Here is a 72089-nt window from a genome sequence, read left to right on the forward strand (position 1 = left end):
AGAGACAAAAAGATACTGAAACAGACAGAAGGACATGGGCAGAGGGCTCCTATCCATCGGCTAAACGTCTACAATGGCCAGGGCAAGGCCTGGGCTGGAGCTAGGAGCTGGGAAGTCAATCTAGGTCTTCATGTGGGTGCAGGAACCCAATGATTTAAGCCATCACCTTTGCCTCCTGAGGTCTGCACTGGGGGGTAACCGAAGCCAGAAGATCCAGGGATTGAACCCGGACACTGAACTGTGAGGTGCGGGCATCTTAACTGGGAAGCTAAATGCCTGCTCCCCTCATGAATTTTTGGAAATGCCCTGGTGTATTTCTTCAGAGAATTCAGGGTAATCTCTGCCGCTCCAATCAGTAATAGCTGTCACTGGAACAATTGCTGCTGACAGTTTGGCACGTACTTAAAGACATGAGGAGACGTGGGGCTACTGAATCCATGATGATCCCGTTTCAAAGCCAACATCTCTCTGTGTCTCTCCCTCTCACTCGGCAACTCTTTCAAATAAATAAAATCAATCTTTTAAAAAATTCCAAGATACACACCTAACCAATTCAACTGTAAGGATTTAAATATTTGAGAACATTGCAGTAAAGAAGGGTTTCTTCAGGTAACCGAATATATGCATCTGCTAAACTACCTTGCAAAAACGAGGCTATGAGCATCGCATTCTAAAAATGTCTGGCTGAGCTGGGGGTGGAAACTCCCTGGAGACTGACAGGCATTCCTCGAAAGAGCTGCCTGGAAGGCTGGGGGGGGGGGGGGGGCGGGGGCTGGAGAGGAGCCACCACAGGGCTTTCCACTGAGGCTGTGGGGCAGCTATTCCTCCAACTACGGGAGGAGGCAGTAGCAGTGGGGAGAACAAAGGATTCAGCACTCCCAGCTGCCCTTAGCACGTCAGAGATCTCTCTGCTGCATGTATGACGGCTGGTACAGAGGCAAGCATTCACTTTTCCTGCAGGGTAGCTTAACTACGGCATCCTCAAGATCAAGACAGAACACATTCTTCACTTAAAGGAGCAGAAAGAGAGGAGCTCCACAGTAGATATAGTCCATGTCTGAACCAACACACTTCAACTTTTCAAACAACTCATTTGTTTAGAAAGTCCACAGCTCACAGGCTGTCTGTCGGCTTAACCTCGAGGAATTTCTGAGGCAACCCAAAGGAAATCTGGAAGCAAAACTAGTGTTTCTTTTTTAGACGGCAGCCAATGATCCAATTATATTCTTTTTAAATAGGGGTGCTTAGAAAGCCTTCTATCATGGCACGGGTTTGTCCATTAAGAGAGCAATGGCAGCAGCTTTGCAAATCTGCCGAACAAGCATGCTGTCTGGCATCAGGATGGCCACCAGATTGCAGTGTGCACACTTACAAATCATCTCTACACAAACTGGATTCCTCCCCAAACGTTCCTCCCCATCCAAACGGGGCAAAGGTACCTGCTTTCCACAATGGGCCATTTTTCAGAACTGACTGTGGCCTTCTAGTCAAATGACTAAAGGAAGAATTGCCAAAGAATTCCAGAGCGTTCTCATCATGAAGTCCCCCAGTATTTTCATGCAGTGGATAGCACCGTCTTCAGCCCTGAATAATCAGTCCAATTACCCATAATTTAGGATTAAAATATTTCACTTCCCTCTGATTAGGTGGAAGGGGGCCCAAGCAGAGAAGCTGTGGAAAATAAAGACTGGGTGTGAGAGTTCTGGCACAGACTCACTTCGGACACCAAACACTGCCCACTGTGCTTCAACCTCAGAACTGCTGGAGACAGCAGGTCTTTGGATGGCATTATGACAGCTCCTTCTTTTCTAACGCTGTCAATCCCGAGACCCACAGGTGGCAAGGTGCTGCATGGACACACAGCTTGGCTGCATTTGGAAGCCCATACCTCCACGGGAGTTCTAATCAGGCAGAGGACAGACAGTTCTCTAGAACACAGAGCAGCTTTCAGTGCAGGACGCAGGCCATTAAGTGCTTTCTGGCCTCCATTAGTTCCTCCCGCTGAGAACGAAAAAGTTCTCATAAATGCATAAAAATTACATTGCCTAGGAGGTAAGGAATGAGACGGTACTCTGCTGTCCAATATTTTCCAGGTTGATAATCACATGTATAATGCAGTCACAGAGTACAGACCTGAAGGAATTCAGCGCTGCCGGGAATCCTGTACTCCAAATCCGCACCTGCTAACAGCCCCTGGGCTTAGCTTCAGGTGAAGTTCCTGCTGCCCTCTGCCCCTCGCCCCTCTATGCACAGCCAACAACCTCCTCTCCAGGAGAAAGCAGGGAACTGACCTGGGCCCACGGGAGTGCAGAGACGCTTGGGCTCAGTAACTGAGTCAGGGATGGCGGACTAGCCCGAGCACCAACGTGCAGTCGGAGACAGCCAGGACTGCTGAGAGAGCGAGAAGTGCACCCCTTTTCACCCTTCGACTCTCCCTGAACCTGGGAGGTGGTGGTCTGGGCCTGCAGGCAGCAGTCTACCATCAAAGGAAGCCTGGGAAACAAGGCCACTCTGAGGAGGGAGTAAAGGTGGAAGTCCCTGGCCCCTGCGGTGCTGTTGGCCTGAGGCCAGCTGTACATTTCAAGGTTCAGGTTAGTGAGCCAGAGATCCCATTTTCCTTTGATTTAGGCTTTCTTTCATTTGCAGTCAGCGTAGTCCTAATTAATAAGCAACTAAAATGAAGACCCGCAGATTTCAGTTTTGGATCAGGCTTATCTCCTTCTGCAGCGAAGGATGGCTACTGAGACACGGGCCAGGGGCTTGCCCGGGTCTTCTGCAGCTCGCCAAGATGGCCAGCACATTGGTCTCCCACTTTCTCATGTGGTATTTTCACCATACCCTAGGAAAAATGACTTGAAAAGTAATTACAAAACACATTGGACTTGTCTAAAATTTTTAATCAAAACTAGGCTCCAGTTAAAAGTTTATGCATTGCGTATTATATTTTAAAAATGAATTTATAATTACTATTTTAAATAATCTTTTGCATTGTTCTATAGAATATGGACAACTAGAAAATACATTAATAAACTAAATTTCTCATAAGTGTGCTTGTGGTCTGCTGTAGCAGCAACAGAGATAGTCCAACAAAATAGCTTAAACTGTTTTATTAGGTATATATAATATTACAGGGTAGTATTTACAAAGTTATGTTTTTAAATAAAAAAGTTTCTTGGCAAAGATTGCAGATATTCAAAGCTTCAAACAGTGATAAATTGATTTAATACATATTTAAAAAAAAAAACCCTTTAACGGTAACACAGCTGTAAAACAACTTTGGTCTTTAAATCACTGCAAAAAATGACTGCTGACAAATTGCACACCTGTAATTGCTATGCAAAAAAGCCCCCCAGGAGAGGGTCTTGCACATAGCAACACTGGAGCTCTCTTCATCTCGAATGGTTAATGGGTATTTATATGATGTGGGAACTAACTCTCAACAATGGCTTTTTGTAAATAACATTCCATTTAATAAAATAAAAATGCTTTCCTCTCTCGTTAACCATGATAACAACACTTTTTAGATTCCAGTGATGTTGCCTTGCAGAGAAGCTTATTACAAATACTTTCTCTATTTCAAAAGACTGAAGTTACGGGAAAGCTGGTCTCAAAGGATCAGAGCTAAAGCCAGGTAGAACTTCCTGACCAATCTGGATTACCCCTGTGAGTCACATAAGATGACCTAAGAAAGGATCCCCAGTGGGTGGTGGCAGTTAAGTGCTTTTAAAAATATGACACATGTACAACTAACATTTCTAAACAAACCTTCCACCAAATAAAATGCAATAAAAAAGATAAAGTGTGGCCAATCACTTCTCTAGTTCCCTATAGTGGGTAAGTAAAGGGATGTGTGTTTCCACATACACGTCACAGCTCTCCACTTTTCAACACTCAGTTTCGGACAAAAGACATCTAGACAGCAATACAGAGCTTAGTAATTCTTATTAATGAGATGAAAGAGTCAAATTATCACTTTTTGAGCTTTATTGACTCAAATCACAATTTGGCTCGTCACTTACCATACTGACTACAGCATCCTGAAAAGAGTACTATTCCCAGAAATGAGATCTCCCATTTGCATTTTGACATTCTGAAGAATTTAAGTAGAATGGACCTGGAGTCTCCAGGTGGAAAACTATCACTTTGTAAGGTTTTTAGAGCATGTGAAATTGGACAAAAAAGAAAACTCTCTAGCTCACCATATTAAAAACAGTGGGGAATCTAAATGTAGCCAACTCTTATTAATCATCCCACTTTATGTACTGAGTATGCAAAGAACAGAAGAAACAGAGAAGGAAAAGAAAGCTCTTGTTGTGGAAGGAATTTTTAAAACTGACTGAGAAGTACAAGCCCAAAAACCAACATAGTTAAGCCAAGGGCATGAGGTACTGGGAAAGAAAACTACGAGATGGAAGAGCAGCTAGACAGATGGGATATGCTGCAGAGCACAGCAGTGAGCCAAGGTGGGGGGAAGGGCTGAGGCAGAACGTTCTGAAGGAGGAGAAAAATTTGATTTGGCCAAAAGCGTGAAGTGGTTGCAGAAAATGACAAATTGGGGGCTGGCGTTATGGCTTGCGACGCCGGCATCACATATGGGTGCTGGTTTGACTCCCGGCTGCTCCACTTCTGATTCTGCTCCCTGTCACTGGCCTGGGAAAAGCAGCAGAAGACAGCTCAAATACTTAGGCCCCTGTCACCCGTGCGGGAGACCAGGATAAAGCTCCTGGACTCCTAGCTTCGGCTGGCCCAATCCCAGCCAATGTGGCCCTCTGGGGAGTAATTAGCAAATGAAAGCGTGTTCTCTCTCTCTCTCTCTCTCTCAACTCTGACTTTCAAATAAATAAATAAATAAATATTTTTTTAAAATGACAAATGGTGCCACTCTGAGGATGTACAATAAAGACAACTGAGTAGATGGCAAAAATTGGAATCAGAAAGTAAAATCCATGTTATGGGGTATAACAGCTATATGATGCTCAAAACACCGTTAGCAATTTAAATTTGATGTGACAGAAACTGGAAGCCATTTCCAGCCTGATTTAAAGGAAAGGAATTGGCCCGAAAATGCCTAAGCGAGAGGACACCTGCTGCTGTGGTCCCTTATCCAGGGAAGCTGACAACTAGATTAAGAGTCACTTAGCTCTGGCAATTCCCTGCCACCACTGGTGGCATTGTCGAGGGCAGTGAATGCCTCAAAAGGCAGGCAGTATCAAAGAGAAAAGACTGGGAGATCCAGGATTACACCCCAAATAAATGAGTGTACTACATATTAAAAAGTACAACTACAGTTTATGAAAAAAATTTACTATAAAGATTTTCCTACCTGGTTTCTTAACAGAGAATAGGAATTTATATCTTTTAAAATTCCATCTGCTTTTTCTTCATCAGAACTGATTACTAAACTACCAAACTATATTAGCAAAACATAAACATTTTCAGAAGGAAAAAAGAGCAGCAGGAGCCATCAGTTTTCTATAAAGGAATACAGCTCCCTCCACACAGGCTAATATTTTGGACAGCTACCCAGTAAGGGAAGAATGTTCTTTTTCCTCAAGAATGGTCTTAATAGTGTGTTCAGTTTTCTAAGAGGTCTCAGCAGGTCATAAATTTAGGTTTGCCATCGGCAAACCACTTGGTCCCAATATGAAATATGACACTAAAAGTGGCATAAAAGAGGCACATGGGAACACTCAGTGGACTAAGAAATAACCACTATTAATGCAACTACAAATATGAATGCCTTATTACTCAGGTAAGAATTACTAGTATTTTCAGAGGGTACTGGTGAGCAGTCAAAAAGCTTGACAAATTACCTAGAGTTTTTAAAGGTTTAAGTGATCAAATACTTGCATCAGATATAATTCCACCCAATAGAGGTCTCTGTTTTCAAACGTCTTCACTAAAAGCACGAAGTTAACAACTGCTCTCCTGTAGGTATCCCATTTTTGTCCGTACAGAAGATGCATGTGCCTATCTTATACGTATGCACACACACGCACACACACACACACAAACGAGGTAAAAAATGAGTGCTAAGAGTCTAAAAGTACTCCAGGCGATCACAACTGTCAGAACGTTAGTTTTCTTCTAACTGGGGTAGGAGATGTGGTGGGTTTGTCTTACTTTTCAGTCTTTGGGGAAGAGGGGACATGAGGCTGGACTACAGGAGGAAGGTTATGAGTGGTTCTCATGCAACAGATACAACAGTAATAAAACCACCCTTTCAGGGCTGGCCCAGGGGCCTGCTGGAGACACGTGGCCATGCAGGGAACTCTGAGTGAAAATTTCAATCTCGCTTTCTTTCTCATGCCCCCCACCCCCCCCATTAGAAAAGAAGTGAAGAAACGCTCTAGACTTTTGCCTTCAAATCAGAGGAAGGGAATACATATGTTACAACCATAGCTATTTTTGCTGCAGAGTGTGAACACAGGGCTCTGAGAAGAAGTCTGGCTCCCTCCTACAACTGATGCTACTGTGTCACAGGACCATGTTCAAGGAGGAGAAAAGGTGCTACATGTCATACAGCAGAAGCAAATAACAAGAGGACAAGACAGGGTTACAAGGGTTGTGTGAATCAAAGAAAACACAGCCATCAATACAATTACCTTAAGTCTGGTAAGGATCTGTTAACATGGCATGTTGAAGGGGGAGTATGTGAATGGCAACCCCCAAGAATGAAGACCACTGCCCTCCTCAGTACCCTGTCCCATGCAGGTGGCCTATGAGGTGGTCCCCACCAAATTCTCATCTGTACTGAGTTCACCAACCCCTTGACCCGGAAGTGGCAGACACCGTATTCAGCTGACACCACAACTAACAAAGCTGCCGTGAACCTGAGTTTCGCTGGGGTTTGATGGAAGCCACTGTTTTTCATAGAGATCCCCGGGTAACCACGAGGTTAGTGCTTGGGAATTCTCAGTCAGAACCCACTTAACCAAGAGCCAGGAGGCCCTAGTGTCTGAAAGGCATCATTCTTGGAAGTTGCCCCCTCAACTTAATGCCCTTAATTGCATAAAAACAACAGTAGAAAACTGTATCTCAATCGGGCACACAACACAAATCATGGTTCTTTTATTAACTAAATTACAGCTGCTTTGAATAAAAACTTAACTGTAACAATCACTTAAGGGTCAATGACTTATGTTCTCCCATAGATGAAAACCAGTTACTTGTTTTCTTCTCCACAAGAGTGAATCATCAAGGCCATGGTGCGTAAACACAAGTGTATTCCTTTCACGTCTTCCTGCTCTCCAAATCGGAGTCCATCACTTCATTTCAGTTATTCTGGAAAGTTGAAAAATGGATATATAATCACTATTTATAACCACCATTTGTGTGTATTTTGTATTTATTAAGAAACTGAGAGCCAGCATTGTGGTACAGTGCGTTAGGCTGCAGCCTCTGTTGCCGGTGTTCTACATCGGAATATCAGTTTGAGTCCCAACCACTTCACTTCTGATCCAGTTTCCTGCTAATGTGCCTGGGAAGGCAGTGCAAGGTGGTCCAAGTACTTTGGCCCTTGGCACCCACGTGGGAGACCAGGCTGGAATTCTTGGCTCCTGACTTTGGCCTGGCCTAGTCCTGGCTGTTGGGTACATCAGGGGAGTGGATCAGTGAATGGAAGATCAATCTCAATCTCTCTCTCTCTCTCTCTCTCTTGCTCTTTCAAGTAAATAAGTAATTTTTTTTTTTAAAAGAAAGAAATAGAGGGTACAGCACGGAGGCATCTGGCCTAATGGGTAAGACATCGATCCTGTATCCCAAGCCTGGGTTTGATACCCAGATCCAGCTCCTCATCAGCCTCCCGCTAACACAGATCCTGGGAGGCAGTGGGGATGGCTCAAGTACCTGGGTTTCTGCCCCCCTTGTGATAGACCTGGATCGAGTCCTTAGCTCCTGGCTTCAGGCTGTCCTAGCCTGAGCTGCTGCGGGCCTCTGAAGAGTGAATCAGCAGATGAGAGTTCACTCTCTCTACTTCTCTCTCAAATGAGATCACAAACAATTTTTTTACCTGTACACTCAAAAGTCTTTAAAACTTAAGAGGGAGCTTCAAAATAGAAGTTGAGGCATTTAAAAAATTTGGAATTGCTTCAGATATCTAGTATCTAAAAATAAAGACAATAGATCTGCAAAGGTCAGAGACAGGAACCAGGTAAATCCTTAGTCTAGTTTCAGTAAGTAAAAGGTTAATGCCAAACAAAAATTAACAGTCTGATCATCTCTGTTTTCTGAAAAAAACCAAGAGATATTGATTTTTCAAAGCAAACTGCAGTGAACAAAACTGAAAGAGGAAATGGTACTGACTAGAATACCCAGGAAAGCACCTTGTATATCAGTAGGAAGAGCCCATCAAAGAGATAGGTGAAAAAAAGTTTGATGAGCTAAAATTAGCAAAATTAAGGGAAATTACAAAGGTCATCATAGATTTCATGAACCGCAAAGAAAATATTCAGAACAAAAAGGCTTCATACTCTCTCCTGATGCAGTGGTTCAGAAACAAAACAACAACAAAAAACCAAGGCATGTAACAGAGAGGCACCCAACTCAAGGCTTACACTGGTTTTCTGGAAACAAAGAAAATTTAGTTTCTTCATACAACTGCAGGAGAATACCACCACAGTAGGAAAAGAAATTAAAAAACAGGACACCACAATGTAGGTATAAACAAACCATACCAATTCCAGATACCAGAGTTGTGTTTTTTTTTAACGTCCATTTTTATTCCTACTAACTACAATTCATTTTAGGAGGGAGTGGCTTGCATACAAAGCATGCTTTTAAAGGCTGTGACCCAGACCTACAAAAGTGAGAAAAATCTGTGACTCAGTAAACAAAAGCCTAAGCATTTTAAACTTACTTCACTAATATATGAACATCAATTTAATGTCAAAATCCACTACACTCAAGTAATGGGATAATATAATTAAGATAGTATGTTGAATGCTTTGCTTTGTTATGGTGGGGAGCAGGAAGGTCACAGACTTTAAAACAGCAAAAGACAAAGCAGAACTATTTACATGCTCAGGGAGGACTGTAAATATCAGAGGTGTGAAGAAATGCTTTGATCACATGATAACATAAACACATTACTAAAAGTCAACAGAACTAAGGAATCATTAACACGTTAAGGTAAAATCAAAATGACTTGTCTATAGTACTCGATATCTCAGACCGACTTATCTTTAAGTCTTAGCAAACATATGTCTTTGATATACTCAATAAAGATTCGAAGTTATTATTAGCCCAGAGTTCCAAAAAAGAAAAATGTAGCAAAAGTTGGGGTGACTAAATATCTGTCTTTTTAATCTTCTCCCAAAAGGTAAGAATCATGTTCCTGCTTGAAAAAGCAGAGATATTAAGTTTGTATGGATTAAATGCAACAAAATTACCAACAAATGCACAAAAGAAACTGTCAAAATGCTAGAGTTGTGCCACATTATCTATGTAACTTGTACAAAGCATCTACAATCACAAGACACTGAATCTGAAGAGTATTTTACAAACAGTGATAATTTCTTTTCTTTTTTTTTTTTTTTTTTTTTTGACAGGCAGAATGGACAGTGAGAGAGACAGAGAGACAGAGAGAAAGGTCTTTCTTTTGCCGTTGGTTCACCCTCCAATGGCCGCCGCGGCTGGCGCACTGTGTCAGGCGCACCGCGCTGATCCGAAGCAGGGAGCCAGGTGCTTCTCCTGGTCTCCCATGGGGTGCAGGGCCCAAGCACTTGGGCCATCCTCCACTGCACTCCCTGGCCACAGCAGAGAGCTAGCCTGGAAGAGGGGCAACCGGGACAGAATCCGGCGCCCCGACCGGGACTAGAACCTGGTGTGCCGGCGCCGCAAGGCAGAGGATTAGCCTAGTGAGCCGCGGCGCCGGCCAAAGGAAGTGGAGCAGCTGGGACTTGAACCGGCACCTGTGTGGGATGCCGGCACTGTAGGTGGCAGCTTTACCCACTATGCCACAGCACCAGCCCCAATAATTTCTCTTTCCTATTAGCCAAATGACTGGAGAATCTGCTTAATGACATCCTACAGCTTTTAAAGTAGTTTTGTAATTTTAAACAAAGTTGACTTAAATTTTATATATCAAGATATGTGGATCTTTATGATTTGACAGTGTTTTTTTAATTAAAAAAAAGTCACACTTTCAAGAAACTTGTTCATTTCTTTTTGATGCCCATATTCTAACCAATCTGTAATTGTAGACACATTTTATACTTACCATCATTCATCATTCCTTTTGATTCTTTAAATGCTAAGGGTTAGTAACAAAGCAAGCAGGCAATTAGTAAGGTTCCATAATTAGAAATCACATATAAACAAATATGCAGTAATATCATGCCAACTACTCCACAACTATACAGACAAATTAATTTTAAGGCTGCCACATTATTACCAAGCTTTTGTGTGAATCACCCACAATATCCATCCACAAAGGGAACAGACTCAGGAATACAGACAGATTTATATACAAAGAAACTGAGACATTTTTGGTCTCACTCCATGAGGACAGTCTTACTGAAACTTAAGCATCAGAAATGGGAGGTAACTGAGATTCTTCTCTCCGGGGGACTGTTGGGCTGAATGTTGGCCAATAAAAAGGGGCAATGGTCCCCTTGCCCAAATTCTGTCACTTGTCTAAGGGAAGCAACTACCTGAGAGACACAGACGGTACATTTTTCCCAGGTATGTGAATAGCACAAAAGCAACACTCCCAATTCTTGATGAATAATCAAGAAAAAGAGAGGTCTCAAGGCAAGAGAGAACAAAATTCTTCCTAAGGCATAGATGGGGCAGTCTAACTCCTTTGAGCCAATTCCAATTATAATCTGCTAATGGGTCAAGAGATATACAAGTATGTAATAGCCACATACCATTAAGTGGTTCCTCTACAGCTTTCTGGAAAATATTTAAAACATATTAACTAAAAATATAACTTATTAATATCCATTTACACTAAAACTTACATATGCTAACTTTTAAACAATATGGTACACAGAGCATTCTTTAGTCAAAAAACAAAATAAGGCATTAGAGGCTAAAGCAAAGCTTGTGAAATCTAGTTAATATTTTTATAATGTGTATTATCCCTTTAATACTCTCTATGCAGAATTTCCCATCACACCCTGCCTGTCTCAGTTCAAGAAATCCAAGCTTCTCAAAAAATTAATGAAGTGCAATCATAAATAGCAACGACAGAATAAATAATAGTTAAACAAGAGATAAGAGCAAGACAGCAAGCTTCAAGTCATGCAAATTCAACTCAGTCACTGGGAAAGAATATGTGTTAGGATATATAGGCCCAGAGGATGGATTATCTCTAAAAAGCACTTTAAAGCTGCCAGCTTTAGCACCAGCCCTTCCAGAATAAATCCTGTGGGGAGAGCAGCACATCTTGCCCCAGCCTGCTCTCGAGGCCTGTCTGTTGAGGTCCGCCAGACTTGGGAGCCCATGTAACTTCCACTTCCTGCCATAGCCAGGATATTCTCTATAGCATTCCACTAAGATCCATCACCAATCCTTCATAGGAAGCAGAGGGCAGGATGGTCCTTTCCAGATCCTATTTTTACCAACCAGCTCTTGAGTCCATCACCATGATATAAGGTCCTTTCCTTGGAATTTTCTCAGATAGCTTATTAAGTTATCCAACGTACAGTGAAATGGGCAGTACAGGTTTTTGGTTTTTGAGAAGAAAAATGTATATAAAAGGGAAGAAGAGGCCAATGAATTATATCTCAGAACAGGTATCTGTCAACATTATTTACATTTATTTTAAAGATTATAATTTTTATTGATGTCAATTTAATATAGATTTGTCTTCATATTTTTAAGCCTGAGATTATTCTGTGTGTGCACATCCAGTGGATCCAGAAGGTAAGGCAACATATTGGAATTCGCTTCCTACTGATCAGAGTTAATAACCAGTATTTCTATCCACAAACTTTGCCATTCTGCATGTGATAAGTCAACGTAATCTTAAGGAATCAATTACCCCATCCCATTGATACTAAAATGATCAAACAGATTTTTAAAATCAGAACTCGACCCATTCATGCAAACACTGTGGAATGAATTCAACATTATCTTATTTGATATTACACTAAAGAGCACTAGAGCTCAATATTCCAATTACTATTTCTCAGTCTAACCTGTCTAGTAAAAATTCCCAATTCATTTATTAAACTTTAACTTACCCTGGGAGGTTGTATAGTCTTTTGATTGGAAGCTGATATAAATAAGAAAATAAGAATATAAATTTAATAAGTAAAATAAATTCAGACAATATATGCTTAATTTTAAGATAAAATGTTCAGGGCTAAAATCAGAGGTATCAGAGCCTTCAATGAAAAAAGTTCCAGCTTTGACAGTCTATTAAAAAATGGAATATTTTTGATTGTATGCAAATTAAACAAATAACCTACCTATACCCAATAATAAACACACACAGTCTTACGCTTGTGCATGCCACCTGTCCCCCAAATAAGCCACTTTTTAAACTGCTTGGTGGAAAAATGCTGTCATCTACTCACCCTTATCATGGGCTCTCTCCATCACTCCCTACTCTGGCAAGCCAGAACTGTGGGCAGGCTGAGGTTCACTGTTCTTGTGCCTTGTAGCCCAGTTGCCCCTGCTTCTTTGCAGTTTTCAAAGCTCCAGATAGCTAGCAAACTAGAGAAAATATCCAGATCCCTCTGAGTTTAAAGAGTTTTCTAATTATAACCAGCTGCCGCCAATTATAGCCTTAATCATGCCCTGCTCTGTATACTCCTCCTTATCTTTCTGAGTTGTCCTTCTGAATGCTGCCTCTGAATGGATTAGTTGACTAAGATGAAGGAATAAAGGCATGAAGAAAGTGACACAGGAAAAAGAATTATTGTAGCTAGGAAGTAAAGAAGAAACAACTTCTTATAAAAACTAAGTAAAGAGGCCCCAGGGCAGCTAAAGGCAGTCTTAAAGACAGAATCAGTCTTACAGGTTGAAAAGCATTGATGGAATCGCTCAGTCAGAGGGTGATCCTGCTGGACACGTAGTCAATTCCACTGTAACCTGGGCTGGATGACAGCATGGGTTTGCTTATTAACAGATCAAGGCAGGTTTCCTGTTCCTTGTTATTTACTTACTACATTTCCAATCCCAACACTATCAAACTTCCTAGGCTAAGGACAGAGTGGGATCTGAGCCAACATCAGCCAATTATGCACCCCACAGCCAGAAACTGATAAGGGTCTCTGAAATGGAAGACTGACAACTGATTGACCTGGTATGTTTCTCCCCACCACTGCAATTTTAAGGAGAGAAACACAAAAATGACTAGCAAAGTTGGTGATGGGAAGGAAAGGGGAAAAAGAAACAGAGAAACTCAGCAAGCAAAATTCACAGTGTAGAGCTATAGGTAAGAAATGCTATCAGTGAGAAGACACGAATAGGATTAAAAGCTGAGAGGTAAAAAAGAGAGTGAGCTGGGTGACAGCAAAGACAGAAGAACTTGGTAACCACAGCCAGTGGAAGGGCATCAACCAACTTGTGTTGCTGAGCAGACAACATGATGCTTCAGTCATTAGAGATGTATCAGATCCTTCCAATTTCTGAGCTACAAACTCTTCTCTCATGAGATCTCTGTCTCTGTTGAGTGCTGTGTGGAGCTTTTAATTAACTTCTCTTACAGTGGAGGTACTTGGAGGGTAGTTTGTTCCTCACATCCAAACCAGTGTGGAGTACAAAGAGCTGGGAATGCATGTGCCTCACATTTAGCAGTCTCCCCAATAAACCAAGTGGAATTAGAGAACTTCATGGGGACCACCAACATAGTTACATGTATATACAGCTTACTTCAAACAAACCAGTATCAGTGTCAAGATCAACAAAGGAAAAAGAGAACTAGACAGCTATCTACATTTCTGATGGGTAATATAAACTGTCAGAGATAAGATTTTACAGTTATATTTTGAAGCTCATAAATTTATTTATCACAGTTACTATCAAGAACTGCCAAGTAATTCCCCTTTGTTTCCTAATAACGTTTAAAGGACAGTTTCTATGTTCTAATTCTCAGGTTCAATGACTGTTGCATTTGGCTAGCTCATTCTGAAACAAGAGATCTATAAACAGCGATCACAGTCAGCTGTGATCCCTCTAGTGCTAGAAAACTAAACTGTGCAGAAGGCAGTTTCACCTGAGTTAATCCTGTCCAGAAGGGCTACAACCCATGTAACCAACCGATGATTATGATGGATCTGCTGGAACCAGGGCCAAAGACACTGGCAACCATGATGTTTTTTAATCATAAGCCTGAAGCCATCCATATGTGCTTACTTGCAATCCTTTCTCTTCCCTGTAATACTTGACCTCATGCTATAAATGTAGTTCAAGGTTTTGAATTTTTCAATCATGCTTTATATAGTGATCGTAGATTTACTTCTCGTAAATAGTGGGCAAGAAAAGATCTTTGGATTTACATATATATAAATGGATTTACATATATATATATATATATATATGAGGGAGGAAGGGGAGGAGGGGGGGAGAGAGAGAGAGAGAAAGAGAAAGGAGGAAGGGGGAGAGGAGAGAGCAAGGCATCTCTATATTTCTGTTCTACTATATTATATTCCATACCTGCATCCCTGAGATGTGGTAAACATGGCTCTGATCACTACCATGCTGGTTTGTATCAAAACACTATTATATGCCCTTATACTGAACTACCTGGTGATGGTTCTTAAAAATGAACACCTATTGATCCTTATAACTAATGGATATAAACACTCCATACAAAACAACAAGCCCAAGTTTAGTGAGTTTGTCAGCTCCTTTTAAGCTTTTGTCTGCTGTCACATTTAAATCATTGTTCCTAGCCTTTTATTTTTTAAAATTAAGATGCTTCCAGTAAAAAGAAAAAAAATCCAGTATAGTTAAGAGATGGCTATAAAAAGTAAAAATCAAAATCCTACTCTTTAAAATAACAATTAAGGCTGCAAACTTAAACTTTGAAACAATGAATATGATAAAAGTTAAAATCCTCATACAAACATTAACACATACCTAGAGAGTATTTGAGATTTTTTTTTTAATTATAAGGATTCCATTGCATTTAAATCAGGACACAATCATTAAGCTTTTCTTTTTTTTTCTTTTTTTGACAGGCAGAATGGACAGTGAGAGAGAGAGACAGAAAGAAAGGTCTTCCTTTGCCGTTGGTTCACCCTCCAATGGCCGCCGCGGCTGGCGCACCGCGCTGATCCGATGGCAGGAGCCAGGTGCTTCTCCTGGTCTCCCATGGGGTGCAGGGCCCAAGCACTTGGGCCATCCTCCACTGCACTCCCTGGCCACAGCAGAGAGCTGGCCTGGAAGAGGGGCAACCGGGACAGAATCCGGCGCCCCAACCGGGACTAGAACCCGGTGTGCCGGCGCCGCAAGGTGGAGGATTAGCCTGTTGAGCCAGGGCGCCGGCCCATTAGGCTTTTCAAAAACAGAGCATGTGTAGTAAATGGAAATTATGTTGAAAACATTTACAATTTTTACTTCCTGAGACAAGCACTCAAATTTGCAGCCCTAATGTTAGACATATTCAGATTTGTATCATCAGATTATAAAAACAAAACACATTATTTTTTCTATTCTAGTACATTTTCTAAAGAGCAACTTTCTTGTACCTTTTCTCTTCTTGCCTTTCAACTGACCGAAGGTGTCTCTCTGAACTCTGGCATTAGATAAGTTGATGTGAAAAGTTAATTTAGAATATGCTCAAAATGTAAGTAAAACTGTACCAAATTCTTAACTTACTTAAGAGTGCACTTCATGTTAAACTATGATAAAGAAAAACTAATTTGGGGTACCTGCAGGGATTCCACTTTCATTTTCATTTCAATGGATAGCAGTGACATTTGTAATTACATGCTTTCACAGGCTTCTTCGGGTCTTAAGTCACAGAGAAGGAGGGAAAGTGAGGTCAAGGGGGGTGCAGCTATTACAATGCCTAGGCTGACTGCAGGCAGCAAAGCCAGACCTGAAGGCAGCTCTTCTTTGCGGATACGGGAGGCATGAGGAAGCACAGGAAATATGGGAGGACAATCCACATACTTAGGTCCCTGCCAACCATAGGGGAGACCCAGGTTAAACAAGGATTTATGTAAAATCCTGTCATTTGAAATTGGTAAGATTAAATGCAAAGATTAGAAACAATGAAACTCATTCCTCACTTGCTAGGAATTGATTTTAAGATAGTAAAACAGTAAATTTTAAAACGTAATGCTTTTATTATATAGGTTTTAACTAAAATGTTTGAAAGTCATATGCTGAAGGTCACTTGTTCTTCACCATTAACAAAACTGATAGATTTTGAATTTCAATTCCTATTTCCTTAGGGGTATCCATGTCTAAACAGTGCGCAAGAGGAATAGCAACTGACAAACAGGTGACACAAATGACAAACAGGTCTCTTCAAAAGCTCTACCATAGAAACAAAGGGACAACTAAAAATTCTTTTGTATTCATTTAAATGTATCCTTTTACACAGTATAAAAAATCTACACAGTTTAATAATAATCATTTTTAAAAAGTCTACAATACAAACTTCTCATTATTTCTTTAATAACCCCCAAATCATTCCAATTGTATGCTCTCATTTTTGGAGTTATCAATATATTCTTTGGTCCTAAGCTAGAAGAACCAATGAAAAGCCTTTTCTAAGTTATATATATGAGACTCTTGGCATGGGCCAACAAAAATAAGATTGACTTACCCACAAATTTCATATAAACTAGTCCAAGTAATTCTGCTAGAGCTATGATACCCAAACCTGAAATCAGAAGAGGGCCATGCACTGGGACACAGGCTGTAAAAACAAATGAAATTTTCTATTAGAAATAAATACAAAACAACCGAACCTTTAAAAAGAATCAACAATATAGTTGTCTGGCTGTCGAAACAATGAGCTCACAAGCAAAATACAGCCAGCCTTACTGGCGCAACATGGAAACCACTACTCTCACTGGGAGAAAAACGAGAGCTAAAAAAGAGAAGCTCACAGCAGCAAATGCTGGCAATTATGCGGAGAAGCAGGAACTCTCATTTATTGGTGGCAGTAATGTGGAATAGTACAGTCCTGCTGACACAGAGAGTTTGGCAGTTTGTTACACAGTTAAATGTATCCTTAACATACCCTGCAGTTGGTACTCCTTGATATTTACCCAGATGGAATTGAGAGCAAAAAACATGCACAGGGATGTTTATAAGAGCTTCATTCTTAGTCACAAAAAATTAAAGGCAATCAAGATATCCCTCAACAGGTAAATGCATAAACAAACTGGCATATCCACACACTGGAATGTTATTCAGCACTAAACAGTCAAGCCATGACAAGACATGGAGGAAACTTGAAGTCAATCTAAAAAGGCTACATACTGCATATTCCAGCTATAAGACATTCCGGAAAATGCAAACTACAGAGATAATGAAAACATTACTGTTGCTAAGATTTGGGGAGAGGGAAGGATGAACAGGTGGAACAGGAGGCACTTCTAGGATACTGAAACTGTTCTGTATCATACTACAATAGTGAGTACAAGTCATGATACATTTGCCATACCCACAGAATGTATTACACCAAGAGTGAACCATAATGCAAACTATGAACTGTGGGTGATAATGATGTGTCACGACTGGTTCCACTCTGGTGGGGGATGTTGACAGAGACTGTGGCTATGTAAGGTATAGCGAAAGGGCTGCGGGTAAAAGGAAACTCAGTACTTTCCATTCAATTTTGCTGTAAACCTAAGACTTCTCCAAAAAATAAATCTGTGTATTTTTTAAAAAGGAAGAAAGCAAAAGAAGAGCTCTGCCTAAGAGAAATCCAAAACCAGACTACAATGGATAAACCCTTACCCATGATACAGAGACACAGTCCGACCACTGCGAGGACGTAGCCCAGCACCTGAGTGATCAATATGGCAACAGTGAAGGAGGTCATCCCAAAAGCTGCAGGAAGGAAAAGGACACAACAGAAGCAGGCTGAGTATTTAGAAGCAATCGTTCTTCCTTGCTTTTGCAGCAATCAAGAATAACATCATCCTATGATGAAGGACTGACTGTGGAGTTCTGACACTTCCACACAAAAGTCAGCTCTAGACTGACACATTCAGCAGCTTTCTACTGTCATTCAGATGAGCTGGTCCGGGTAATTTTTACTCAAAAATCTTAGGACAATGTTGCTTTTACAACACTTGTGCATTTTACAAAACGGCTATTATGCATGGCTTCTCCACATGCACACAAAATTGCTCTGGGGGATAAAACCACTATGCAAACAAGTGATTGTGAACACCATGACCTCCGCCTTGTGCACCTGTGCTTTTGTAGTAAATTGATACCTCTCTAATGTATGGTAAACCAGAGAAGGCTGGAAGACAGGGTTAAATCTAACTCTTTTAACTAATGAAAATAGCTCAGTGGTTTAGTCTTGAAATGGAAAGAAAATTATATTGATTATAGTTAGTATCTCCACATTGTCTTTCAAAACTACAGTGTCAAGGTTCACAACAACTAAAAAATTACATTTCTATTTATAATTAATAACTCCATTTTGCAGAACTAGTCTTTTTAATGTAGATGTTTAGCAAATAAACAGAAAGGATGTGTTTAACATCTACTTAAAGATCAAAAACTGAAATCAGAAGATGAATATAATCTTTAAGAAATTATATAATAAAATTTTAAATATTGCTGATTGGGGGCAGGACTTGTGGCACAGTATGTTAAGCTGCCACTTGACATGCCCGCATCCCATATCTAAGACTCTGATTTGAGTCCTGGCTACTCTGTACAGCAAATGACGGCCTCAGTACTTGGGTTCCTGCCACCTATGTGGGAGACCAGGATGAACTTTCTGGACCCTGCTTTGGCCTGGCTCAACCCTCCTCGGCTCTTGTAGGCATTTGGGAAGTGAACTAGCAGATGGAAGATATGTTTCTTTCTCTCTCTCCCCATCACTCTGCCTATCAAATATATAAATCTTCAGTAATTTTTTTTTCTGACTGGCATCAAATACATATGAAAATGATGTCTTACCAAATAATTCAATGACTTAGAGATCTTAATCTTCAAATAACCTCTAAGAGTGGCATGGAAAATTTTTTTGTTTTGTCCCCCAAATTTGTATTTATATATTTGACACAGAGAGAGAGAGAGAGAGAGAGAGAGAGAGAGAGAGAGAGAGAGAGAGAATGCTCCTATCTGGCAGGTCACTGCTCAAACGCAGTAGTGACTGAGGTCAAAGTTGGGAATTCAGAATGCAATTCAGGTCTCCCAGGTGAGTGGCAGGAACCCAGTCATTTGAGCCACCAATTGCTACTTCCCAAGGTTTCAATTAGCAGGAAGCCAGATTCAGGTGTAGAGCTTGGACTCAAACCCAGGTACTCTAACATGGGATGTGGGCAACTTAACTGACAGATTAAATGCTGTCCCTGGAAAATCTTTTCAGTAAAACAACTTTACAGAGTTGTGAAATAATACAAGAATGTTTTCAACAAAATTGCTTTCTTATAAATGAAAAAGGTAGGAAAAATTACACTGGAATAATACCCACCTGTCATAAACACATTATACTGAAGTGATATTAATATCCCTGTAGAAATTACAATGAAACCAAGTCCAGAAGCATTCTTTATTGAATATTCACCTGTTAATAAATGAAAGCACTTTAAATATTTTCCTACATATTTCCTCCTTTTCAGGAAGTTAAAGTATTTAATATATTTACTGCATTATAATCTCAATGCTACTCTTAAAATACTGTGAAAGGTTTAAAGATGTTTCCCCAAACTTTCACACAAAATGAGTGTCTACATTTAGTTATTTAAAATTAAACGTAAGATATATAAATCTCAAAATTTAAGCCTCAACACGTTACAACTTCACATAGGTTCTATCTTGTTCTTAGTTCCTTTACAGAAATCTAGATGAGACCTGTAGTCACTTTTCAGCATTCCTTCATTTGCTATGTTCAGTCTGATCCAAAGCCCGGTTAATTGCTCTTTCAAGTTATCTTCTGTAATCATTCCCTTCCTTCCCATGCCCTCTCTAATTTCAGAGGTGGAATAGAACTACCAAATTTATGTTGTTCAACATTCACCTATACTGCATTTTTCACATAAAGCAACAGTGACATTCCTTCATCAACCACTATGAGTACCAGTCTGTCTTTGTTTTTCTTTCCACGTTCTGCAAACCCTGACTTCCCACTCACACTCCCATTTCCCAAATGCCACTGCCACTTCAGTCTTCATTCCCACATTCATTCCCATTTCCGTGTCGTGGCCAATGAAACCTGCCTTTGTGGGTTGAATGATGGCACTAAAGATATTCCCACTCTTGATCCTGAAGTACAATAGTGCCTTGCATAGGAAAGGAATACTGGGTTATATGGCACCAGATAGGGTTACGGAAGAATTCTGAACAGAGGAGCTTATCCAGGATTCTACTGGGGAGCCCTAATTGCATGTAACAGAGAAGCAGAGCAAGAGTTGACACAGACACAGGAAAATGACACAGAGGAGGTGAGGAGGCACTGCGACCTCACTGGAAGAGACTGGAGTTACACTGCCACAAACGAAGAATGCCAAGGACTGCTGGAAGACACCAGAAGCCAGACGAGACTAGGAATGGATTCTCTCCTACAGCCTGGAGAGGGAGTGTGCTTCTGATGACATCCCGATTTCAGGTTTATTGCCTCCAGAGTGGCAAGAGAATTTCTGCTATTTTAAACCACCCAGTTTGCCATAATTTGTTACAGCCCTAACAAATACAACATCCCCTTGGAATCCCTTCTTCTACACCCTGCATTCCCTCACAGTTACTGCACATCTTACCTGGGACAAAAAGGATGGCTCCAACAATGACAATTACGGTGAGTAGCAGGCCAGCAATAAGCAAAAGAATGATTTTCTTGTTCGTACGATTGGATTTATATTTAAGTGCTTAAAGACAAAACAAAGAGTTTTATGACGTCAGTCACAAGTGAAGCTGTTTTTGAAACTGATAAGAGGGCAGAGACAAACTGAAAACTCATTATACATAGATAATTTCTGAGCAGCAACTTATCAAATCATATGCTATGAAGGGTCACACCAGTATAAATATGGATGCTGATTGTACATTTTGTTCACCTAAAGTTGAAAGAATAAAGTTATATATACAATGGGCTTTCTCAATTGAGGCACTGTTAGCTTTGTGGGCTAGAAATATCTTTGGGGGCTGCTCTGTGCTACAGATGTCAATCAGAGTGTCTTTCTGACATTGCCAATGTGCTCTGATGAGCAAAATCACTCGAGATTGATAACACAACATGGACATAAATAATGTTGATGAGGAAAAAATTGGTTACACTCCACTTTATATAAAATTAATAAATCTAGGTATTTTGTTTTGAAAAACAGATTGAACTTGTACAATCACACCTTTATGAAATCCTGATGGAGGGAAAAAAGCATTACAGTTTTCAAGTAGAATATTTTAAAATAATAAACTACAAAGACTCAACAGGATCCATTATATATATTATTGTTTCTGATACAAGTTCTACTGTTAAATACCCAGTACTCTCCCTGGGGAAAAAACTATATAATGGTGAGCCTAAAATATCATTTCCTTTACTGTGTATCAACCTTCTCTGTTTTGATTAATATTACAATTAATTTTCACTAGGACATGACTAATTGCAATGTAAAAGCATTCTGAGTAGCAAGAAGAAATAGAGTGTAGGACTGAATTCTGCTATATGTCATCCACACATGAATATTCTCCATGTCAGTAATGAACGAGTGGCTGTCATAAAGGAAGAGATATTTAAAATACCATATTTATTTAGGATTTAGTTTTCTTTCACTAAATTGACATTAAATAAGATTAATAAACCCCAATCAATAAATAAAATGACTTTGATAAAATGTATTTTTTTTTGTATATTTTAATATATGCTGCAGCCACCTGAAGATTTTTTGATTTGCTATCTATCCATACTTCATTTATAACCTTAATTTTAGTCTCTTGAAAGGAGATGCAGGTAATAACCAATCCTTAAGCTGATTAACTGAAATCTACATGAGTTAGATGAGAGAAATCCAGTGCAATCACAGAGCATCCTAAGGCAACTGCCCCAAGTGTTTACTGGGTCTGTTAGCTCCAAGCAGCCTTGGAATTTATAAGACCACTACATAGCCAGATCCCTTCTTTATCATGAAGCACAGAGTTCTCACAGCTTCTGCTTTTCTAGGCTCCAATACTGACTGGAATGTAATTGATTGTATAGGTCACAAAAGGCACCCACACAGGAAAACAAACTTTCTATAGACACATGTCCTGTTTTCCATTTTAATCCCCTGTATATCATCATCTAAACAGAGTTTGAAAGTTCTGCAAAGACCTGCAGAATAGAGGCTGCTTCAAATGTATCTCCCAATCAATCAAACCTTCATAAGAGGTTCTCCCAGGGAAAATGCACAACATAAAGGAGCTCCTAAGATCAAGCAACAAGAATTTTCCCTAGAATACACTATCATTTCATGCGAAAAAGGCTGACTCATGCCATTCTTAACAAAAACAAAAGTTTGGACTGTCTATAAAATTCAACCCCTTCACACGTAGAAGAAATAGGAAAAAAATAATGTCAATGAGAGGAACAAAATAAACCACCACAAAACACTGCTTCAGACAGTGTTCTAGCATAAAATGTCCCTTTTCCTTTCAGAATAAGTACACTATACATTGGAGATCACTTTAGTTCCTGTTGATTGGTTCTCTACTAATTATTTTCAAGGCTATCTTAAACCTTTCCTTAAATTAAGCAACCATTTCTGACAAATACATTAGTGGGATCTACTTAAGTAAACATAGGTGATAAAAGAGTATCTCCATGTTTTCTTTTTTTTTAAAGATTTATTTATTTCTATGTTTTCTTGAGTGAATCCTTACAAAGAGTTTCCTTGGCTCATTTTCTTTGTTTACAGTGGCCACAGTTCAGCAGGTCCCACAGCAAGTGTGGGGAAGATAGCTTGTTGTTTGCCCAGTGGTCAACTTTCTCAGTGTAACTAATAGGCAAGGTATCTGGCACAGATGCCTTAGAGATAAGCTGGAGAACCTATGGTTGATGATCATTTCTTGTCCTTTTGTAAAAGGATTTATCCTTTTTTAAAATTTTTATTTATTTATTTATTTTGACAGGCAGAGTTAGACAGTGAGAGAGAGACAGAGAGAAAGGTCTTCCTTCCATTGATTCACCCCCCCAAATGGCTGCTATGGCCAGCGCGCTGCGCCAATCTGATGCCAGGAGCCAGATGCTTCCTCCTGGTCTCCCATGCAGGTGCAGGGCCCAAGGACTTAGGCCATCCTCCACTGCACTCCCGGGCCACAGCAGAGAGCTGGACTGGAAGTGGAGCAACCAGGACAGAATCCGGCGCCCCAACCGGGACTAGAACCCGGGGTACCAGCGCTGCAGGTGGAGGATTAGCCTAGTGAGCCGTGGCGCCGGCCAGGATTTATCCTTATTTATCAAATTTATCAAAACATGAAATGCAACAAAGAAAATAGATTCAAGTTATTCCCCCAAATATTTAGCATTAAGATAAACACAATTTGTTGTGTTCCTAACAGCAGGCTCTTATCAAATTTCTTGGTATGATTTTCTGGTTGGTTGTGAAGCCAAGCTATGCAATTTTAAAAATCGGCATGCTTTTAAAGATTCCCCTCAGCTACAACTACTGAAATCAATACACAAAATAAAACATGTGCAAAATAATGGTATTTACATTTTTAACAAGAAACTTAAAATGTAAGTGCTGCCTGGCACAGGAATACTGTGTATCAGGGGGGACAATAAAACATTTTTGTTAAACATTTAGGAATCCTAAAATTTTCCCTTTCATATCTGCTATAAAATAACTATACATAACAGGCTAGTTCTTAGAACCATGTTAGATTGGTTCATTCATTAGTTCTACAAATACTTATTTTGTATCTAAAATGTTCCAGGTCCTTTTTACTGGTCCAATTTAAGGAACAAGGAGATTAATCCAACGATAACAGACTGAACACTATATAGCTATGCAACAATCACTAACACAGCTAACAGTGAGCAAAAGACGAAAACACAAGGCCTGCATTGAGGACCTTCTGTCCCAATAGGTGAGGGTGGGTGCTTGAGAAGGGGTTTGTATGAGGGGTGAGGGTGTTATTCCCAGATCTTCTTCTCTCACTACAGAAAAGGTGAGAATCTACTGCGATCTAAGAGATATCATTTATTTCTATCATCTTTCAAATTCATGTGAATGAAGCAACAACATGTCCCTCTAGCTACTGAACAAACAGCTAACAATAGCAAGGTTTTCTAGTCTCTTGTAACTGATGGAGAGCACATAAGTAAGACAGAATATAGGTTGTCACTGATGAAATCTGCTGAAATTATGAAGTCAACATGGGGATAAAATCTAATCTACCATGCTAAGTTGTCATGATTCTGCGAAAACTGTATGTCATACACTCAACAGGCACACACAGACTGCAGTCCATCCAGCAAAACTCCCAAAGCCAAGGATGTAATGTTTGCTCAAAAACATGACATTTAGACAGTCCCTAGTCAAGTGATCAGTGAGTGAGTATAGAGGCATGGTGGTTAACCAGTGAGATATAATACATACAAAATTACTAATAAGCCATAAAGTAAGATAAGTGTTCGATTTTTGTATTATAGTACTGTTTTCTGATAACTCTAGCAAGCTAATTTTAGAATCTGTTGAGCTGTAAACCAGTATCGTATTCAATGAAGGATAAAGCACATCTAATGATTTTTCAAGTGAAATTAGAATTGCAAATTTTTAAATTATTTAAATTTAAATTATTATTTAAATTTTTAGACATTCATTTAAAATACTCATGCACACAAACAAATTTTGTGCAACTGGCATTAGAGAAAAATGAATATTAATACCAATTATAAGCTGGGTACTTGCTAGAAGGCAAGAAGAATAATTTTATAATAAACTTCATACACTATCCAACTTGCTTCAATAAAATGATTCTGTGAAAGTGATTACAGAGTAGACATCACATCTGAAGTCTGTAGGACCTAGAAATAAAAGAGCCCAGGCTTTGTGTAATAAGTGCTCAGAATATAAAAGATCAAAGAAAAGGATGTCCAACAGACTCATTTCTTTTTCCCCATTTCAAAGTTTCCCTGGCTTTGTAGAAGAGCTCACAATGTCACAGTACATATAGGCAGTTGGACAGCTGCATTTGGAAAGAGTCAGGTAAGTAGCAACTACATTTCTACAAAAGAGTAAAGTGCTGAGCTATAGCTGTGTTTGGTGCCTCCTCCAATAAAATCAGGTCATAACCACATTATTTAATAACACAATGTGGTCACTATGTGTACAGGATCAAGAGAAAATGCTGGGAGTTCAAGATTATCAAACAATTCATAGTAAACTTAAGAACAAAGTCCTGTATCAGGGGTCACCAACCAGATCACAGAATGACTACAATAATATTATGTCATTTTATCTTTGTGGATATCCATTTCCTAGTATAATTTAGTATATGTCATCATTTCTTAAGAATGATTTTTCTATCAAGAAACTGTTTGATTACTTTTTAAAAACGTGCTTTCGTTGACTATTTTCACTCTCAAGCTAGTCCTTAAATCTGAACTCAGGATCTCCAGGCTGTTGTGATGAATTTTTTTCCTTGAATTCCACCAATGTTTTCTACAGGAACAGCCTCTCAAATCCCTCTGAACAGTAACTAAAATCCATATGGAATAATCTTGAGTAAGGATGAGAAAGTTTAAAAGGAAATGACAAATATGTTTTCTGTGATATGTGGTAGTTAATACACAATACAAAAAAATGTTTGGGAATGAAATGGACATGGTGGTATGATTGCTGTTTTAGCCCTTGTTTATACTGCTGTGGAACTGTGCTCTTTCTACTTGTACTTTTTGAATATTATGGTTAGTGGTGAATTAAGCCTGTGAATATAGAGTGGATTGAAATTATGTCTTTGCAAAAACTGATGAGAGGAGGAGAGGGGAGGGTGGGCAGTGGGTTGGGGGAAGGGGAGGAGAGAAAGGGAAGTGTAGTTGTCTTCTTGTAACTGTACCTATAAAATGCATGAAACCTGTTCTCTTTATATTAATAAAAAAGGAAATGAAACATGCACAAATCTGAAATAAATTATAGAAGTGCTCATTTTGCATAGTTCTAACATGCATGAATTCCAGCTACCACGGTTTACACAAAACAAGTTCCCCCAAACACTTCAAATTTTAGTTATCACAATATATTAGCTGAGTAATGGCACAAAGTACGAATTTCATTGCTATCTCCTCAGTCTACAAATTGTCATGTATATAGTAGCTGTGCATCATGATCAGCACCGATCACATCACTTCTTTGGAGCCTGTTGGTGACTAGCCACTGTACATGCGTTACTCATGGACAGACAGCAAAGCATGCAGCTGTGTCACCTCCTTGTCTCCCAATGATAAATGCCTGTGATAGACAATAAAATGATGCAAGTGGGCAACAGAGATGAAAGAGCCACAGGCATGAAGAGACAGAATGCTCTATGAGAAATTCCAATAGACCTTAAACGAAGTAGTGGAAGAAACAGCGAGCGTGGGAATGTCGACACTACTGCTATGCAGTAGGCTCTCGAGATGCAACCAGAGGAACTCAGTGAAGGTGACCCTATCGGCACACATAAGGGGACAGTAAGGAAGCTGCAACGGGAATGAAGACGCCTTAGAGGGAATGACTCTGGCAAACAAACGAAAACATAAACTTCAGATAAAAAGAACTCTTGGAGATATTTCATAATATTGAGAGTGAGTACATAAGATAAAATGATGGAAGCTGATACAAACTTAGAAAGGGAGATGATAGGGGCTGGTGGTGTGGCATAGCTGGTTTGGCTGCCACCTGTGACACCAGTATTCTCTGTGCTGGCCTGAGGCTGCTATGCTTCTGATCTGGCTCCCTGCTGATGTGCCTGGGAGAGCAGTGGCAGATGGCCCAAGTGCTTGGGCCCCTGCACCCATGTGGGAGACCGGGAAGAGGCTCCGGGACCCAGGCTTCAGCCTGGCCCAGCCCTGGCTGTTGCTGCAGCCATTTGGGGAGTGAACCAGCAGTTGGATGGTATCTTCTCTCTCTCTCTCTCTGTCTCTCCCTTTCTCTGTAACGATTGTTATCATCGTGGGTGTAACATACAGAAACATAACCAACCAACATGTAACTGAGCAGGTGGAAAATACAAGGGCTCTCCTGTCTGGTGGAACATCCACACCAGACCAGGAGACCTCTTCTGAAAGTCACCAAAAGAAAAGTGAAGACTAGGATCTATGACTGTCTTAAAGATGTGACACAAGGCACAGGACACAAAGACACACATACTTCTCCCTCACTGAAATGGTTGAAATGTGAGTGCTGTATGGCCAGGGAGACGTGTGCTTCACCTCCACATCTCAAGCACTTAGGCCAGTGCCTTGCCATAACCAGGCACCCTGTTAATAGCTAACTGTAGAACAAAGAAATCATGTCAACATGCTCCACTGTCAATAGCAATGTCATCTAACCAGTGGTCTATCACATAAATGTTCATTCCTCAAGATGGCCCAAGTGTTTGGGCCCTGCACCCCATGGGAGGCCAGGAGAAGCACCTGGCTCCTGCCTTCAGATCAGCGCGGCGCGGCGGCCATTGGAGGGTGAACTAACGGCAAAAGGAAGACCTTTCTCTCTGTCTCTCTCTCTCACTGTCCTCTCTGCCTGGAAAAAAAAAAGTTCATTCCTCAAGAAAAGGAAATTCTCAAAATAAATTCAAGATGTTGGAGGAGGTACTTGGTAGTGGTAAATAGTACTGGTTCAAAGGGCAGGCACTGGGCCTAGCAGTTAAAATGCTTGAGCAACTTGTGCCATCTCAGGGAGCCTGGGTTAAATACTGGGCAGCAATGCCGGCGCCGCGGCTCACTAGGCTAATCCTCCGCCTTGCGGCGCAGGCACACTGGGTTCTAGTCCCGGTCGGGGCACCGATCCTGTCCCGGTTGCCCCTCTTCCAGGCCAGCTCTCTGCTGTGGCCAGGGAGTGCAGTGGAGGATGGCCCAAGTGCTTGGGCCCTGCACCCCATGGGAGACCAGGAGAAGCACCTGACTCCTGCCATCGGATCAGTGCGGTGCGCCGGCCGCAGCGCGCCTACCGCGGCGGCCATTGGAGGGTGAACCAACGGCAAAAGGAAGACCTTTCTCTCTGTCTCTCTCTCACTGTCCACTCTGCCTGTCAAATATAAAAAAAAAAAAAAAAAAAATACTGGGCGGCAGCTCCCGACTCGTTTCCTGCTAACATGGACCCTAGGAGGGAACAGCAGTGTCTCAAGTAACCGAGTTCCTGCTACCCATTTGGGAGACCTTGCCTGCATTCCTGCCCCTCTGCTTCAACCCCTAATGCAGCATAGCCATTGTGGGCATTTGCATAGTGAGCCAGCAGACTCTCTGTCAGTGTCTCATTGCCTCTCAAATAAAAACAATAAAAATTATCCTAATACAAAAATGAAAACGAAAACAGAATGTTTTTTCACTCATCAAATTAGCAAAGATTTTAGAACGGTAATAGGTATTCTCATCAACAACAGTTGATACAATGTTTCTGGAGAACATTTACCCAGGGTGTGTCATGAGGCATACAATTTCTCTGCCACTAGGAGGATTCCATATATTTAGCAGTTACTTTCATAGTATCAAAAACATTGGAAACATCCCTAACATCCACAAAGATGAGAGTTAAGTAAATTATAGAACATCCATAAAAGTAGAGCACAGGCAGCTATAACAAGATTTCTAAAGACACAGGGGGAAAATCAGGATGTGTAAGTATAGAAACTACATGAATTAATTTATGTCTTCTATTTTTAAAGACACATAACAAAACTGAATGAAAAAGACAGAAAGGGAAGCAGGAAATTCACTAGCAAACACCAATAGTTTGTTTCTAGGTTTGGGGACCCCAGATGATTTTAATTTTATTTTTTCGATAACTTCCTATATTGTATAAGGTATCTTAAAATGATATGCACAAATGTCCTTCTGTTACTGTGAATTCTACATCCATGATCCAACCAACTGAAAATTGAAAATAATAAAAAAATGCATCTATACTAAGCATGTACAGACTTTTTCCTCATTATTATTCCATAACAATATAGTACAGCAACAACTTATAGCATTCACATTGTATTATGTGTAATCTAGAGATGATTTAAAGTATATTAGAGGATAGGCACAGCTTACATGTAAATAATATGTCATTTTATATAATAGACTTGAGCATCCCCAGATGTTGGTATCTGAGATGGGATCTGGAACCAATTCCCTACGTATAATGAGGATGGCTCTATTACTATTTTAAATCAGAAAAAAATGTTGCTAATAGTAAACATTCATTCTTGGTCCATTCCACTAAAAATAATGTCCCTTATGATAATGCTGTTATCAGCAAACTTGTATCAACTCAGATTTAACAAACTACAGTAATGTGAAATAATTTCATGAACTTAGAAACCCTGCCCAAATCACATGACAGCCCTTAAAGCCAAAGTCTGCCAACATGGTTAAAAGCTTCTAGAAGATTCATGCAGTATACATTAGGCCAATCCACTGTGGCATTTTACTGAAGGTTGCAAAATAAATGAAATCAGCATTATTTACTCCCTGCCTGTAGAGATGTTTACTGGTCTTCAATGACTGTTTCAAGGTGCTTTGGGGGAGAGTAGGAATAAATCTTACATTTTAAATGTTTAACTGCTTATTCAGACTGCTCCTCAGAACTTCACAAATTTAGGAAATTTTTTACCAAACCAGCATGGAAATATTGAGTGTAAACATAAACTAGAATGCATATTCCCTATTTAGCTCATAATATTAATTCTGTATTGTTTGTGCCAGATCTGACACAGCATCAAGAGCTGCCCTCAGAGGCTGGGGTACACGCTTATTACAGGGAAGCAAGATAAGAACACAACTCTCCTGTGGTTGCTAGGCCACAGATCTGCACAGCGAGGATGATACAACACAGTTCAAACTGGGTTTTCCCAGGGGTGAACATACACACACAAGAATTCAAACTGAGAACAGAAAGAGAAGGGAATCTGTACGCTCCAGAGTATAGTATTCTCTCTAAACACTGATGTAGTCTGTGACTATCAGCTTTCCAAATGGCATAATATGTGTGTAAACATTTGATAAATATTAAAATATATGAATTTAAGGAAGTATTACCAGCATTCACACTATTGATTCTTAAGGGATTAAAAAAATAATAAAAAACCACCTTCTTGGGAATTCAAATGGAACTATATAAAAATATGAGGGGCAATAGATATACTCCTATAAGATGATTAATATTCAAATTGCATATTCTTATTTATCACAGTAATATTTCCTAATACAGTTTAAATAATATCACTGAAGTAAATTTCTCCTAGAAATAAGTTTCATAATTAAAACATAAATAAAAATAGGAATACTTACTTAAAATCCCAAACTGTCCCCAGAACAGAAGTATAGCCAAAATTGGGAAAATAACAATGAGAATATTTTCATTTGGAGAAAACCATGAAACTGAGGAGAAAGAAAAAAAATTACACAATTAATATATATGTATACTATAATCACTTTAAATCCTGCCAGCTTACTATAACATATTTTATTGTGGAGACGTAAAACAAAAATAGCTCACTAAAGCCATGGTCTTAATTTATATACGTACACACACAAAAGTTACTTTCAAAAATTTTTTGCATCAAAACAAACTTACCTTTGAAGTCCATTTTCTGTGAACCTTTTGAAGTATCCTCAGAGAATAAATTTTATTTATGAAACAAAAAGCTACAGTTCATTATTTTTTGTCCTAAACTATGCATTTTAACTACTACATTTAACTACTACATTTTAGGGAAGGAGGTGCTACAACACAGTAGCTGAGAACAGGGCTCTGTGGCTACCCTGCCCTGGCTTCAAACTCTATTCTAAATTACCATCCGTGTAAACCTGCATAACGTGAAACACCTCTCTGCTTTTCAGGGACCTCAATGGCTGCAGCACAGCACCTACACATTACAGGATGCTTGTGACTACTGTAAAGGACTTCAAGCAAAGCTTGGCACTTACCAATTATTATGATGTGTTCCGATGTTGAATACCTGTTTGTGCAGAGTGCCAAGAATTTGCCTTCCAGCAGCCATGATGGGTTCCTGAAAGGACTGACTCAGCGGACGTTAAGTGAGGAAGCTGTCCTATGAGGTTCCCTCTCCCTACTGTGACTAACACTGAGCTAGAGGAGCCCTGATTTCCCTGTCCTGAATCTGGAAGAGAAGACTTGCTCAAGGAGAATTAAGCTTTGAAAGGATCATTACTCTGTTAAGTAACATGAAGGGCTTTAGGTTGTTAAAGAATTGGTTATTAAGTAGGCCGCATGTTACTTACATGGTGAAAATAACTGCCATACATCCCATACAAAGGACACTGAGATATAAAAACTTCAAATAGGATTTGTTGCAAACTTTAAAGACTGCATCTTATAAACCCATAGAACCATAATTTTCGTAATGAAATTTCTTCTCTAACAATAAAGCTAAGTGAATGCCCTGAAAGTGATTTGAAGTCTGCCTGCAGTGGTGGCAGGGGCTGGACGGTTTGAAGGGCACTTCTGAATACTGCCCCAGCCAGCACTGGCATTCCTCCAAAGTCAGCAGGACTCACCTATTCCCTGGAATCGCTCACTGCCCTGCATGAAAGGAACTTCCTGCCTTCCACCCAGTACCAACAGTCATATATTTCTTGTGTTAAGCTTGTAAGGTTAAACCCTGGTAAAATGCTTACATTAATCCCCAGAATATAACGTTATAAACCCTATCTTAGATACATTAGCTTTTCAGAATCTAGTGTTTTTACCCTGTTCATAGTAGAGACTCAGTACATTGGCATTTGAAGGTTACTACAGTCATAAGACAGTTCAGTGAGTGTGTGCAAAATGCTTTTTTTGATACTCTTTGGTTATAGATATCCACCACAAGACAGATATTTTTAGATATTCAGAATCAATACCTTAATTTCCAACTGGATAACTGAACATTTCCTATATAAAAGAAAATCCTCTTCAATCCTCAGCCTAAAATCCTACCAGGCAAAATTTTGTGAATTATGCTTAGGTTTTTGTATATGATGCCCAAAGGATCTGGCAAAAGCTCTATGAGATTAAAACTATGCTTAATCAATTTATTTTCTTTTCTACTTCTATTATTTTGATTTGCATACATTAATTCCTCAAAATCCTCGTGATAACCATATGAAGAGTTAAATCCTTCCTTGCAGCCGAAGAAGCCAAGGCACCATGAATTCCAGACCTTAAGCATTTTACATTTTCATATCCCAAACTTATTCCTGATACCTGTCACCTCAGTGTCGTCCTCACACCTCCCCTCTCAGTTGCCACTTCAGTAGTTGTAACTGAACTTTTCCACTTGCTCAGGCAAAATCCTGGGAGTTACTTACAATTGGCTCCTTGGTTTCTCTCATGTCCCACATCGAAACAGGAATCAAATCCTGCTGGCTCCACCTACAGCTATTATCTTACCTCACGTTAAAGATGAGCTAGGGGCTGGTTAAACCCACTGCCTACAGTGCCAGCATCCCATATGGGCGCTGGTTGAACTCCCAGGTGCTCCACTTCCGATCCAGCTCTCTGCTATGGTTTGGGAAAGCAGCAGAGGATGGCCCAAGTCCTTGGACACCTGCACCCACATGGGAGACCGGGAAGAAACTCCTGGCTCCTGGCTTCAGATGGGCTCAGCCCCAGCTGTTGTGGCCATCTGGGGAGTGAACCAGTGGATGGAAAACCTCTCTCTCTCTCTCTCTCTCTCTGCCTCTGCCTCTCTGTAACTCTGCCTTTCAAATAAATAGATAAAGCTTTAAAAAAAAAAGATTAGCTAATGAGGACACGTTCCTCTACTGGCATCTGCTGTACACAACAAAATAAATTTTAGGATGTATGGCTGGCGCCGTGGCTTAACAGGCTAATCCTACGCCTTGTGGCGCTGGCACACCGGGTTCTAGTCCCGGTTTGGGAGCCGGATTCTATCCCGGTTGCCCCTCTTCCAGGCCAGCTCTCTGCTATGGCCCGGGAAGGCAGTGAAGGATGGCCCAGGTGCTCGGGCCCTGCACCCCATGGGAGACCAGGATAAGCACCTGGCTCCTGGCTTCGGATCAGCACGATGCGCCGGCCGCAGCAGCCATTGGAGGGTGAACCAACGGCAAAAAGGAAGCCCTATCTCTCTCTCACTATCCACTCTGTCAATAAATAAATAAATAAATAAATAAATTTAGGATGTATTAATAGATGCCATTAGTAAAAACAAGAGATGTATTTGACCTTGATCTGACCACTCATTTTCTCTTATTCCATACATATTCATTGTAAGCCCACCATGGGGAGTTCCCTTTCTAGGCACTTGAAGGCCCAGCAATGAACATGGCATTGTGACCCTGAGCTTGGGGAAGGGGCAAGTGCTCTGGGGAAAGGAACTGAAACTGAGCCTTGGGAAGAAAGGAGTCTGTCACCTGAAGACTCAGAGGTACAGGTGACAAAGGAACAGTAAGTTCAAGGAGACAGGAGACGGCCACAGTGACTAGAATTCAGGGATGCAAGATTAGAAAAGAGGAGTAGGGTGAGAGCAGATCGGTCCTTACAATGTGTTAAGGAAGTATGGGTTTTATTCTAACAGCAACGAGAAATGGTTCGCACGCTTCAAACAGGGACGAAAAATGACCTGACTCATAAAATCTTCTTTGGCAGCCATGTGAAGAATGGATCACAGGGAATCAGGACTTGTCAGAAAGGTACAGCAGCAATCAGATTTTGGAGGGCAAAGGATGTCAAGAAATGCAGCCGTGAGCTGTTAAACTCAACACATCTAAAGAAGCAACAGGAAATTGCTTCCAGGCAAGGTGACTAGAATGAGGGTCCTGAAATCTTGAGCATTGACTGAAGGAATTGTAGTGTTTTACCATAGAGAAGGCTGAATTTGGGAGAAATACTACAGCTTTTTGAGTGAGTGAGGAACAACAGGGAAGCAAATGTTAGCTTGATTTAAGAAAGAACTTTAATTGCCTGATACCTGCAATCCTTTAGGAAGTAACAGTGTCTCTTCATACCAAGCCTTTAGATAAAAAGTTTGAATGGTCAACTTCCTGGGGCAGGAAAGAAGTAATTTGTCAATTAGATAATGAAACAGACTAGATGATTACAAGAATCTATGCAAAAATAATGACATAAAAGAGGAAATTTCAATGACAGTGGGATTATTGAATGAAATATATTATCATCTAAGTGACTCTTACAGAGCTTATCTGTATCACATGTGGGCTTATTCAGGCTTCACATACTCTCCCTCTCACTACCACCCCAACATTTTAACACTTTCCCTGACAGTAAGTATGCATGGAGTATTGAGCCGTCCAGCAGTATCTCAATTTGAAATCACTTTGGGTAAAAGGGTTAATAAACAGAATCTATAAAGAGCTCAAGAAATTCAACAACAACAAAACAAATTTGAATAGCCTTTGTCTCAACTATTGAGGAACAGTTTTCCTTTTGTCATCATACTGTTTGTTGAACCTTTACTTAATATAGCATTAATCTTACAAGTATAAAGTTAATTGAAAATAGACCTTGTAAAAAATAAGAACGGGAATAGAAGAGGGAGGAAGAAGAAGGGTGGGAGTGCAGGTGGGAAGGGCGGGTACAGTGAGAAGAATCACTGTGTTCCTAAAGCTGTATTTATGAAGTGCATGAAATTTGTATACCTTAAAATAAAAGGTTTCTGGGGAAAAAAAGAATTGGAAAAAAAAAGAAATGGGCAAAGGACTTGAACAGGCATTTTCAAGAGAGGAAATTCAAATTGCCAAAAGACACTTGAAAAAACAGTCAGGATCACTGGCCACCAGAGAAATGCAAATCAAACCCATAATGAGGTTTCACCTCACCTCCATTAGAATGGTTCTCATATAGAAATCAACAAACAAATGGTGGCAAGGATGTGGAGAAAAAGGTACTCTAATCCACTGCTGGTGGAATGTAAACTGGGGCAGCCACTGTGGAAGACAGTATAGGAATACCTTAGAAATCTGAATATAGACCTACTATATGATCCAGGCATCCCACTCCTGGGAATTTACCCAAGGGAAATGAAATCAGCATCTGAAAGAGTTATCTGTACCCCCATGTTCATTGCAGCACAATTCAAAACAGCTAAAATATGGAATCAACCCAGATGTCCATCAACTGTTGACTAGATAAAGAAATTACGGTGTGTATAAACACTACAAAGTACTACTCAGCTGTAAAAAAAAAATGAAATCCTGTCTTTTGCAGCAAAATGGATGCAACTGGAAACCATTATACTTGGTGAAATAAGCCAGTCCCAAAAAGAGAGCTATGTTTTCCCTGATCTGGGGTATAGAATACCTAAAATGTAATGTATTGGAGTGAAATGAATATTTTGAGATTCAATGATTGTTTACAGCCCTTGTTTCTACTGTTGAGGAACAGTATTTATTCCATGAGTATAAAGTAAACTGAAAGTAGACTGTTGTAAAAATTAAGACTGGAAATAGGAGAGGCAAGAGGAAGAAAGGTTATAGCAGGGTGGGAGGGAGAGTAGGGCGGGAAGTATCAGTATGTTCCTAAATCTGTATATATGAAATATACATGAAACTTGTATATATTATATACAATTAAAAAAAAAAGAGAAATTACTGTGGGAAACTTCTACCAGGGTTCACCTCCTGTCACTGACATGAACACATGACCTTTCTAACTTGTTTTGGTAAGAGAAGTTTGAGGATCAGTGAATTCTGTATTTAAGAATCAACTGATATTCTGGGGAAAACTCCAACATTTTATGTGAAACTACACATGTGCTTATTAAACTACCAATTTGTTACACAGAATTGTAAGATTATGTTAAATCTTGTTCCCTGAGGGAAAGTGAGACAAGATACTTCTCTAAGACCCTTTCAACTCTAAGTTTCTGTTGCACTAAAAATCTGAATAAAGGTCAAAATAGACTATGAACAACATCAGATATTTTTCCATCTCAGGATTAATAAAGATAATCCAAAGTTAATCACTACTGAAAAGGCAAAAAAATGATAGTAAGAGGGTGTGGTCTGTGGATAAGTGTTTAAGTTTTGCTTTCAAGCCCAAGTGTTAATGAAATCTATGAACTCAGTTCTCTTAGCTCTCTGTACAGAAATGGGACAACTTGAAAACAGGAAGGGTCCACAGGACTTCTACACACAGAGAACACCAGCTTCCACAGGAGACAATCACAATACAATTCATGCACTGAAATCAAACCGAATTTTTACTTGGTGATTCAAGATTGTGAAGATTCAAGATTGTAAAGATCACTTCTTCAATGTATTTATCAGCTAGTCTATAGTCCTCAGTTACTTAATCAAACCCTCAATTCTAAGGTGGCCCCCCAAATCCTGCTCCCTAAAATAAATACCTTCTGTAATTCCCTCCTCTTGTGTATCAGTGAGACAAAATATAGGCTGGATTTCATTCCAATGTTGATGTCATGTCACCTGGAAAAGGGAATTTGCTGATATAATTAAGATCCTCAATCAAGTGTCTTTAAGAAGGGGTGGGAGGGATTATCCTGTAGGTAGACAGAGCTGACCTAAAAAAGTGATCCTTTAAGAGTGTTTGGGCTCTTCCTATCAAGATAGATTCAACATGTGAGAGACTCAGCAAGAAGATCTTCCTTTACTGGCTTTAAATACACAGGGACCATGTGGCAAGGAATGGGTGCAACTCTAGGAGCTGAGAGAAGTCCCTGTAGACACTCAGCAAAGAAACAAGGACTTCAGTCCTGCAATCACAGGGAACAGATTTAGGCTTTGATTCTGTGAGCCTGGAATAGGACCCTTGCCCCCAGGTGAGAATACAGTCTGGCTGACAGATCTGTCACACTATGATCAGAGCTGGTGAACAAGTGCTGTTTTAGGCTGCTATGTTTACGGCTATTTATGATTTTTTTTAAGATTTATTTATTTGAAAGTAAGAGTTATACAGAGAGAGAGGAGAAGCAGAGAGAGAGAGAGAGAGAGATAGAGGGGTCTTCCATCCAATGGTTCACTCCCCAATTGGCTGCAACGGCCGGGGCTGAGCCGATTGGAAGCCAGGAGCCTGGAGCTTCCTCCGAGTCTTCCAGGTGGGTGCAAGGGCCCAAGGACTTGGGCCATCTTGTACTGCCTTCCCAGGCCACAGTAGAGAGCGGGATTGGAGGTGGAACAGCCGGGTCTTGAACTGGCGCCCATATGGGATGCCAGCGCTTCAGGCCAGGGCATTAACCCACTGTGCCACAGTGCCGGCCCTTGTTTATGGCTATTTGTCACACTACACTAGAAAACTAATACAAGAATCTTACAATGTCTTCATGTCATTGTTAGGAATGGAATGTGCATAATGTTGATGATGGAAATGGCAACTCTGCTGAACTTGAATGGACTTTTTAAAACAAAACAGCTTACACACAGAAAAAAATGAATTTTAAGCTTCTATATTTTTATATCATTAATAGAAATACTAATAACTAATTTTATAACTGCTATTATTTGTATTTAGTATCTGGTTATTTACAATGTATTATTATATGAATCATATACCATGATGGTAAGGGTACTTGCTTTTGAAGCCATAGAGATCTGGGTTAAAATCCTGGGTATGAATCTGTTCTTGACTCTTTTTAGCTTCCTCATTTTTTAAATGGTAAGACCTACTTCTCTCTACAAGAGTTCTTAAGAAGATCACAGGACATATTATACTGAACACATCTGGATGGGCTCAAACAAATGTTAGATATACAAAGTATCTTAGAGTGTCTCATGTATTCAGCCCTCGTGCTCTTAAAAAAACTCAAAAAAAAAACCCCACAAAAAATGGTCACCACTACCTGAATCCATTAAGTGTAATTCAACTATTCTGAGCAATTGCTATTCCTCATTTATGCCTATATTTGGGGGAAAAATCCCCACAACCTAGAAAACATAGTTCCTAATGCCTAAATCCCTAAAGCACATTATGGGAAAGTATCAGTACAGCAAATCTGTATTCTACAGTTACACTGCTGATGAGCAAAGTTTGCAATTCTTTGAAAACTAAGAATAATCTTAGCATGTAATTTAATAACTGTAGTTTTAGAAATTTACCCCTGAGAAATGTAAACTATGTCTACATAGGAACTTGTAAACAATTGTTCACAGCAGCTTTATTTTTAATAGCCAAACTGGAAAATACTCAACCTCAAAAGGTGATATATGGTATGATTCCTCTTATATGAAATTGTAAAAATGGCAAAACTATAGAGGGAAAATTAGTGCTTGCCAGGTTAGGGGCAGTGGGAAGTGGAAGGTGTGCCGATGAAAGATTAACAGGAGGGAGATGTTTGGGTTGATGGAATAGGTCTATATCTTGATTGTGATGTTAATTATGCAACAATATTATGTGATAAAATCATAGGGACCCATACACAAACTGTGCTACAGCGAATGCCTTACGTTTAATACTGTGAGGTATTTACTTAAGAGGTAACCACTGGGGAAGAGTGGGTGTAGAGCATGGGCCAACTATCTTGACTCTTCCTGTGAATCAATAATTACTTCAAAAAGTCAAAACTGATACAAAGCCAAGTATCTTAAACCTCTAGTAAATTTTTCTCCATTCTTCATAATGAAATGCTGTGTTCCAACTTTAATGGGCCAAAACAGAACTTGAGCTCATATTTATACATAATATTCTGAATCAATGAAAAATACAACCCTCACATGCAAAACTGTAATTGTCATTTCCATTCATCTTCATTCTGTCTTTTGGCTCCCAAGTTGTCCCTCAGCATTACACATTATCCTCCAAAGTTATTGTTGTCCCATGTCTTCTTTTATTCCCATGAGACTACATCCCCATAAAGAATTTTAATTAAGTATTACATTATCTAACTACAGTCAGTTCTAGTGCATATGACTGGGTAGAGCTCTCCTAAAGATGTACACTGACGGAAAAAAAATTCCTTAGCCTAAATTAACATCAGTGGTCAAAGTTACAATGTGGGTGATATTTAAGCAGAAAAGCCATTTCAATCCTCCTTCCCTACTGTGCCACCCCCTACCCATTCCTCTGTGCACAAGAAACACACAAGTCTGCAGATCAGCTTCAGCAACTTGATACTCTATTTCATTGCCCTAACATTCATGAAAACAACTACTGTAGTAACGAACTTTGGTTTCCAAAGGACATGGTTCTCATTATACTTGGTAGAATACATAAATGCAGGGGCCGGCACTATGGTGTGGCAGGTTAAGCCACTGCCTGCAGCTCCAGTATCCCATACAGGCAGTGGTTTGAGTCCCAGATTTTCTACTTCTGATCCAGCTCCCTGCTATGCACCTGGGAGACCAGCAAAAGACAGCCAGGTGCTTGGACCCCTGCACCCATATGGGAGGCCCAGAAGAAGCTCTTGGCTCCTGGCTTCAGCTTGACCCAGCCCCAACTGTTGCAGCCTTTGGGAAGTGAACCAGCAGACAGAAGATCTCTCTCTCCGTGTCCCACCCTCTCTCTCTCTCTCTGTTAACTCTGCCTTTCAAATAAATAAAATAAATCTTAAAAGGAAGAATACATAAGTGCAAACATCTATTTTCATCCCCTTCTTGAGTATGAGACAATGTGGACTCAGTGAAGTACCAGCTCAGGATCAGAGATGAAAACCAAGCTGCTAAATAAGGGCTTTGACTCAATCTCTTCATTCCTAACCCAAAGCAACGTCAACAGACTAATCACCCAATTCCCGATACAGTAACAAGAATGTCCTAACAGTGAAAGCTAGAAGAATAGAAAGGAAAGAGGGGATCCAACTGATAGGTTCTGATCCCATTGGGAGCAGAGGTTCCAAAGTGTAGTCAATCCTGAGATCAATAATATGCCTGGCGATTCTAACTAGAACTTTCAAAATGGAAAGACAGAATGTCTTTGTGGGTGGCTGACAAGAAACAGAAAAGGGAGGAGACTTTTTGATAGTACTAGTACTATACTAGTACTAGTTATAGCATTAATTCACATTGTACAACACATTAAGGACAGAGATCCTACATGGGGAGTAAGTGCACAGTGACTCCTATTGTTGACTTAATTATTGACACTCTTGTTTATGGCGTCAGTAATCACCCTAGGCTCTTGTTATGAGTTGCCAAGGCTATGGAAGCCTTTTGAGTTCACCAACTCCGATCTTATTTAGACAAGGTCATAGTCAAAGTGGAAGTTCTTTCTTTCCTTCAGAGAAAGGTACCTCCTTCTTTGATGGCCCGTTCTTTCCACTGAGATCTCACTCACAGAGATCTCTCATTTAGGTTTTTTTTTTTTTTTTTTCCTTGCCAGAGTATCTTGGCTTGCTATGCCTAAAATACTCTCATGGGCTCTTCAGTCAGATCCAAATGCATTAAGGGCTGATTCTGAGGCCAGAGTGTTGTTTAGGACATCTGCCATTCTATGAGTCTGTTGTGTATCCCGCTTCCCATGTTGGATCCTTCCCTCCTTTTTAATTCTATCAGTATTAGCAGACACTAGTCTTGTTTGTGTGATCCCTTTGACTCTTAATCCTATCATTATGATCAATTGTGAACTGAAGCTGATCACTTTGACTAGCAAGATGGCATTGGTACATGCCACCTTGATGGGACTGAATTGGAATCCCCTAGCACGTTTCTAACTCTACCATTTGGGGCAAGTCCGATTGAGCATGTCCCAAATTGTACATCTCCTCCCTCCCCCCTTCTCTTATTCCCACTCTTATATTTAACAGGATCTCTTTTCAGTTAAATTTAAACACCTAAGAATAATTGTGTGTTAATTAAATAGTTCAACCAATAATATTAAGTAGAACAAAAAAAATACTAAAAGGGATAAAGTATTAAGTTGTTCATCAACAGTCAGAACAAGGGCTGATCAAGTCACTGTTTCTCATAGTGTCCATTTCACTTCAACAGGCTTCCGTTTAGGTGCTCAGTTAGTTGTCACCAATCAGGGAGAACATATGATATTTGTCCCTTTGGGACTGGCTTATTTCACTCAGCATTATATTTTCCAGCTTCCTTCATTTTGTTGCAAAAGACCGGATTTCATTGTTTTTTACTGCTGTATAGTATTTTATAGAGTACATGTCCCATACTTTCTTTATCCAGTCTACTGTTGATAGGCATTTGGGTTGGTTCCAGGTCTTAGCTATTGTGAACTGAGCTGCAGTAAACATTGAGGTGCAGACAGCTCTTTTATTTGCCAATTTAATTTCCTTTGGGTAAATTCCAAGGAGTGGGATGGCTGTGTTGTATGGTAGGGTTATATTTAGGTTTCTGAGGAATCTGCAAACTGACTTCCATAGCGGCTTTACCAATTTGCATTCCCACCAACAGTGGGTTAGTGTCCCTTTTTCCCCACATCCTCGCCAGCATCTGTTGTTGGTAGATTTCTGAATGTGAGCCATTCTAACTGGGGTGAGGTGAAACCTCATTGTGGTTTTGATTTGCTTTTCCCTGATTGCTAGTGATCCTGAACATTTTTTCATGTGTCTGTTTGCCATTTGGATTTCCTCTTTTGAAAAATGTCTATTGAGGTCCTTGGCCCATCTCTTAAGTGGGTTGTTAGTTTTGTTGTTGTGGAGTTTCTTGATTTCTTTGTAGATTCTGGTTATTAATCCTTTATCTGTTGCATAGTTTGCAAATATTTTTTTCTCCTTCTGTCTTTTCCCTATTTCCAACAGGATCAGGTTGTAGAAAAAAAAAAAAAAAAAAGGAAGCTACTTCAGAAGGCTTATTGTTTAAGTCTGGTGTCCGTTGCTGAAACAGAAAACCCGACTGGTTGATTTAATAAAAATGAGAGTGTATTTTGGCTCACAGTTCTGAACACTGGAAAGTCCAGGAAGAGGAACTCCCATCTGCTAGACCTCTACTGCGTCCTTGGTCGTACTCTAACTTGGCAGAAGAGTAGGAGGGGAAGCAAATGTGTTGGGATGAGACAAACCATGAGGCAGAGTCATTGTACAACCCACCCTCAAGATCAACTGACCCACTCCTGTGAGCATTAACCCATTCCCTTGAGAAAGGCATTAATCCCCCTCTCTCTCTTTTGCTTTTGTAAATGACATAAGCATCTCTCAACACTGCCACAGCGGCAATCAGATTTACACACGAATTTCAAAGGTCACAAAGCATAGCCAAACCACAGCACTTACCAACACGGTACTTCAGTTCTACCGTTGTTTCCCCTTCTCTGCTTAATTCTGTTACTTCACATGTGTAGTTTCCTACGACGGCATCACGCTTATCCATCTTCAAAGAGGCATCCCCTTTTAGTAATTCTGAGACTGCAATTTTTGCACTCGAAAAGTCATTTTCGGCAGTAGACTTATTTTGCCCTCCATCGTAGATAAAAATGTATTTTCCTTTAAATTTCCACTTCACATACATTTCCATAGTGTTCACCGCCTCCACATTTATAACAAAGCATGGGATGACAACAGTTTCATTGCAAAAGGTAAATTCTACAGATTTGGTTTTATTAAATATTAGCTGAGCTGAACCTGTGAAGGAAAAATGAAAGTATTTTATTAGTCACAGAATTCTATAAAATCTGAGTTATAGTACAAATCCTTAAGACAAAGATAATGCTTCAGTTGTTTACTTAAGCAGTGCAGCAATGGAGAAGAACCCAAAGGCGAAAAACAGAAACAAATTATTTTACTATTAACTTGGGCAGCTAGTACACAACAATGTAACTTTTATTTATTCATTCTCAGTAAAAATCAGAGTATAAATGTATCTCAGGAATAAGTTTGGCAACAGTGATGGAACATACAGGTGTAGCATTTGACTTCTGGAAGCTCTGTAGTAATGATTTCTGCTTACAGATACATGCAGAAAAATACTGCTCTTACCATGGGAAAATTTTGAACAGAAAATCAAACCACATATTATATTCAATCTCAACTTCCATACACTTCTAAATAGAAGTTGCTAAATTGATATGAAATTTATCTTTACCCCATGTTGTATTTCCAAAAAAATGTGGTAGGATCTACTGTACTTTAATATACAAAGTAAATCAGATGAATTAAATCACGTCCTTCCACTAAGTTGGAAAGCCTTAGAATACTAACAAGAAAAAACATTCTCTATGGCTATTTTCCCAGTGCAAAATATAGACAGCAACAGACATTTTGTGTGCAACTTTTACAAAGGATTCTATACAACTGAATGGCATGTTCCCACCCCCATGTTTGACTGAATCTGCGGAACAATAACTCCCAAATATTTATTACAGGTATTTCTCCAAGAAACCATAAATCACTCCAAAAATCGAGAAACAAACTGAAGCCAAGAACAGGTATTGTGAAGTAGGATAATTTTATCAACTCTTCTCAATTCTTCTCTAACTGCCTTATACTAGCGGGGTTGGGTAAGTAAACACAATCACTCACTACTCAACTAAAATGTATAAGAATGTGAACAGAATATATTTGTCTTCCATAATTTTCTGCCGCTTCTCAACTCTTTCATCTAAGGAGTTAGTTGATTTGTCTCTCAAAAAGAAAAGCACTAACAGATAAAAATAAACTATCAACTTTGTAAATAGCTTGTCCTTCAGGTTTCTTCCTTCTATATAAACCAGAATAAAAATCAGAGGCATAAGGTTTTACTATTCTAAAAACACAACTATTAATCAATAAATGTCCAATGAAATTAATACAAAGATGCATGGTGGAACATGAAATGGACAATGTTATAAAAACCTGAATACAAATCCAATTTCTGCCACTTCTGCTTTTGTGAGCTTAAGCAACTCACTTTTCTGTGCCTTGGTTTACTCTGGAAGAGGATCAAAAGCGAATTCTGGGCTACTTTAAAGAATTGGGTGAGCATCAGAGGAAAAAAATACATGTATATAGGCAAGTGTTCTCTAAACAGTATCATTCTTTAAAATGTAGGGAAAGACTAAAATCTGGACAATATGGCATTTTAGGACAAAGATCTGGACCTCCTCTGATTGGCATAAATTGCTGTATTTTGGTGAATTTGTGGTTTGGCCCAACCTTGCGGATGTCCAGAGTTCACTTTTTCTCAGTTTGCTACATTTCTAGCCCCATAAATATTAAGAAGCTCCAAGGCAGACCATGGACTGTCCATTGAATTCTTAAAACCCTGGAGCTGCAAGTTATTTTCTCTGATATAGAAGCATTGATGGGGAGAGACTACAGTGTACAGGGAGAGAATAAAGGGATGATAATGATATTGGAATTACAAAGGAAAGCAAGTATAGTGAAAGACGTTGAAATGGACAGAAAGATTACTTGGAGTCCTTTCAGTGGCGTTCTGGCCATTACCTAACAGGTTCTTTAGGATTACCTGATTCTACAGGGGCCTGTGCCTTCCACTGATTTTGACTGGACTATTTTATAGTTTTGTAAATTGCAGAAAACTGATGGTAATGCAAATGATTGGTATCCACAGAGACACAAACAAATTTTGTTCTGTAATTGACTTCTACCTAGTGGAAGACAAAATTCCAAAAATTACATTTTACTGCTTTGAAGATATTGACTAATTTTGCATCTGTCAGAAAATTTATTTCAGAATTCCTGACTGCTTTATTGTTATTTGTTCTTCCAATTTTCTTTAAAGTGGGTTTTGTTCTCTTGCTGGTTTGTTTCCTAATGAATGAGTGAAGTGTAATATTTGTTACATGTTCATTTTATATTTGTATGAGTCAGTTACAAAATTTTAAAACTGTATTAGTATGAGTGACTTAAAAAGAGACATAAGTGAAGAGCTCAATTTTCCTATCAAACTACATAAGAAGGCCCTGGGTAGGAAGTGGTCAGCTCACACTCCACATTTTCTTTTTCCTTGTTTTTTTTTTTTTTTTTTAAATATATTTATTTGTCTGAAAGGCAGAATGACAAAGAAAAAAGGAAAAACAGATACACACCCATGGGGGATGGGGGGGGGAAGAGATTGAGATTGATTGAGTCCATCTACTGGTTTGGTCCTCTAATGCCTATGACAGCAGGGGCTGCACCAGCCAAAGCCAGGAGCCAGGAAGCCCATCCTGATATCCCAGGTTAGTGGCAGAAACCCAAGTACCTGGGTCATCATCTGCCTCCTCCCAGGCACACTGGCAGGAAGCTGGATCAGAAGCACAGAGTAGCTGGTACAATCAATGTAGGATGCAGGTGAGTTGAGAGACAGCTTAACTGGCTGCACCATAATGCTCACCTCCACAATTTCTTAACCTATGTTTAGAAAATGAATTTTCTAAAGAATACAGAAAGCACTAATTGCACTGCAATATTTGCAGTAATAAAAACATTTTATAGCAGAAGCAATTTAAACAGAAAAAACACTGTCAGTCAAATTCAAAGAAAAACTGTCCTGGATAAACCATAATTTGAATAACCTCTGCACTAATAATTAATAAATAGAGGCAGTACAAAAATATCACTCCAGCTGTTAACTACAACTTTATCCTCTATAAGCACATACGAAAAAAGCTACTAAGTAGTAAAACTATCTGATTTGGAGCTTTTCTCTTACGCTGACTGCCTATGAATGAAACAGAAAAGTGAAGAAAAGATTTAAAATATAGGGAACCTAAGGGTGAAATTGTGGTGCAGCAGGTTAAACCACCACTTGGGATGTCTGCATTCCACACTGGAGTGCCTGGCATTGAGTCCTGCCTCTGCTTCCCATCCAGCAACCGGCTAATGTGCACCCTGGGAGGAAGCAGATAATGACTGGAGGACCTGGGATCCTTTTGACCAAATCAGGAATTGAATCAGATTGAATCTCTGGCTCCTGTCTTCGGCCTGGCCCAACCCTAGGTGTTGCAGGCAACTGGGGGAGTAAATAAGCGGATGGAAGCGTTCTCTGTCACCCTCACTCTCTCAGTTTAGTTCTGCCTTTCATAAATATATATGGGGGGTGGGCAGCGCTGTGGTGTAGCAGGTAAAGCTGCCACCTGCGGTGCCAGCATCCCCTATGGGCACTGGTTCAAGTCCCGGCTGCTCCATTTCTGATTCAGCTCTCTGTTATGCCTGGGAAAGTAGTGGAAGATGGCCCAAGTACTTAGGCCCCTATACCCGTTTGGGGAACCCAGAGGAGGCTTCTGTCTCCTGGCTTAAGATTGGTGCAGCTCTGGCCAATGTGGCCATCTGAGGAGTGAATCAGCAGTTAGAAGACCTCTTTCTCTCTCTGCCTCTGCCTCTCTGTGGCTCTGCCATTCAAATAAATAAATAAATCTTAAAAAAAAAAAGGAAAAAAGAAATATACATGGAACACAATTAACATGAGTAAGAAAATTCTGAATAAACAAGATATGCTAATAGTAGTCTATACCAGCCATAGCTCATAGTAGGCAAATTTAACTAAGGGTGATGACAGAGTCACAGATAACTTAGAGCAAATAAATGATTTTATATGAAATGGGAAAGTCCTGAACCTTGCAACCTTTGTGAACACAGACCACTGACCCAAACCATATTCAGACCACAGTCCCAAAAATGGCTGCAGAACTGTCGCCATTGCAGTCACACCAGTCAAGTTCAGAAATGTTAAAAAAGCAATCAGGGGCCAGCACCATGGTGCAGTAGGTTAATCAGTTAATCCTCCACCTGCGGCACCGGCATCTCTTATGGACGCCGGTTCTAGTCTCGGCTGCTCCTCTTCCAATCCAGCTCTCTGTTGTGGCCTGGGAAAGCAGTGAAAGATGGCCCAAGTGCTTGGGCCCCTGCACCAAGGTGAGAGACCAGAAAGAAGCACCTGGCTCCTGGCTTCAGATCGGTGAAGCTCCAGACCATTGCAGCTATTTGGGGAGTGAACCAACGGAAGGAAGACCCTTCTCTCTGTCTTTCTCTCTCACTGTCTGTGACTCTATCTCTCATATAAATAAAATCTTTAAGAAAAAAAAAAGGCAATCAACATTTGTTGAGAATGACCTGACATCGAACATTGTGATGGGATGTGAAGATAAGATTTAAATAATGTAGGAACTAGGGCTGGCACTGTGACACAGCAGGTTAAACCCTTGGCCTGCAGTGCTGGTATCCCATACTGGCACTGGTTTGAGTCCTGGTTGCTCAACTTCTGACCCAGCCCTCTGCTATGGCCTGGGAAAGAAGCAGCAGATGGTCCAAGTCCTTGGGCCTCTGCAACCGCGTGGGAGACTTGGAAGAAGCTCCAGGTTCCTGGCTTCACATCAGCCCATTGTGGCCAATTGAGGAGTGAACCAGCAGATGGTTCCCTCCCTTTCTCTCCCTGTCTCTCTCTCCCTTTTTCTCCCTCCCTTCTTCCCTCCCTCTGCCTCTCTGTTCTTTGCCTTTCATATGAATAAATATATCTTAAAAAAAGTAGGAGTTATCTTGTAGGCATTTACAGTTCTCATTTGGGAGATGTTAAATACTTCATGTAACACAAAGCCCTAAGTGTTACTTTTTTTAAAAGATTTATTTCATTTATTTTGAAAGAGTTACAGAGAGAGGCAGAGACGGAGAGAGAGGTCTTCCATCTGCTGGTTCACTCCCCAGATGGCCACAACAGTCGGAGCTGCACTGATCTCAAGCCAGGAGCCTCTTCTGAGTCTCCCATGTGGGTACAGGGGCCCAAGGACATGGGCCATCTTCCGCTGCTTTCCCAGGCCATAGCAAAGAGCTGGATCAGAAGTGTAGCAGCCGGGACTAGAACGGGCGCCCATATGGGATGCCGGCGCTTCAGGCCAGCTGAGTGTTACTTGTATAGTCACAGTGCTCCAGATGGGCAGAAGAGTAATCAGTCTTACAGATTTGTAAGGAAATTTATTTTGCTACCAGGGAACAGAGGATTAACATAGCAACTGCCCATCTAGGTCCACAACCTTTTACATTTTCACATGCTTCTCGTAAATCTTCTCTCTTTTTGCCTCTTATCTTTCCAAAGGAGCTGCCACTCTACTTCTTTATTCAAATTGAATCCTTCAGAGAAGTGAGGCGCTTCCAACACTTCCCACCTATACACTTACCTGCAGCACCAACTGCCTGCACTGCCTTTGCTCCTGCTTCCCCTTCGCAGAAATGAATCCCCTCACTAGAGAGTTAGTTCCATTTCTGCCTCCACACCCATCAAACTCTGCAGGGACTTTCCTTGTTTATCCGCTTCCCACAGCCCCTTCTTCCATTTATAAGGTATCTTTTCCAAAAAAAGTCTTTGAAAAATGCTTGAATATTCACCAACTTCAAAAAACTCAGGGACCGGTGCTGTGGCTCAGCAGGTTAAAGCCCTGGCCTAGAGTGCCTAGAGTGCCTAGAGTGCCAGCATCCCATATGGGGTTCGAGTCCCAGCTGTTCCACTTCTGGTCCAGCTCCCTGCTAGTGCACTTGAGAAAGCAGCTTAGGATGGCCCAAGTTCTTGGGCCCCCGCACCCATGTGGGAGACCTGGAAGAAGCTTCTGGCTCCTGCCTTTAGATCGGCTCAGCTCCAGCCATTGCAGCTATTTGAGAACTGAACCAGCGGATGAAAGACCTCTCTCTCTCTCTCTCTCTGTATGTCTCTACCTCTCTCTGTAATTCTGTCTTTCAAACAAATAAATCTTTTTTTTTTTTTAATTTTTTTTGACAGGCAGAGTGGACAGTAGAGGGAGACAGAGAGAAAGGTCTTCCTTTTTGCCATTGGTTCACCCTCCAATGGCTGCCGCGGTAGGCGTGCTGCGGCTGACGCACCACGCTGTTCCGATGGCAGAAGCCAGGTGCTTCTCCTGGTCTCCCATGGGGTGCAGGGCCCAAGGACTTGGGCCATCCTCCACTGCACTCCCTGGCCACAGCAGAGAGCTGGCCTGGAAGAGGGGCAACCGGGACAGGATCGGTGTAAAATAAATCTTTAAAAAAAACCTCATCCTGGTCTCTCTCAACATCCTAAAATAACAATCTACTTGTATGCACACTTCTGCATTTCTAATGTACCACTTCAGTTTTTGTCACCTGGCTTCTGGCCCCTCACTCCACTTTTCACTATTACAGGTATTGCCCAAGTCACCAACAAGACCCTGTGGAAAATCCAATGTGCATGACTCATATTTGCTCTTTTCTACAGTTCTTGGGTCAGTGTGCAGCATGGGTAGCAATCTTTGGGCTTGTGTTCCTTGTCCTTTATGTAGCCCCTAATGGTGAATTCCCTCTTGTGTGATCCACCCTATCCGAAGTCTTCTTTTTGTTTTGAAATCTATTCATTGATGACTCTCAATGTTTGTGTTCCTAAGGGCTTCACAGTCAGCACCCCCTTAGCAAGTATTCTCCCATACTCCCACAGTTTTAACTGCTTGTTCAATTTTTCTTTTACTGCACTAGACAACATCTTTCTTCTAAACTGCAGATCTTGGATAGACAACTGCTTGCTGTGCATTTCCACATGGATAACTAGTTACTTTAGAGTTGTCAAGTCCAAACACTTATTTAGTCCTTCTCTACCCTTCACCCAAATCCTCACCTTCCCAAAGTAGTTCCTATTATCTGCCAGTAATCTAGACTTGGACCTAGGCATCACACTAGATGTACCTCCCCTGCCTTAGCCATGGAGAACTTTTAGTAGGTACACTTTATTTAATATTCCTAAATCCTATTTCTGTTGAATGAATGAATCAGATGTTCACCTTTTCTCCTTTGAACTACTGCTATCCTCTCATAAGAGGCTCCCTATTTCTAACCTCAATGTTTCTTCATGCCAAGCTCAATGTACAATGTACTTTCCACAGTTCCCAAAATAGCTACCCTGATTGCCAATGTGCACTCCTTTCTCTAATATACTTTAACACCGGCCTCCCCCATTTCAGGCTAAACACTAAGTGCATCAGTACAGAATACAAATCAGGTCCTTTGAGATCCCTTCTAGCCTTATCTCCTGTACTCCATCATTTCCAAAGAGAGCTTCAGTCATAATGACCTTCTTGGAATTCCATGACTATGCAATTGCACTCTCATACCATGCTGTACCCATAGCATAAAAGCCTATCCTCGTCACTGGGTGTATAGGGTTTGTAGAGTGAAGAGCACAAACATGGCTGTCAGACGGGGGTTCAAGACTCAGCTGAAGTATTTCATAGTTGGATAACCTCCTGACCTCAATTTCACCGTCTATAAAATGTGAATAGCAACAGGTCATAGCACTAGAGCATTTGTGAAGACTGAATGAGAAAATGAACGTGAAGTTCTCACTGGAGAAGCTTTCACGTGCATAGAAAGTGCTCAGTGAACTGCAGCTATACTTTGCTGACTTTTGATCTGCTGCTACAGCACAATTGAGATGTTCAAACCTGTCCCCTTCCCTAGCACCACTCAACAGTATTTGTCCCTCTTTACTGTTTCCATCACCCTCTGCCCATGTGCTGTCACCTACTACCACATATTACAATTACTATTTAACTGATCTCTCCATTAGGCTCACAAAGTAAGACAAAAAGGTCCAAAAAATAGGCTTCAATGCATACTTTATGAACGTAAAAAGTTTAAAGTATGGATTGCAAGTCAGGAAAATCCAAGGATCCCAAGGGAGAGATTTCAATCTTCTTCCGTATTTCAAGAATGCTCTACTGCTTTTCACTTCCACTGACTTGATTATGAAATCATGAAGCTGTGTATTTTAATGAAAAAAAATCTCAAGACAATTGCATGGCTGGATAGAAATTTTCTTAAAGATAATTTGACTGTGTGTATGGTCTTCTTACAATGTGTTTAAACTGGGTCTTAAAGGATGACTAGAAATGTTATGGGAAACAGCTCTGTAGATAAATCAAGCAACAGTTTATAGAGAAATGCAGAAAGTGACAACAAAGCAGAGAACTATTTAGGTGAGTTCTCATGAGGTTGGGAAGATGGTTAAGAAATACTGTAAAGGCTTCCTTGAATGGCACACTGAGAAGTTTAGACTTGATAATGTAAGCAAAAACAAACCACCTAGACTTTTCCCACTTAACAGACAGCAATATGAAACAATTTGGATGGTGAATTCAGGGTAGGAAGAGAGAGGAGAAAGGGAGACTTATTAAAAGACTATAGCAACGGCCGGCGCCGCAGCTCACTAGGCTAATCCTCAGCCTGTGGTGCCAGCACCCCGGGTTCTAGTCCCAGTTGGGGCGCCGGTTCTGTCCCGGTTGCTCCTCTTCCAGTCCATCTCTCTGCTGTGGCCCAGGAAGGCAGTGGAGATGGCCCAAGTGCTTGGGCCCTGCATCCGCATGGGAGACCAGGAGGAAGTACCTGGCTCCTGGCATCGGATCAGTGCAGTGCGCCAGCCGTAGCAGCCATTTGGGGGGTGAACCAATGGAAGGAAGACCTTTCACTTTGTCTCTCTCTCTCACTGTCTAACTCTGCCTGTCAAAAAAAAAAAAAAAAAAAAAAAGACTACAGCAACAGTCCAAGTAAATGGCATGGAGAGGTCTAAAAATGACAATAAAAGTCAAAAAAGTAACAGCAACAGACATCAGAGGTGACAGAGATAAAGGTGAGGAAAGTTAAAATTGTTAGCCAAAGTGATATGCACACCTAGTCAGACCAGTCAGACCATGGATTAATTATAAAGAGGCTTGCTGATTTGGGGAGAATTTTTTTTAATAGACTATTGAAGTTCTTGTAGTACAATGATTTAAGGATGTCCAGGAGATCCTGGAATATCAAATCTGTATTTAAGAAGAAAGGCTAAAACTATAAAGACTTGAAAATCACCACGAATACAGATGGAAATGGAAACTGTGAGCACAAACATGATTGACCAGAGCACTCTTGCAAAGCAAACAGAGCAGGTGGCAGAGAAGAATCACACAGAAAGTGCCAACAATTATGGAACAAATCATTAAAGAGGAAAAAGTCAAGAAAGTGAGATAAACAAGGTAAGTAGTAAGGAATACCTTTGTGGACTGCAAGGAAGGGTCCTAAAGTGAACAAAACAATAAGTGGAACGGGCAGAACAGCATTTTGAATGGAAATTACATCATCAGCATCTTTATCTGTAGCAATATCCACAGACTAGTGGGGTCAGATGCAGATTTATTTGGAAAGTAAGTAAGAGAAGAGAAAACAGTGATCATGATACCTTTTCAATCAAATGGAGAAAGCAAAAGCTAAGAGCATGGAAGCTGGGACAAAGACAAGAATTATTTTTGGTTCTTGAGTCCTTCTTCTTTTTAAACATAGGATAAATTCAATCATGTCTACAAGGCAATGGGAAAGAGCCAAGGAAGAAGGAAAGGCCTAAGGCACAAGACTGAAGAACTGAGCTGACAGAGCAGGTCTCCAAGATGGTGGAAGTGAAAGAGCACTGGACGGGCTGTCTTTTCTTTGGATTGGTGAATACACAGTGTTCTGGAGCCAGCTGAGAGAGAATGAGAAGACAGTTATCTAACATATTAAAGATCAGTTTAGTGATGGTGGGAGGGGAGCTCAGGAAGCCTGAACCATGTACCACTATTTTTTGCAGTAGAGTAGGCAGTTAATCATCTACTCAGAATGGGTGTTCAGGAGTGGGGAGAGAGGCCCCAGCAGCCACTAAAGTAGATGAAGCAAACCTCAGGAGGAAAGATGCCTGCCAGAAATGAATGCTACCGTTTTTTGCCCTCAGATCTAACCCCTGCTAAGAACTGCAGTCTCAAAACCGAATTCAATCAGGCACAAAAAGGAGATCTAGTAGTCAGATGTCTCCTCCCTGGAGACTGTACAAAAAGATCTGGGATAAAGCGGGGCATCCACAAATGATGTAATTCTTACTCCAAGTAACCCCTACCCTGGATTTAAAAGCTGGGTATCCTTCTAGGAATGGGAGGGATCAACCTAGAATTACTGGGATGGGGCAAGTTCAAGTCAGCAACCTTCAGAATCCTGGTCTCCTCAACCATCAAAAATGCACTGGAGACTACTGAGAGAGAAAAATTGTAAAAGTCTCTATTCTCTATAAGCTGTGTTTTAAGTGACTAAGAGGTTTACAACCTGAAATTTCTCTACATGCCCAAGGGGGTCTTGCAATCTTGGAGCACAAGACATGCTCGTACTTGCTTGAAATGGAGAAGGCAATTCTGCCCTTACAAAACCCTTTGCCTTGTGTTTTAACACCAGTGTGATATACATTCAAGTGTGTACACTAGGTCTCCTAATCTCAATCTCAAACCTTAGGGATGACTGAATTCTGAGTCTTAGGCAACTACTCCATGGACTCACACTGAAAATCTCATGACAGCACAGAGATTCTACTTCCTGTTTCAATTCCAGGTAACAACTAAGAGGTAAAATCCAGGATCTATTGTTAGTCTAGGTTAATCAAAATCAGGTTTCCTGGGTGCTCTGTATTTTTAGCAAACTGATCTTATAGCTTGTTATTTTATTACAGAAGAAATGTCTGTACTAGTACACAAAGCGAAAGTTACTTTCTGATAACCCAAGAGCACATTGTTAGGCTGAAACAAAAATTTTTATCCTATATAAGAATATAATAGCAAAAACCTAAAAGGTAAAATTATATCACACACACACAAATACTATATTAAAAACAATGCCTTTAGCAGATATAGCTGAATTCACATTAAGGAATGCACAGTTCATTTTGATGATATGATTATTTTAGAATATTTATCAATTTGGGGGTAAAACATCTATTTTTTCATCTTTAGAACCTGCTTTTACAAATATCCATTAGCAACTCAGTGGCAAATATAAAACATCTGCCAAAATACAGACGACAGCATGAGCAAGTGTCCTAATGGTAGGCATTTAATGTAATGCTTTAACACACTGTCTCTCAACTACCGGGACAGCCCCATAAATAAGGACTATTAAACAGGCATTTACTTTTGTGCCATGGTATCCTGCATTTAAAATTAATATATTCTTTAGAATAAAAAATAATTTTACTTTAAAAAGTCAAATTATTTGCAGACTTAGGCAACACAAATATTCTGTGTTTTTAAAAAATTAATCATGGGTACTTCCAATTTTAAAAACCCACTTTGAACAAAGAAAAATCATTCAACCACTACAAGTACAGTTCATATCACTGTCCTTAAGGTTTGTCTCTGTTTTTGTTTTGTTTCTTATTAGTTGGTGAATACTACTGAAACTACTGATGTGCTTTTGAATAAAGGTGAGGAGTGGGAGACTAGAAGGGAACAGAGTAACTGACTCCACATCTTGTAAATCATTATAGTGGGCTGCAGTCTGTCTGTCATGGAAAGAAATGAGTATGTGATACCATTTCTTTTTTCACAAAGGTCACCAAAACTGTACTAGATACCAGGAAACAGACTCTGAATATTAGTGCATTATAATCGAAAATGAAAGCAAAAGCAAAAGTTCAGCACAAACCCAAGGCTTCCTTACTCGACAGCCTGCATCCCTTCTTCCAAATCCTAAGGCTGACATCTCACTTGTGTTCTGAGACTGTTAACATCTCTTCATACGTGGCCTCCTGAAGCTACATGCTAAACACACAAACATCCATTTTATCTTACGAGAAACACGAAAACTTCCTGTTTTATATTCAACACGTAACACAACTTACATGCATGATGCTTGCATTATATTTACAAATACAATAAAATACTATACATTCTGAATGTAAGTTTGTAATATTGTATCTAAATGAGCTCTAACTAAACATGATCTGAACATTCTATAAGAATGCCTGACAGAATTCTTATCCCCAAAGTACCATTCCAACAGTTCTTTCTAATCGACCTGAAATTAGAACCCCTGTTTTTAAAACAGTACGTGGTTTACAGTTTATACTATTCTGACTCGTTTTGCTGCTGATGGTCTGAATCAGTGATGTTCTGTTACATATTTATACTTGGTTCAATATGAAGGTTCTGATTAGACAACAGGTATTGGAAAGCAGTATTATTTTAGCTACAATGATAGTAATGGCAACAAGCCTACTACAGATGGCAGGAAACATTAACCATTTAGATAATAGAGGTCTTGATTATTACAAGCTCCAACCTCCCAGGAGGCTTAGGGAGGGGAAAAGTGGTGCGCAGGCATCTGGGAAATAGCTCCAAGCCGAGGTCCTCTGTGAATGGCACATCCAGGCTAATCAATTTGAAATCGAATTTACTTAGCATTCTAGGATGCACGGAGCACTCGCTGTTTCCTGGTACTCATACTCGATTCTGAATCTTATGAAAAGTTCACAAAAGGCTCCACAGATACCAAGGGTGACTGCAGACTCATGAAAATTTCTATTGCTTCCTCAGTTTTTACAATAGAAGCACAGGTTTGAAAAGGAAAAGAGAAAAAAAAAAAAAAAGCGAAATGGATTCCAGAAGCTCTGGGGGCAAGGGGCAAAATCGTTCCAGTGTGGAAAGACGTCAAATCCCACACTGCGGCATGTGTGTTTTTACTTGAGATTCCCATGTTCACATTTCAGGCAAAATAGGGGTAACTTTCAAAACGGCTGCCCAAATAGAGAGGGGGAACTCCAAGGTGCTATTTGGAATGTGGCTTTAACAGCGGCGGATGGGGCGTAGGGAGTCACGAGAAAGGAAAGAGTTTCGAGGAAGCTTATTTTTAGGATTGAAAACAACAACAGAAAATACACGGCCAGAAGATAGATTTCTCCTGATTCCAACGCCGCGTAGGAAATGAAAACTTGAGCGCGTCCTCTGCGTCCCCTTCGCTCCTGCGTGCGTGCGGGAGGGCGAACAGCACCAACCCCTACCCGGCCACTTGGCCAGAGTGCGCGCTTCCCCCTCCGGAGGCCCGGGCCCTCCCACTCTCCCTCCTTCAGTCCCCGGAGCATCCACGCACCGAGCCCGGAGCGGGTGCGAAGCCGCGGGTGCCGGACCGCCGCCACCCCCTCGCCCCCGACGGCGCCCTCCGCTTCTTGACAGCTGCGCTGGGCGAGGCGCGCGGTTCGGAGTCGAGCGGTGCTTTCGGAGGTGGCGAGCGGGGGGAAGGAGGCGAGCCCCGCTCTCGCCCACGGGGAGGGGAAGACCAGGAAAAGGAGGCAGGGGAGGAAGGAGGGGGCGCTCCCGCGTCCGCACTCCGGGCGCGCAGGGCCCGCGCCCCGGCCACCCTCGGCGGGCTCCCCGGGGCGGCCCGAGCGCAGCCCCCACGCTTGCGGGGGCGCCCGCGGGGGGCGCAGAGACTCCAGCCAGGAGCCACTCACCGCAGCACGCCGAGCCCAGCAACAGCGCCGCCACCAAAGGCCACATCGCCGCGCCGCCGGGGGTCGCCGCCGCCGCAGGTGTCTGGAGAAGCCGCTGCCGCCTCCTTGCAGGCGAGATGGGCAACCGCCACCAGTCACAGGCAGGACCGGCCGCCCAGGCAGCCTGGCCGCGCGCACGCTCGCTCCCGCCGCGGCCGCCGCTCCCCCGCCCGCCCGGGCCGCGCACGCGCACTCCGCGCCGCCCGCCCCGCTCGGAGTTGGAGTCCCGGCTCCCGCCGCGCCGTAGCCCAGAGCCCGCTCTAGGGCGTGGCGCGCGGGGCTGGCAGGTCGCGTCGCGCCGCCCCCGCCGCCCCGCCCGGTTCCCTGGTGTCGTTCAGCCTTCACCGGCTTCTCCCTGCCGGCCTCCACACACAGTCCCGGGCCCACGGTCCGCCCTCCTGGCATCACTGCCGCCTTCGCGCTTCGCGGACCGCTAGGCGCTTCGCACCGCGACCTCGCAGCCGCAGCGCCGCACCAGCCCTGGCCTCTCTCTGCGGCCCGAAGTCCGCCTGCGCGCGTCCCGCGGCCGCGATCTCCATTCTCGCCTGCACTCAGTTCCCTCTGAAAGCCGCCGCGCCCAGGACGCACCCCTGCGTGGGGACGTGGCACCCCCAGCCCGCGGTCAGCGAGCCCCAGGGCGCCGCCCCTGCGGTAGGGTCCCTGCCTGCGGGAGCTGCCGCCCTCTCGCCCCTAGTGGCTCAGCTCGCTCTCCCAGCTGCTCTTCCCTCTTTCTCACTTTGCTCGTGTTTTTATCCTCAGCGTAGGGTTAGCCGAGCAAGTTGCATTCACGGTGGTAAACATTTTTAAATGGGGTGAATAAGGCCATGCCTACCAGCGGTGTCACTGAGCCTGGCTTCCAAAGGCAACACGTGCAGGCCTGTCCACCGTTTGGCCATTGCCTGCTTGAAAAACGGCTTCAAAATGTGGCTGCAAGTCACAAGATGGACAATGCCTTTGAATAGAACACTGAATCACCCAGACCACATCCTTCATCCTGGAGCGAAAGCCCTTTCAAGCTACCTTTAACATTTATCCTGAATGATGAACTCCCTTGTCAAAAAGTCAGGCTCTGGCGGCTGCCCTAATGGGGTGCATATCGTGTCCTCTCCCTTGACTGTTTTTCTTAGCCGCTAGAAAAGAAAGCAGTTTCTCACTACAGCATCCCCCTCCCCCAAACCCTGTGCCCAGAGCGTCTCTTCCCAAGCATCCCATCTCCACAGGCATAAAATTCAGGAAGTAAAATCGCCACGTCTGGGATACCTTGTAGTAGGGTATTGGGTGCTCTGTAACTTTGTACTGTAAATGTATTTTTGTGTGGTCTGCTTACCCACAGCATTAGGAGTCCTTCAAAATCAGAGAGAGAGAGAGAGAGCGCACACTTTAAGTATTCCCTCCTTCCAGACATTGCATTCAACTGGACAAACGGAAGGGCTCTTCTACGTGTGTTGATGTGGCTTGAGGCAAGCGGTGCTCTGTTGAAATTTGATTTTTTTTAATGATTGAAAAAGCAAAAAAAAAAACAAAAACAAAAACAATTATCTAGCAGACATCCCAGTAAAACAATGGTTAATAATTGTGCTGGTAATGATTTGAATGGCTGCCTTGCCACCCTGAGGCTACCAAAGGGACTGATCGATTCTCCTCCAACTGCTGCTTACATGGATACAAAAGAATCATCCACCAGACTTTGAGCATTAGGGACACTGTGTTTCCCAGAGCAGCTGGTTGGCTAAATAAGGCTGTCAGCTGTCCCTGAAACCAACCAACTCCCCCCAAAACTGAAGAGTGCCTGAAAAGGCCTGGCCCCAACTTTCAGGGGTAGAGATACCCAGTAGAGTTCTGTTCTACAGGGGAGCGACTGAAGCTCTGTACTGCATATCTTTATGTGTGCACAGTGGAATAGGCCGCCTGTGTGACCAGGACCACTCCTCAGAGTAATCTGTCTGAGGTATGTCTTGGTGATGGGGCAGGAGGAGGCCTAATCCAGGAGGGGTGACCCACAGCAACCTGCCTGCATTTAGAGATCTTCTCTCTTAGGCAACCCAGGCTTGTTTCTCCAATATGTAACCACCTAAAAGTTTTCCCTCCTCACTTTCCCAAGCATTTTGATTTGGAATTTGAGCCTGCCTTATCGTTGGTAAGGGATTTCTTGAGAGGAGGCAAGAGAGGCCCCTCCATATAATGTTTTGAACAGAAGTAGTGCACATTAGCCGTATTTCTTATATTAGTCTCCATAACAGCCTTGCAAAAGTAAGTATTACAGCCCCCATTTTAGAGTTGGGACAGTAAAAGAGAAGAGGCATATGAGCACTTAGCCCAGGGTTTCCCGTGAGGCTGCTCCCTCAGTCTTTATCTCACTCTCCCATGTGCTTTTCTCCCTACCCCAAGATGGCAATGTTGTTGTCATTTTCTCTTTAGAGATGAAAACACTGACATCCCCAGACAAGCACATCATCTTTATAGTTGAGGAAAGTGAGGCGTGCTCACAGAGTCAGAGAGGAGGCTACCATTAGACCAACCTCTACTTGACTCCAAGGCCAGTGAGAATGTTCACAGCTTCCTTTCTCAACGCATGTCCAATTCCCCATTCCCCAACATCTGTCTCAACCATACATCTACTTTATCTTCCTCCAACGTGGACGTCCATACCCTGCCATATAGTAGGTATTAATATGCTGTGGCTGAAAATTTTATACAGACACCTTTATGTCCTTGTGATTTTTCACTCCTCAGACACTTTTTTATCCATATTTGGTGTGCGATTCAGTGGCCTCAGAGACACAGTACTGTCCACTGGTACTCCTGAGACTTGGGTAAGACCTGTGTGTGCACAACTAGACAAGGCTGTGCTTTGCACAGGACCAGATGCACAGAGATGGACCTGCATCCAAGGATCCCACACAGTCTAAAGCTCAAAGTAATGCCAGTAGGTGTCCTTTCTCTGTGTTTTAGCCTTGCTTAAAGTATGTCAGTTGACGTATTGAAATTCCCCATTTATATGGTTATCTTCCTGTTTAATAGTTACTCCTTTCTAGACTGTAAGCTCAATGACAGGAAACACCTTATGAGTCTTGTTCACTGTTGGCCCCACTTCCTGGCACTTGGTAGCTGCTCAAAAAATGGTTGTCAAATGGGTGGATGAAGGAAGCAAGCTAGGAAGAGAAGGGTAAATAGACATTTCCAGGCTAAGGGGAGTATCTTCCATCAGAGTCTGGAAAAGTACCCAACATAAAAAAGTGTTTCATAGCATCTGCCAATTCAATTATTGAACTAATCTTGTAGTTCATTTGACATTAGAGGTTCTCAGTATCATTAAGTTAATAGATTTGGATTATCTGTCAACAGTTGGTCACAGTTCATGATTGTCTCTTGTTATGGTATTTGAATAATTTTTCAGTGAAGAGGCTTACATTTTTAACACTTCTAGCCAATGTGATCCAAGCTAACTTCTGTTCTATGTCCAGGCTTTACCTTAGCAACACTGGATTATTCCATGTCCGGACTGTACTATATTCAGACTTTTGTGCTTCAGTCATGCTATTCCCTCTGCTTCAGATGTTTTACACGTAATTTCTTCTTTTCTCCTCAACCCACGAATCCTAATACATCCTTCAAAGCTGAGTTCAAATATTGTGTCAATCCTTTCTCAATCCTGCTTTTCCTCTCTCCCATAACCCTTTGCTGCTATGTGGGTCTGTTTACCTCTCAGTGACACTTTGTTCATGATGCTAATAAAATGTGTCAGTAGGTATTTGTTTCTGTATTTCTATCTGCTATTCTATGGTGTTAGCTTGGAGAAAATAAAAGCTTTTCTAGTTACACGTATATATCTGTATTAACAGAGTTTTCCAAAGAGACAGAACATTGAAATAGAGAGTTGGAGAGGCACAGAGAAAGAGATGGAGAGGAAAAGGAATTCATTATGGGCACACGTGTTATGGAGGCTGACAGGTCCCACAATGCGCCTTCTGCAAGCCTTAGAACCATGGAAGCTGGTAGCGGCGCTGTCCAAGTGCTGGGGGCGTCAGAGCCAGGGAAGCTAATGGTATAACTCTCAGCAGGGACTGAAGACCTGAGATCCTAGGGGGCAGTTGCTGCAAATCCCAGAGAGCAAAGGCTGGAGAACGTGGTGTACTGATGAGCAAGGGCAAGAGAAGAAAGGGGTCCCAGGTCCAGGAGATAGAGCGATTTCTCCTTTCCTTGACCTCTTTGTTCTATCTGGGTGCCCAGCCCTGCACTGAGGGAAAATCTTCTGCCTCAATGGATGGACTCACATGTCAGTCTCCACTGGAAACACCCTCACTGACAAACCTGGAACAATGCTTTACCAGCTGCTTAGGTATCCCTTAAACCAGTCCCCTGGACACCTACAGTCTCCAAGGTCAAGAAAAGCAGCAGTGTGGCATGTGGGGTACACAGTCATTTTAGCCTTGGTTTAAGTTATAGCTCAAGCCACTTATGTTAACTTGGCAGAAGTTACTAAACCTTTATGAACCCTCATTTTCTTATTTGTAAAGCAAGAATGATAAAAATAATAATTCTTTCTTTAAATTGCACTAAGAATTTAGTAAGTTTGCATTTCTAGGGGTACAGAGAGCAGTGCCTGATGTAAAATGGTAGCCGTTATTATCGCAATCACCTTCTACTGAGATGGGGCTCCTATTAGGACAATGAAAATTGTTATCAAAAAATCACCTGGGGGCCAGTGCTGTGATGCAGCAGGTTAAGCCACTGTCAGCAGTGCTGGCATCCCATATGGGTGCCGGTTCAAGTCCTGGCTGCTCTGCTTCCAATCCAGCTCTCGGCTAATATGCCTGAGAAAGCAGCAGAAAATAGCCCAAGTGCTTGGGCCCCTGCACCCATGTGGAAATCCAGAAGAAGCTCCTGGCTCCTGGCTTCAGATCAGGCCCATTCCGGTCATTGCAGCCATTTGCAGAATGAACCAGTGGGTGGAAGGTTCTCTCTCCCTCTTCCTCTATCTATCTCTCTTTCCCTCTCCCTCTCCCTCTGCCTCTCCCTCTCCTCCTCCTCCTCCTCCTCTTCTCTCTCTTTCTCTGTAACTGTGCCTTTTGAGTAAATAAATAAATCTTTTTTTAAAAAAAATAGAATCACCTGTTACTGTACTCTTGGAGGAGCCCCTTGATTTGGGGAAATGCCAACAATTTTGATTCAAGTTTGATTCAATTTTGATTCATATGTTCATGTTTGTGGCTTGTAAATAACCCTTAATTTGCTTGTTCTGTAAGGCATCATTGGTGACCGAACCCTGAAGGGACCCACGTCTCACACACTTGGCTCAGAGCCCAGTGTCCTAGGTTGTTCTTTCCAGCAGTAAAATCCAGGAGCCCCAGTCATCAAGTCAAGCAGTGGAACAATGGGGGTCTGTATCAGCAAGAACTAGGTTTGGATGGTTAGACAGCTGGAAGATACTCTTGCAAGGTTGAAGAGATGGTTTCAGCTCAGGGCAGCAGAAGGGGACGACCAGAACAGATCTTCTTCCTGGCCTGTGCTTCAATTAGGGGCACTTAAGAGAAGCAGAAATTGCCTCAAGGTATGGGCATGATGAAACTGAGGGTTTCTTAAAAGCACCAGAGAAAGCCAGCTTCCAGGTTAGGTGGTAACCTCACAGCAGGCACATTTCTTTGAGAGCACACAGTGTTTAGGGTCCTGGGGAAGCCCCTTTGTATCTTGCTGAAGTCTCTTCTCTGAGAGCAGATTACACACATAGACTCTGTGTACCATGCACCAAGACCTCCCTCTGCTAGTGTCCTGCTGTAACAAATCACCACAGATTTAGGGGCTTAATACAGCACCCACGGATCATCTCAGGATTCTAAACACCAAAACTTCAGTGTGCTCAGCTTTCTCTGCTTCCTCTCATAGGACTGAAATCAGGCATCAGCTGGGCTGCTGTTCCCCTGAAGACCCAGAGAAGGATCCATTTCCGGGTTAACCCAGGTGGGTGGCAGAATTCTGTGTCTCTAGGACTGAGGTCCATGCTTCCTTGCTTTTGCTATCTGGGGATGTCCCTTGGCATCTAGAGGTCTCTTCTGGGTCATTGTCTGTGTTCTCCAAATATCTCTGCCTAGCCATGGCTCGTTAAGTCCTTCTTAGGGCGGTGTGAGTCTTAGGCCCCATTCCCACGGCTGACTCTTCTGCCTTCCTTTTTTTATTTTTGCAAACTCGAGTGATTATGTGGGGCCTGCTTGGTAATCCAGAATCATCTCCAAGTTTTAAGGTCAGTAATCTTAATCACAGCCACATGTTGTTTTTTGCCTTTGTAAAGTGACATTGTGTTCTTTTCACATCTGTTCCAGTCCATCCTCACGATAGCACAGTCAGGGAAGCACTGCTCTGCCCAGCTTGCTTGTGAAGAAGCTGAAGCACGGGGGCCTTTATATCACAGACTAACTGGGGCTGGGTGGGATGTTGCTTCAGAGCTCTCTCTGCTTCCTCTGCCAGAAGAGGGAGGGGTGAAAACAGCTGTTCTCATGGGATGTCTCAATATTGCTTCATGAATACTGCTTCCCAGTTGACTGAGGTCCTCCCTGTGTCCACTGAAGCCCAATTCTCATCCCAGCCCCACGACCTGTGCGTCGGCTGGGTCCTAGCAGTCAACTAAGTGGCCACTCCCGGGCAGTTAGGGAGGAGAGAGTCTGAGGAGACTGTTGACCAGGCTGAGGGCGGGTTCTGAGTGACCCACAAGGACTGGAGCAGCCTATCACCTAACCACAACTGTCACACCCTGGGTTTGGAGGAGCTTGTGGGAAAAACAGCCACCAAAACCCTACGAGGAACAAGAAACTGAAAGAGGGGGAGGCTTCCTAGAGCTATGATTTCAATAGAGGAAGGTAGCCCTTGCACATGGTGTGGAGGAGGACTCTGAGTTCTCTCCCCTCCACCTTCGGTCCCCCCTGTTGGCCAATCTCAGCCAGAAGCCAGCGAGAAAGGAAGTTTGTTGATATGGGCCTTGAAGTTCTGAGTTCCAGATTTTTCACTATGGAAGTGGGGTGGGCGTGGGGTGGGGATTCTGTGAGAGGCAACCCAGCCTGCAGAACTGTCTTTCCATCCCTGGAGACTGGGTTTGACAATGAGGCTGACTTTGGCTGGCATGTTTCATGTGGCTGCCATGGAAATTTCCATATCTGGGAGGCTGACAACAAGAAGTTTGTTCTCTCACGATTCTGGAGTCCAAATTCATGGCTTCCTAAGGCCTGGAGGCTCTTGAGAAGAATTCTTCCTTGGTTCCTCCCAGCTTCTCGGAGCTGCCTCCTGGCAGCTCTCGGTGTTCTCTGAGCTCCACCTCCCCAGTCTCTGCCTCCTGCTCTCCCAGTCTCCTTTTCTGTCTCTATGTCCTCTTGGGGATGTCAGTCATTGCATTTAGGGCCCACCTTAAGTCTGGTATAATATCTTTTTGGGATTCTTATCACACCTGCACAGACCCTATTTCCAAATCAGATCACATTCTGAGGGCCTGGGTAGACATGAACTTGGTGGGAGGGGCTCTATCCAGCTCTCAGTATCTGTGACATGTTGCTTGAGGGCATACACTTCAAGACCTAGTGTGCAGTTTGCCACTCCCTCTTTCCTTCCGCCACTGCAATCAGCAGTGCCCAACTCTAGTTGTTCCTTTAGCCTGGGGCCTGGAGGGAGGATGAGGTGGAGCCCAACCCCAGTTAACCTACAAAGGAAATGTAGCAAGAATAGAAATCCATGTGTCATTTCTCCATGGACACCCCAGACAGTTTTCAGTGACCACAGCCCAACCCGTCAGAGAGAGTCCCAGCAGCCTTGGTGACTCCCCACTTCCTGGCACACGTACACACGCGCGTGTCGAATGCATGGAACCACTCTACAGGCTCATCTTTCCTCTTAGTACCAATCTGGTGGCAACATTTTACTGCAATGTAGTTCCCTTTTGGGGGCTAAGGTAGAGAAAGAAATAGATCTTTAAAGGTTGCCTTTTGTATCCTTAAAGGGGCCAGTTTTCTAGGGGAGAGGAATGAAGGTTAAAGCATGTGGGTGTTCTTTGAAACTGGCTGCAGAGTCGCCGTCCACATTTCAGACTGAGAGTCCCCTCTCCAGTTTCAGAGGAGATTCCCCTAGCAGCAGCCAGGAAGGTCTGTAGAGAAAGCTTTGTTCTCTGCCTACACCAGGTGCACCCTTCCCTTTCCTGCTATGGCCACTTGTGCAAATCCGTGGGAGGAACTGTGCATCATGGGGTTTGCTCATTCATGCTCCATGACCTCTCTGAGTACACCTGCCAGTGTACTTTCCTTCAATGCCAGTCTCATCGCTATGGGCACGGGCCCGCACACTCCAGTTATCATCAGCTGGGCTTTATAAGTGAAGTGGCTAGACTAGGGTCAGCTGTTAGATGAGACAGAGCTATATATTTGGGATTCTGAGAAAAGTTGCGCAGTTTCCCATCTCTTTGACTTTACGTGTCTGTCTACCTTGAACCTATACTTGAAGGTTCCCACATCTGATTGCTTCTGAGAAGCTGAAACTTCTGCCCTCTCTTCTCCAACCACAGGCTCTGTGAACCACAGCAGCAGGAGGGAAGGCAAAAAGAGGCCAACACAGAACTCAGGGGGCTGTTTTCAATGAGTGGTGCCTGGATTAGTGGCAGCCACAGCACCTGGGGACCTATTAAGAATGCAAATAAATCCAAGGGCCCTGCCCCAAACTTACTAAACCTTGCACTCTGGAGTGAGATCCTGCAATTTCCACCTTGGGGAGTCTTCCAGGAGATTCTGGTGCACACTTCAGTTTGAGAGCCACTGGCTTAGGGTCTGACCTCCAAAGACCGGTGGCCTAGGTATGAGGTGATTCAGCTCAGTGATCAGCTTCTCCAGCCCTTTGCTTTGTTGGGAGAGGTGCACCACGGTACAGTGGAACATCTCTTGAACTGAGCTTTCTGGTATGCTGGGAGTTCTGTATTAGCTGCAAGTCCATTGCCAGTTAGATTGTGGCAGCCCCAGGAGACAGAAGCGTGTCAGCTACAAGTGAAGCCTCTCCTGAGGCCATCAGGGTCTCCAACATCTTGCGTCAAAGGAGCAAAGATTCTGCCTCTGCTTTGATGGAAACTGAGGTGCATTGCAGTGGGTCTCTAGGACCTCTTCAGATCTGTATTTAGCGAGTTGAGAAATAGTTTGAGAAAATAATTTCACTGTAGTTTACAAAGTGTCTTCTTGGTGTTCCATCAAGACTCTTAGTATCTGAAATCTGCGCTAATCCTACCGAGTTTCCATTTATGTGATGCCATTTTGATAGAAAGTGGAAAGCTTCCATGTGGTTACAGTGTTACTTTGTCTGGAGAACGAAGTAAACAAAGCCAGGGTAACCCCTGGAGGAACGACAGATCAATACCTATTTCACAAGGTGGCAAATTCAGAGAAGCAGACAAGGCAGTAAGTGGAGTAAGGGAGAAATGAGTCATACTTTATCATTATTCAAAAGAAAATGATTTGCTCCGTTTTCAACAGGCACGCGAGATAGACTGCCTGGTGCTATTCTGGTAAACCAAGGGAGAGGGCTTGTCCTAACCTGCCCTTTCCTGGAGAGGTAAGCAGTGCTCTGCACGTGGGCTGCCAAACGCTGCCTGCCCTGGAGCAGAGACAGGGCTGCTGTGGGTGGCTCAAGCAGACTTCTAATGGGTGAATTCTTCTTCTTTTGTCGCTCAGGTGCTTCACTTCGTCCTACAGGACTGGGTTGTCTGAGAAGCTCCACTGGTTTCCTTGCACACCACGATGCCTGAACCAGGATCTTCTTCTTCTTTTTTTTTTTTTTTGTGTTCTTATTCAGTGAAAAACTTGCACTTATGTTTCGGAGCATTGCCCTGACTCCAGAAAGCCAGTCACGCATTTTGCAGCTGCCCAGGCTCTGCTTTTTATGTGGGGGCTGAACCCTAATTCTATCCAGCCTCCTTTCACTCCCCTAAGAAGTAGCTTTGTGGCAGTTGGGCTGTAAGCTAAATGAGACGCTCTCAAAGCTCTAAGGGAAGGAATCGATAATAATATAGAAGTGTGTGAGTATCTCACAAGTGACAGCCTTATTTCTATGCAAGCGAGGACATTGTCAGTGCCTCTAATTGGCAGCCTGTGTATCTGTGTGAGTGCACACTTTGAGTGGACATACCTGGATGGACTCGTCCTGTCCAGGCAGCTGGTTCCTGTCCACAGGCTGTGATGTGATTTTTACCTCCCAGCCCCCTCCATGGCTGTCCCAGCTGGCCCAGGCCTGGTACCTGCTGGGAATCCGCCCATCACTTACCTCTTTGGATTCAGGCACTGAAAGTTGTTTAAATGCAAATTATTTTCCAGGAGGTAGAGACATTATTATTCATTAATATTTGGGCTTTAATGAGTTTATGAGCTTAAAAGAGATTGTGCCAGGGTCTTTTCGTAATAGAAGCCAGAGTGATATGTTTTAATAATGATAGGTGGAAGAAGACAGTTGTGAATAGAGCTACAGCCATAGACGCAAGGAATAGCACGAGGACACTGCTTACGTGGTAAGAAGTGAGATGAGAAAAGGAAGTGAGAAGGTGGAAAGTAGAGTGGCTTTGTCAGTTCACTGCTGACTTGTGGCTGGAGTTCCTCATTTGCTCTGCACAGAGCAGGCGTGTCAGTAGAAAGCCTGCTCAGACCCGGAGACATTTCACCTTTGCTCTGGCTCCACTGCTTCCTGGGACTTCTGCATTTACTTAAGACCTAACGCGTGCCTAGACATTGTGGGCATACCAGGAAAACAAAACAGGCAAAACCCCGGCTTGCATTGAGTGGACAGTTGGGGAGAGACACCAGGCGCAATAAATATGGGGAAGGAGACGTGATAAATGGTGATTGGTGCTATGGAGGAAAACAAAGCAATGGCTCGCTAGAGGGGGATATTTTAGTAGGCAGTGAATGAAGAGCAAGCAGGGCAGGTCAGAAATGTTCCAGCAGAGGGGACATAGACTCCAAGCCCTGTACCAGGAGCAGGCCTGGCTCTGTCTAGGGGAGATCAGAGGTGGGGGAGGGCGGATGTGGGCACAGCAGGAAGAACAAAGGGGAGGAGAGTAGGAAGTGAGATTGGTATGAGCGTGGAGGGATCCTGTTCACACAGGGCTTTCGTAGATGTAAATTTGTTCCCTGAGCAAGAGGGTTCTGAGCAGGACAGAAGTACTACCAACTCTTGATTCAGTGGGTTGCTATAGGATTGGCAAACTTTTTTTTTCAGTAGAGGGCCAGAGATGTAACTACATTTGCCGGCCATTGATGTTTCTGCTGTGGCAGCAAGAAAGCAGCCACAGACAAGGTCAGCTAATGAGCGTGGCTGTGCCAGTAAGCCCTCAGCCACCAACACAGGTGGCAGGCCAGACGTGGCCCCTGCTGACCATGGGGTTATTGCAGTAATCCAGAGGGGAGGTGAAGGTGACCCACAGCAGACCTGCAGCAGTGCAGCTGGCGAGAGCAGGTCAGACGCTGGCTGTGAGTTGAAGGCAGAGTCGGTGGGACTTGCTGTCAGCCCAGATGTGTGCGTGGAACAGGGAGTGCACAGAGACTCTGTGGTTTTTGGCTCAAGTGACTAGAAAAATGAAGTCACCACCACAGAAGTGGAGGAAACCAAGAAAAGAAGGTGGGCAGGAGGAAGGGGATCAGGAATCCGTTTGAGACATGAAAATTCAAGAGGCCTTTAGGATAAAGGAGTTGCACTAGATGTTTCGTAACTCCCCTTCTAGCTCTGTTCTTCTGTGAGCCCAGTCCATGAGCGAGTGACATGTACTCCAGCAGCTGCCGCTGCCATCCTGTTCTTCAGGGAGCCCTCCCCCACTGTATTTTGCCATCTTTCCCAAATGCAATCAGTGATTATGCTGGCCAGAGATCAGCTGCTGGAGGGAAGAAACACTGGAAGGGAGGCACCTGCCAGCTGAAACTAGCAGGGGACTTGGAAGAGTGGCATGAACGGTGGAGGTGCCCAGGGAGGCTTTGAGGGCTGGAGGCAAATTCCTGTGTACCTTAGTTTCCTGGAGGTTATTCATAATGCAGCGTTGTCAGCCAACCAGCCTAAGAATGTTCAACTGGTTTTCAGAGAAAAACGAAGCAACTTCTCACATCTCATGTCTGCTCCACACTGAGAACAGACACACTTCAGAGGCGCTCAGCCTGTGCAGTCACTCCCAGAGCTGGCAGTGAATCCCTGTGGCCTCCATACACCTGCAGGACACAGCCACTGTCTCTGCCAGTCGCTTCTGCAGGCATTTTCTGTCCTCTTCTCCTTCATCCCCCTCCCTGGGAGGTACATCTTCTGCCTGCCCAAGTTCCTTCCACCCAAGATGTGGCTCTGTGCCAGTGGGGTTGTCAACTGGATGGAGCTGGCAAACCATCTTGGGAGGGAGATGATAGTGATACCTTTAATATGAGCATTTATCAGAAACAGCAGATGGAGGCAGCAGAGTGAAGCTCCCAGAACCGAGGGCAGGGAGTGTTTCACTCAAGTGGTAAGTGCACACCCTCTAGACTCAGCTGGCACCAGCTCCTGTACCAGTGCAGGGAAAAAAAGGCCACCTTGTGCAAGGTTCGGGAGGTCACAGCATTCCCTGACCTGGAGTCCTCCGTGCCTCAAAGGCAGCATTCACTCTAGGCTGAGAAGAAAAGTCCTTCCCCGTTGCTTTCCTTAACGTTTTTAATGTCCTTGAAGCTTAGCAATTTTAATAAAAATTCTGAAGCTCAGAACAAATGGAAATAGGTACCATTTCATCTCTGTTTGTGTGCATTAATTCATTTAATGTTTGTGACAGGACTCAGACTTGCCAGAAGCCATAGATTTCTCTGAGACAGAGGAAAGGTAGATGAGATGTTGTAATTCTTAAATATTAAACCAAAAATCTTGGAAGTATTACTGCCATCCACAACCCATGTCTCAAAATGCAATGTATTCAAAACCTATTCTCTTTATGAAAAGAAGTTCATGTTTTAGTGGTGAATTTGTTCTGGGCACAAGCAGCGAACTCGATAGATTGGTAGGGAAAACATGGTATTAATTTCAAATTGCTTATTTGAGAAGAGCACTGTTGTAGTTTCAACATGTTTAGAAGGGTCAGTTTGAACAGTTGACCTCAGATCTGCAGAAGTGCCCATGTCACCTGACAAGGGCTTGAGGTTATTCCCATAACATTGACCCTTTGGGGAAATGCCAGCCTTCCACTGTTTTTTTTTTTTTAACTATTATTTAATGAATATAAATTTCCAGTGTACAGCTTATGGATTACAATGGCTTCCCCCTCCCATAACTTCTCTCCCACCCGCAACCCTCCCCTCTCCCGCTCCCTCTCCCCTTCCATTCACATCAAGATTCATTTTCAATTCTCTTTATATACAGAAGATCAATTTAGTATACAGATTTCAACAGTTTGCACCCACATAGAAACACAAAGTGAAACATACTGTTTGAGTACTAGTTATAGCATTAAATCACAATGTACAGCACATTAAGGACAGAGATCCCACATGAGGAGCAAGTGCACAGTGGCTCCTGTTGTTGACCCAACAAATTGACACTCTAGTTTATGGTGCCAGTAACCACCCTAGGCTGTCGTCATGAGTTGCCAAGGCTATGGAAGCCTTCCAAGTTTGCCGACTCTGATCATATTTAGACAAGGTCATAAAAGACAGGGTGAGGATAGTAACCAAGGATCCTAAGAGTGGCATTTACCAGGTTTGAACAATTATACAGCATTAAGTGTGGAAGAGGACCATCAGTACACACAGGTTGGGAGTAGAGCCATTGGTGGTAGAGTAGAGGTTATGATTACAAAGGAATGAGGCCCAAGTACGCTAGACAGGGTCTAGAACAAAGGACAGAGTCATTATTAGAGGAGCTAAGAAAGGTGCTGTCTAAGCTACAATTAAGTTTTCTGATTTAGAGGCAAATAGAACCTCACAGAAGGGGCTTGATAATAATCTGGTGGGCTTTAGGCCTTGTAAGTTAAGAGGCCCAGACCTATCTATCTCTTCACATGGGGTATATCCTAAGGGAGGTGTGAATCTCCTAGGGGAAGGCACTCTGTTGACTTTCATTACTTGGCTGGCCTGGGAGGAGAGCTGGCCAGGTAAAGGCAGGGGGCGTCTCTAACAAGAAATTCCACTGTTTTTGAGAGACATTGAGAGGTGCCATCAGTGAATAAATCCCATATTCCTTCCTATTGCCTTTATATGATGGTCTCCATATTTGAACATTTGTACCATTATATATGGAAGGAATAGAGTCTGCAAATGCTGTTCACATCCCCAGGTCAGCATTAATCACTCCATCCTGGGTACCACCAGGAAAGCATAATGTCACAGCTAACTATACCAAGTTATGTTCTTATACATTTCTCATGGTGCATTGTGAATTTGTCATAGGAAGATGTAGCCTAGTCCCTGGCACACAGTTTGCATGGAATTCAATGAATGAAAGAATAAAGACTGCAGAACTACTTAGGGTTATGAAGGGGAAAAAAGAGAAAGATTTCCAAATGTCCATTTTGTAAAATCTTGTTATCCTCAGGTTAAAGTAGATACATTAGAAAACATCCCATTTTAATGCATGAAAATATCTTTCATCTGAAATGCTTTCAAAGTTGTTCTTTTTTATTTTTGTGGTTGTTGCTTTTTAGAAGTCAATTATTCAGCAGCCTGCGTCAAGCATTTACATAGTTTCTCAGTGTGTTATTTCATGGGGACACAAAAGTGACTCAGCGATGTCCCTGATCTGCCAACAGCCTGTGCACATTAAGGGGCTGGGTCAGAATTACAGTCCAGGAAATGAAGAGAGTATCCCAAAAGTAAGGAGTGAGGGAAGCACCAGGGATGGAGAAGGAGGTTGTGCAAATTGAGCCTTGACAGGAATGGCGTTCTCCTGTACAGTAAGAGAAGTGTTGACCCCTACAAGGAATTTGGAAATTTTAGGGGCCTTTTTTGGTAGTCATGGATGGGAAGACAGCTCTGGCATTTGATGGATGAAAGTCAGAGATGATAGATATCTTGCTAGGCATAGTTTAATCTTTTACTACACAGAATTGTCCTGTATCCTACATGACATTTGAATGTCCAATCAGACATTTTACAGAGGTGAAATCAGGTTATAATTATTTGAGGCTAAGACTTAACCCATATCCTATCTGAAAACAAAGCATGCTTTGCGTTGTTTTAATAAAAACTACATTTTTCAGGAATATGACTCCCTTGTGACTCAAAGGAATATTATGCTTTTCTCTCTTTGGAACATTGCCAAGAGCCATTTACCTTCTTGAAAAAGCACTGATCATCTCATTGTTTGTGGTATTTGTGTTACCATATTATATAACTGGATGGGTCTATCTTTGTGTCTGTCAACCTCCAGTGATTCTACACAAGCACTTTATGACTTTGTTAATTCTTTGAGTACTGTTATGAGTAAGCATTTACCTATGGAAATATTTTATTTCATATTACTTATTTTCTTTCATATTATCGTTAAAGCAATATATTGGATCTTCAACAACTATGAGCATAGATAGTAGATATTAAATATACCATTTAAAAATTTCAGGATAATAAAGGACAGGTTACTTTTGTAATCTATAAACAGGGACCACTGGATCTATAAGGCTGAGAACCAGTGAGATGGGCAAAGTAGGAGGAAAGCCTTGTAGGTCATACGGCTGAAGTTTTGATGTGTTATGCAAGTCATCTGGGGATCTTGTTAAAGTGTGACCACTGATTCAGTGGTTCTGGGATGA

General features: G+C 42.1%; 1 protein-coding gene across 6 annotated transcripts; it reads right to left on the reverse strand.

Annotated features, from left to right (window-relative positions):
• Positions 1-7038: 7038 nt before the first annotated feature.
• Positions 7039-56505, reverse strand: CD47 (CD47 molecule). 6 transcript variants are annotated; one of them, XR_009867591.1, is made up of 11 exons: positions 56303-56505; positions 42370-42717; positions 30557-30646; positions 20859-20966; positions 19577-19669; positions 17878-17970; positions 16736-16828; positions 15648-15694; positions 12192-12223; positions 10872-10896; positions 7039-7284 (listed from the first exon to the last, which is right to left on the reverse strand). XR_009867591.1 is itself a non-coding variant. In XM_062207622.1 (11 exons), exons 1-11 carry the CDS (start codon positions 56346-56348, stop codon positions 7280-7282), a joined length of 966 nt encoding a protein of 321 aa, XP_062063606.1. In that variant the 5' UTR covers positions 56349-56505; the 3' UTR covers positions 7039-7279. The 6 variants fall into 6 exon arrangements, 4 of the variants coding, with proteins under 4 accessions (XP_062063606.1, XP_062063616.1, XP_062063624.1 ...); XM_062207622.1 differs by lacking the exon at positions 15648-15694 and adding an exon at positions 10220-10252; XR_009867590.1 differs by lacking the exon at positions 10872-10896.
• Positions 56506-72089: the final 15584 nt, after the last annotated feature.

Source organism: Lepus europaeus, chromosome 2, assembly GCF_033115175.1.
Source record: "Lepus europaeus isolate LE1 chromosome 2, mLepTim1.pri, whole genome shotgun sequence".
Classification (NCBI taxonomy): Eukaryota; Metazoa; Chordata; class Mammalia; order Lagomorpha; family Leporidae; genus Lepus; species Lepus europaeus.

Excerpts from the sequence above, each read along its gene's own strand:
- CD47 (XM_062207622.1), bottom strand. The coding sequence starts at position 56,348 with ATGTGGCCTTTGGTGGCGGCGCTGTTGCTGGGCTCGGCGTGCTGCG. Across the intron at positions 17,971-19,576 it reads GTATAATGTGTTTATGACAG|CTTTTGGGATGACCTCCTTC; the intron begins GTGGGTATTATT and ends TCCTTCCTGCAG. Across the intron at positions 16,829-17,877 it reads ACTGTGTCTCTGTATCATGG|CCTGTGTCCCAGTGCATGGC; the intron begins GTAAGGGTTTAT and ends TTGTTTTTACAG.